At 41.6% G+C, this 72,089-nt stretch overlaps 1 protein-coding gene and 1 long non-coding RNA gene across 4 annotated transcripts; both read left to right on the plus strand.

Annotated features, from left to right (window-relative positions):
• Positions 1-21,652: 21,652 nt before the first annotated feature.
• LOC131252013 (uncharacterized) lies at positions 21,653-51,530 on the plus strand. Its single transcript, XR_009174099.1, has 3 exons — positions 21,653-21,739; positions 51,253-51,313; positions 51,417-51,530. It is a non-coding gene; the product is annotated as an uncharacterized LOC131252013 (long non-coding RNA).
• A 9,455-nt stretch (positions 51,531-60,985) lies between these two features.
• On the plus strand, positions 60,986-69,022 carry LOC131251176 (kinesin-like protein KIN-14B). 3 transcript variants are annotated; one of them, XM_058251741.1, is made up of 12 exons: positions 60,986-61,439; positions 62,137-62,629; positions 62,725-62,808; positions 63,143-63,310; positions 63,435-63,541; positions 64,062-64,240; positions 65,300-65,461; positions 65,565-65,780; positions 66,136-66,173; positions 66,329-66,456; positions 66,729-68,025; positions 68,422-69,022. In XM_058251741.1, the coding sequence occupies exons 2-12, from the start codon at positions 62,380-62,382 to the stop codon at positions 68,535-68,537; spliced, it is 2,745 nt and encodes a 914-aa protein (XP_058107724.1). In that variant the 5' UTR covers positions 60,986-61,439; positions 62,137-62,379; the 3' UTR covers positions 68,538-69,022. The 3 variants fall into 3 exon arrangements, with proteins under 3 accessions (XP_058107724.1, XP_058107725.1, XP_058107726.1); XM_058251742.1 differs by lacking the exon at positions 60,986-61,439 and adding an exon at positions 61,536-61,559; XM_058251743.1 differs by lacking the exons at positions 60,986-61,439; positions 65,300-65,461 and having other exon boundaries at positions 61,593-62,629.
• The last annotated feature ends 3,067 nt before the right edge of the window (positions 69,023-72,089 follow it).

A 72,089-nucleotide genomic window follows, 5' to 3' on the forward strand; every position in this document is an offset into this window, starting at 1 on the left:
CAAAATGATCCAGAGTTTTGGAATATGTTTTTTCAGAACGATTTCAAGATTCCTTTTCTTCACTTCAAATATTTGATTCTCTTCATTCCTTATTTGGTTTTCTTAGATCTTTGACATGTGAATTCTTCAATCTTGGTCTCTTAAGATCCATCCTTTGCCTTGGTGATTATTGAGCATCAAATCCATGCTTTCAGCACCCTTTTCAATCTAAGCTCTTAAATTCACCTTGCAACACAAACATGAGTAAAATAGAACATTAAGCTGATTCATATTCATAAAACCAAGATATAAATGGGGGAAATTATGTAATATTTGAGTCTTAACAACAGACCATCACCAACACAAACCATTCTCACTTACAACTCAACCAGAAGAACAACTGTGTACTCTGATCAGTCAACAAGGTTCAAACAAACCTTAGCCAGAAGACCTCAAGAAACAGACCAACGTAGTGGTCTAGATTTTTCTAATCTGCTTTTAAGAAATTGAAATTTTTTTTACTTTTATTTATTTGCCAGAAAAAAATTGTGTATACAGAGTTCCATTTGTGGTTCTTTGTATTTGTTGAATACAAAACCACACCCCAGGCTCGTTGTATCCTAGAAGCAGTTTGCCTGCAACCTATTAGCATTCTCAATCATTCTGAGAAGGGGTGAATAACGCTTTAAGGACAGTGTGATCACACGTGATTCAGCCTCTTATTTTATTTTCGGTTGCTTTGATTTTTTTTTATTTACAGAAATTGTGAAATCTGTAAGTTGCGACAACAACAATCGAATGCCCCGTAGAAAAAGTTAGAGAAGGAGACATATGGGGAGATCATTGAGAAATCCTTGCATGCAAAATACCAAAAGACCTGAAAGGTGTGGAGGCCAAGGCATCAGCCGTCCACTTCCCTTAGAATTAGAAATAAAATAAAAATAAAGAAGGGTGACAGGACGACCTGAAAGCACATGTATAAGGGCATCTTATAGTTTATGATTATTTATTCTAAGTAAATGTATGACTAACCAAACACGGTCTGGCTGAAGACTTTTGATTTCAAGGAATTAATAAATATATATAAATAGAGGACAAGTACTACACTCGACTCGCTTCCCTTTAAAAGAGCGCATATTTCAGCTATGAACCATCCGAATTTCGATGCTTGCATTAACTTGCTAACACATGTTATGAAATCAAATGACAGCCGAAAACTCGGATATCAAACGTCCCATCGCATCTCTCGATATGAAGGGATGTGAGGGGCATTCTTTACACTCATTTTTAGCATCCTGACATGGACTAATATGAGGATGCCACATAGAGACACTATGTGTTTGGCATATGCAGAATTTGTATTCACACTTAAAGATGTTTGCGTTTGATTTTCCTTTGGCATTATGTATTTTGTCATTAATGCGATGCTAAATACTCTTATCAGGTCCTTTAAGGTGATGAATCATTGCAAACCACATGACCATAATTAGCATGCTGTAACGCCCCGAAAATCGGCACCGGAGTACGGAGACCCGATCCTGAGATTTTGGGTGTAAACCTAATGAGAATGCACATGTGACCTCATTCAGATTCACATTCATTCCACACAAGGATAATCAGAGTAATGCGATTCACTTAGCGGATCCAAAGCGAGGTAGAGATAATGAAAGATTCAGAAATATAGGGCTAACAGTCAAAAATACAATTCCAATAGTGGTGATTACCTAAAATGGGGATTATACGAGCCATAATGAACATACGATGAAGTTTACAGATAAAGCATGCTCAATCGATGACTTTAACATATACATGCACAAAATTAAAATAGAAGCAAAGTCTTCCAATTTCGCTCGATGCACCCAAGGCATCACGACGAAGGTGCAAGCTAATACAAGCCTACCCGTTTGATGTCTCACTAGTCCATATATCATGACGAACTGTAAGACCCGTATCATAGTCCGTACCATTCTGTGGACTTTCACGGTCATCCCGGTCAAATTTTGGTAACCCTCGACCTGTATTCGACGTTTGCGCGCGATCCTAAGCCGGGTCATGTATACCGAAGTTGGCTCGATCCGAAACTTTTATCATAGCGACCGCGGTTTCAATGCCGTGACTCACGCACCGAACCAATACCTAGGCTAGAAGATGTGGGCCCACGTTCATTTGGAGAAAAATGCTGCATGTTACGAATTTCGAGGGAATCTCTACAATGTGTCCCATCAATCAATCAATTATCCAAGTTAAGTACACACCATACCCTAAGTATAATAACCCATCCCTCCTTTTTCCCTTAAGTCAACTCTCTCCCCTCACCATCCCTCTTTTACAAGTTTTCAAACAAACCCATCCCTCTTTACAAAATTTCAAACTAAACCCATGCCTCCCCATCACCCTTCCTTACAACCACCATTCCACCCATCCCTTTTATCCTTTATTTTCTCTTTATCTCAATTCTCAAACACTGTCTCAAGCTCCATACGACCAAGCCTTCCTAAGCATTTCCAAGAGCAACAAGTGTGGCCCATTTTCCCACCCTCTCATCTCTCATCCCCACCATCAAAACTCCATCAACCACCATCAAAAGTGAAGGCAAGGAGCTAAGGAGGCTAAGAGATCAAGGAGAAGGTCGATAGGTGGGTGATCCACCGTTAATTCTCTTTCTAAGGGGCTCACTTATGATGGGACCCACTTGATGTATGTGTTTGTGATTAAAGAGGGGCCCATAGTGGCGGGGTCCCTCCACTCCACCGATCTCTCTCTATTACTCTCTCTCTCTCTCTCTCACTCTTTCATCGTTGATGGCCCACCCGATGATATATATATTGTATCCATGCTGTCCATTTAGTGGACCACACTACAACCCACTGGTGGAGCCCACCTTGCTGTCCAAACTTGGATGAAGGAAAATACAAACATCAACTGATCCAAACCTTGGTGGGCTGCCACGTGGACCCCACCATGATGCTTGTTTTATATCCATGCCGTCCAGCATCTCTGGACGCTGGACAGGCGTGGGTAACATGGAGTGCGTGTACTGACATGGTTGTGTACTAACAAGCTAATAAAAAAAACTTAGTTTTTAAAGCTTTTTGGGCAAGCCATTCAAGTAGGTCCCACCTTGATGTATAAATCAAATCCAAGCCGTCCATCCTTTTCCTCTGATCATTTTAGGCGTTGAGCCAAAATTTGAGACCTATCCGATTCTCGGGCGAGCCATATTATAGGAAATAATGGTATTACTGTTAAAACCCACATTGATTCTTCTATTCGTCAAAAATGTATCGCATATTGGTCTCATTTGGTCGATTAAGGGCCGTAGAATCCAATGGCCGGGTTGGATTTTTTAGATGTGGGCCCTATACGTGAAAAACTACGGAATTTAAAAAAAAACAAAAAAAATGCAGCAGCGAGGCACGCAGGCAGTGCCTGCACGCGGACGGACGGACGGGCTGGGTTGGGACCACGGGTCCCAACCGTGGACCCCACCATGATGTGTTAGAACATCAACACCGTGCATTTGATAGGTCCCCTTCGGGACAGTGGGCCCCCCAAAAATCAGCTGTATACAATACTCAGGTGGCCCACGTCATAGGAAATGGTTGAATTGAATGTTTGTCATTAAAACCCTTTTTGGGGTCAGAAGTTTTGGATCAATATGAAATTTGTTTTTCCTCCTCAACCCAGGTCCGTGTGACCTTATCCACAGGTTGGGTGGAAAATAAACATTTTGGTGGACCCAGGTCTGAATGACCTTATCAATAGGATTGGGTGGAAAATAAACATTATGGTGGTCACCATGCGGGACCCACTGATGTGTGTGCTCCACACCTCCCATCAGTGTGGTCCCCACCATGAGGTATGTGTATTATCTATGCTATCCATCCCTATCGGACCCACCATGATGTATGTGTTGTATTCAAACCATTCAACCATTTGTGAGATCATTTTATGGTATGATTGAGTCAGATCCAAAGTTTAAATGGACCCCACCAATTGCAATAATAGTGGGGTACAGTGGCATCCACCATTTAAACTTCTTAGGAGCCACTGTGATTCCCACTCAAGCTGATATTGGGCTTTCACTTCATCTAACTCTATATTTACTTATAAATTGGTCAGGTCTCAAATACATAAGGGTGGGCCCGATTTGATGTACATGGGGCCCATCGGTGCGGCCTATTTGATATATATGAGGCCCATGTGATTAGGCCCATCTTGATGTATTTATGGCCTGATGTTAAGGCCACTTTGATATATATGAGGCCCATGTGATTAGGCTTATCTTGATGTATTTGTGGCCCAATGTTGAGGCCTACTTTGATATATATGAGGCTCATGTGATTAGGCCTATCTTGATGTATTTGTGGCCCGATGTTGAGGCCCATTGTGATATATATGAGGCTCATTTGATGTATTGGAGGCCCATGGGTTGAGGCCCAATGACAGGTACATAAGGCCCATTGCAATGTGTAATTCAACCATGGTTTATGTAATGATGTTCATGGTAGGCCATCCCTTAGGAGCAATGATGGTTTGATGTCTACATTGTAAGGATTGTATTGGTTAAATGTCCGCATTTTCACTCTCCCTAGGGCCCATTGTTAGGCCATACTGCTAGTGTGTAGGTTGTTTAGGCCCATCTTCATTACGAACAGAGCTCATCACCACATAACTTGTTTAATATAGTTCCATGATTCATGCTCATACGCATCATATGTATGCTTGATATGAGGAGTGACTGGTCATAGCATATGCCTCATGCAGATTGTTTCTGGGCTCCCTGATAGGCGGAGTTGCCCTTCATGAGCGTGCGGTACGCGCAGAATTATTGCATGACTAGTAGTGTGATTCATGTACTTCACATTTATATGACATCATTACTACATGCCCTAGTGACATTAGGGTTATGATCTCCACAGAAATATCATGGATGGCAGGATCGGATACCGAAAATATTGTTACTAAGCATCGGGGTGCCATAGATGTCCTTGGGTGAAAATTCCTAAACCCGATGGTACCAGAGGATGACTCCAATGTCGAGACCGAGTGGATATATGAGCGCACGAGGGTTAAATACTAGGAGGCCGCATCTCCCACTGTGTCGTGGTAGGTTGGAAAGGGGTGTGGCCTTACTCGCCCGAGAGTAGGGGGTAATACTAGACTGAGTTTGAACAGCTCGTGAATGGGTCCACTATCGACGTGCCAGATAGGTATTGGCAGACTATTGGCCACGTGGATAGTGAGGTTTCTTACTCTCACTTGGACTGTGCGGCCGGGAGAGCGGCAGTGCCATTTGGAGTGCACTAAACCCCGGTGATTATCTAGACTGAGAACCGTACTAATTTGATGATCTAGTGAGGAGTTGCATTGATATGTGGATGTGGATTAGCATGCTTGACTTACATTATGCATTGCATGACCTTGATATGGCCGATAACATTTATATTCTACACCACATAGCTTTGGTACGGCTGATTGCATTCATATACCCATCAGCATAACTCCACATTACTCTTACCTTGCATTCTGAGCATGCTCATATTGCGCACACATTTACACCACCCTCTAAGCTTTCTATAAGTTTATGAACAATTGATGGTGCAGGTGAGTTAAGACGCAGCCATAATCTCGCCGTGGTTAGAGCGTGGAGCCGAGCTTCTGGAGTTCGTATTTTCCTTTCATATGCCTTGTACTCAAAGTTTTTGATCATAGTGAATTTTGTGATGGTGTTCTTGTGGCTATTGTTCATGGGTTATGCTTATGGTTATGCTTATTATGAATCAAATCATGATTAAAAATCCTCCTTGTAGCATCCAAGGATTGGAACCTGGTGTATGGGTGCTGGGAGCCGAGAATGGGGTACTACAGAGGCTGTCGGTGCTGGATTCGGTGATTAAAAATTTTATAAGCCTGATTTTCGAGTTCGGGGCGTAACAAAAGTTGGTATCAAAGCATAACTTGAGAACAACCGAGAACAACATCACATGTTTACTATGAGTCTAGGTTCCGAGTGCGTAACCTTCCGATTGAATTTCCTAACGTGCAATTCTCAAGGTTAATCGGTGTCCTTATTCTTCCTATAGGACATGCCGCGTAGGAGAGTGACCCGATCGACTCCCGCTCCACCTCTTGAGGCTCCCGCTTTACCACCTACAGCTCCCGTTCCACCTCCAGAGATCCCTCCTCCCCACTCTGAGGATGTCGTTCCTCCACCTGAGACTAGTGCGGATCTGTTCGTACCTGTGAGTGCCTCTCAGTTACAGCAGATGTTACAGGGTGTGATAGCCGCACTTTAGGGACAGGGTAGGCGCCCAGTTGTTTCGCCAGCTCAGGCTGAGTAGGAGCGCGCGAGCGCCCTTCTTCGAGAGTTCAGATAGCTCGATCCTCTGCGTTTCCAGGGCGAGCCAGATCCGACAACAGTTGAGAGGTGACACTCCGATGTGGAGAAGATTTTGACATTATGGCGTATACGACCGAGCAGCGAGTCCGGTTGACAGTGTTTCTTCTCCAGGGTGAGACTAAGCACTGGTGGACCTCCATTACCCATGTGCAGGCCCTGATTATGTCTAGACATGGATGATTTTATAGACCGATTCAAGGAGTAGTACTTCCCTGACCATATTTGACGTCAGAGGGCACTAGAGTTCGAGACTTTGGTGCAGGGGGGACATGACCGTGGAGCAGTACGCGGCCCGTTTTGTGGCGCTATCGAGGTTCGCGCCATATTTGGTTAACGATGAAGGGCGGAAGGCTTGCCGTTTCGAGAACGGCTTGCATTACGGTTTTCAATTCTGTGTTATTGGGCATGATCTCCCGACCTTTCAGGCGGTAGTATGGAGGGCCCAGATTTATGAGACTGAGTGGGTTGGCGGGCAGAGCGATCGAGATCAGATGAGAGGTCAGAAGAGGCAGGCCCCTTCCAGTAACTCCCAGTAGCATCGACGACCGCAGAGGTACAAGAGCCACCCACCTGCTAGAGCACCAGTAGCCCCAACAGTACCTCCAGTGCCACCGCAGCAGCTATTTGTAGGGACCTGTTTTGGATGTGGTGGGATAGGGCACCGCCTGTCTGAGTGCCTTCGCCCTCATCTGCAGCAGTTGAGAGGGCCACAACAGCCTCCAGTGCAGCAGCGACCTCAGCAACAGCCTCCAGCATAGCAGCGACCCCATCAGCAGCAACCGCAGCCACCTCAGCCGCCGAGGCCCCAACAGCAGGAGAGATAGCAGTACGGGGTGTCGCAGAGGCATTAACAGCACCAGAGACCTCAGAGGGGACAGGCACCTCCCCAGCCAGCTTAGGCTAGGTTCTATGCGACTTAGCAGGACCCGTAGACCTCCGGAAGAGTTATTGAGGGTATACTTCTAGTCTCTTCATACATCGCCCGACTGTTATTTGATTCCGGTGCTTCGCACTCATTTATGTGTGAGGATTTTTGCTGATCGACTGGATTACCGACAGAGTCGGCTAGTGAGGGATTGACCGTATCGACGCCCTTGGGGAAGACTACAGTATTAGTCCGCTTCTGTTCGTCTTGCCCCGTATTAGTGGGAGAGATTTTCTTACCCGGCGACTTGTATGTGCTGCCGATGTCAGATTTTGATGTTATCTTGGGCATGAATTAGCTTGCCGAGTACCTCGTCATCTTGGACTGTTCCGCGAGGACAGTTAAGTTTTGCATACCAGGCTTGACACAGTTTCAGTTCGTTGCCGAGCCTAGAGGAGAGCTGTTGTCTTGTTTAATGTCCTGTGCAGTTGAGGAGCCCGTTGCCTTGTGTATCGATTAGTTGCCGGTGGTCTGTGATTTTCTTGATGTGTTCCAGGAGATTCTGGAATTGTTACCGCGTCGTCATATTGAGTTCTAGATTGATCTTGTGCCTGGTACCGCGCCTATCTCGAAGGCCCCGTATCATATGACACCGATGGAGTTGCGTAAGTTGCTGCGATAGTTGGACGAGTAGCGAGAGTTGGGATTCATCCGTCCGAGCAGTTTTTCATGTGGAGCACCGGTACTCTTCTTCAAAAAGAAGGATGGCTCGTTAAGGCTCTACGTAGATTACCGCGAGCTCAATCGGGTCACGATTAAGAGCAAGTACCCGCTCTCGAGGATAGATGATTTGTTTGATCAGCTGCAGGGTGCACAGTTCTTTTCAAAGATTGACCTGCGTTCCGGTTATCATCAGATTCGAGTCCGAGAGGAGGACATCCCGAAGACGGCTTTCAGGACGCGTTATGGTCATTTTGAGTTTCAGGTCATGTCCTTCGGACTGACCAATGCACCCGCGGTCTTCATGCAGTTGATGAACGAGGTCTTCCGTCCGTATCTCGATCAGTTTGTTGTGGTCTTCATCGACGACATTCTGATATATTCGAGGACCCGTGAGGAGCATATGCAGTATCTGGAGATCGCTTTACAGACCCTCCGTGCCCATTAGTTGTATGCGAAGCTGGAGAAGTGTGAGTTTTGGTAGGATGAGGTAAAAATTTTTGGTCACATGGTGATAAGGGAGGGTGTCGCAGTGGACCCCTTGAAGGTTGAGGCAGTGCGTCAGTGGGGTCAGCCCACGACTGCGTCCGAGATCCGCAGTTTTCTTGGTTTAGCGGGATACTATCGGCGTTTCATTGAGGGCTTCTCCCGTATTGCAGCCCCGTTGACCAGGTTGACTCGGAAGGACACAGATTTTGTTTGGACTGACGCATGTGAGTGGGCATTCGTGGAGCTGAAGGACCGTCTGACGTCCGCTCCTGTCCTCACTCTTCCTTCTGGGAGTGATGGATTTGTTGTATTTACCGATGCCTCACATATTGGTTTAAGTGTTGTCCTGATGCAGCAGGGCAGGCCTGTAGTCTTCGCATCTCGTCAACTCAAGGTCCATGAGCTAAACTACCTCACGCATGATTTGAAGCTGGCAGCAGTTGTAATCGCACTGAAGGTGTGGAGACATTATCTCTATGGGGTCAGGTTCGAGCTCTTCTCTGACCACAAGAGCTTGAAGTATCTATTTTCTCAGTCTGAGCTGAACATGAGGTAGAGACGCTAGATGGGGCTTCTGAAGGACTATGATTTTGACCTCTAGTACCACCCAGGAAAGGCCAATGTGGTGGTGGATGCCCTCAGCCGTCAGCCACGAGGCTTGGTGGCACATATGATGATTCAGGACTGGAGGATGCTCGAGGATATAGCGGAGTACGACTTCGATTTTTGGTTTGTAGTCTACTATCATCCAGCTATCGATCCTGTCAATTCAACCCTCACTTGTCGCAAGGGTGATCGAAGCTCAGCAGACAGATGAGTCGTTACAGGATTATCGAGCAGTGGCAGCATCTGAGAGTCAGACAGATTGGCAGATTGGTGTTGATGGTGGACTTCGCTTAAGAGGCTGATTACGTGTCCCAGATATTCCTGAGTTGCGTAGAGATCTTATGACTGAGGCACATCGATCGTGATTTTCTATCCACCCTGGCTCGACGAAGATGTACCGTGATATGAAGCGACAGTATTTTTGGGCGGAGATGAAGCGCCAGATCGTCAGTTTTGTGGCCAAGTGTGACACATGCTAGCGTGTCAAGGCCGATCATTAGAGACCCCCTGGTCTATTGCAGCCGTTGAGTGTCCCGATGTGGAAGTGGGAGCACGTATCTACCGATTTTATCATGAGTTTGCCGAATACTCAGCGCGGTCATAACGCCATCTGCGTTGTCATGGACCGTCTGACGAAGTCGGTACATTTTCTTATGGTTCGTGCGACTTGGCCTTTGGATCGGCTTGCGAGGTTATTCATTGAGGAGATTGTGAGACTGCACGACGTTCCAGTCTCGATCGTTTCTGACCGAGACTTGAGGTTCACGTCTCAGTTTTGGAGGAGCTTTCAAAGAGCGATGTGCACTGATTTACAGCTCAGCACCGCGTATCACCTGCAGACCGATGGCCAGACCGAGAGGGTCAATCAGATCCTTGAGGACATGCTTTGGGCCTGCGTGATTGACTTTGGGGTTAGCTGGGATGAGCATCTACGATTAGTTGAGTTCGCATACAACAACAGCTATCAGGCGATCATTGGCATGACTCCTTTTGAGGCATTATATGACAGACTGTGCAGATCTCCGAGTTGTTGGATCGAGGTTGGAGAGCGGCGTCTCCTAGGTCCCAAGCTTGTGTAGTAGACGTCAGAGGTTATCGATATCATCAGGCAGAGGATGTGTATAACTCAGAGCCGATAGAAGAGTTTTGTTGATCGACGACGTCGTCCCTTAGAGTTTGATGTAGGGGACCACGTGTACTCAAGGTCTCGCCCATAAAGGGTGTAGTTTCGATTTGGAGCGAAGGGCAAGCTTGCCCCGAGATTCATACGACCTTTCGAGATCGCTGAGCGCATTGGCGCCATGGCCTATCGGCTTGCCCTGCCATTTTAGTTGTCTGGTGTCCACAACATTTTTCATGTCTCTATACTGAGGAAGTGTGGGTCAGACATCGTTCCAGTTATTGATTGGCAGCCGCTAGAGGTTCGTGAGGATGCTTCTTACATTGAGCAACCATTTCGTATCCTTGATCGGAAGGAGCAGGTCCTCCAGACCAAGGTCATTCCCTTGGTGAAGGTTCAGTGGGGTCACCATTCTATTGATGAGGCATCTTGGGAGCACGAGACCAAGATTCGAGAGCATTATCCCCATCTCTTTGATGATTGATTATACGTTGCATCTTGTATGTTGTCTCTGATTTTATATGATGATGCTATGTTTCCTCATCCTTATGAGTTATATTTACTTGCAATGATTGTGTAAATTTCAAGGACGACATTTTTATTTGGAGGGGAGAGTTGTAAGACCCATATCATAGTTCGTACCGTTCCGTGGACTTCCGCGGTCCTCCCGGTCGAATTTTGGTAACCCTTGACCTGTATCTGACGTTTACGCGCAATCCTAAGTCAGGTCCTGTATATAGAAGTCGGCTCGATCCGAAACTTGTATTATAGCGACCACGCTGTCGCCACGGTTTCAACGCTACAACTCGCACACCGAACCGATACCCAGGCTAGAAGATGTGGGCCACGTTCATTTCGAGAAAAACGCCGCGCATTACGAATTTTGAGAGAATCTCTACAATGTGTCCCATCAATCAATCAATCATCCAAGTCAAGTACACACCATACCCTAAGTACAACAACCCATCCCTCCTTTTTCCCTTAAGTCAACTCTCTCTCCCCTCACCATCCCTCTTTTACAAGTTTTCAAACAAACCCATCCCTCTTTACAAAATTTCAAACTAAACCCATGCCTCCCCATCACCCTTCCTTACAACCACCATTCCACCCATCCCTTTTATCATTTATTTTCTCTTTATCTCAATTCTCAAATACTCTCCCAAGCTCCATACATCTAAGCCTTCTCAAGCATTTCCAAGAGCAACAAGTGTGGCCCATTTTCCCACCCTCTTATCTCTCATCCCCACCATCAAAACTCCATCAACCACCATCAAAAGTGAAGGCAAGGAGCTAAGGAGGCTAAGGGATCAAGGAGAAGGCCGATAGGTGGGTGATCCACCGTTAATTCTCTTTTTAAGGGGCCCAATTATGATGGGACCCACTTGATGTATGTGTTTGTGATTAAAGAGGGGCCCATAGTGGTGGGGTCCCTCCACTTCACCGATCTCTCTCTCTATTACTCTCTCTCTCTCTCTCACTCTTTCATCGTTGATGGCCCACCCGATGATATACATTGTATCCATGTAGTCCATTTAGTGGACCACACTACAACCCACTGGTGGAGCCCACCTTGCCGTCCAAACTTAGATGAAGGAAAATACAAACATCAGCTGATCCAAACCTTGGTGGGCCGCCACGTGGATCTCACCATGGCAGTGTGTGGAGCCCATCATGATGCTTGTTTTATATCCATGCCGTCCAGCGTCTCTGGATGCTGGAAGGGCATGGCTAACATGGAGTGTGTGTACTGACATGGCTGTGTACTAACAAGCTAACAAAAAAAACTTAGTTTTTTAAGCTTTTTGGGTAGGCCATTCAAGTAGGTCTCACCTTGATGTATAAATCAAATCCAAGCCATCCATCCTTTTCCTCAGACCATTTTAGGCGTTGAGCCAAAATTTGAGACCTATCCGATTCTCGGGTGAGCCATACCATAGGAAATAGTAGTATTACCATTAAAACCCGCATTGATTCCTTTATTCGTCAAAAATACATCGCATATTGGTCTCATTTGGTCGATCAGGGGCCGTAGAATCCAATGGCCGGGTTGGATTTTTCAGATGCGAGCCCAATACATGAAAAATCATGGAATTTAAAAAAAACTAATAAAAAATGCAGCAGCTGACGCTGCTACTGCCGGAAGGCACGTAAGCAGCCCCTGCGCGCTGACGGACGAACGGACTGAGCTAGGGCCACGGGTCCCAGTCGTGGACCCCACCATGATGTGTTAGAACATCAACACCGTGCATTTGATAGGTCCCCTTTGGGACAGTGGGTCCCCCAAAAATCAGCTGTATACAATACTCAGGTGGCCCACGTCACCGGAAACGGTTGTATTGAACATCTGCCATTGAAACCCTTTTTGGAGTCAGAAGTCTTGGATCAATATGAAATTACGGTGGGCCTCAGGTCCGTGTGACCTTATCCACAGGTTGGGTGGAAAATAAACATTTTGGTGGACCCAGGTCTGAATGACCTTATCAACAGGATTGGGTGGAAAATAAACATTATGGTGGGCCCCACGCGGGACCCACTGATGTGTGTGCTCCACACCTCCCATCAGTGTGGTCCCCACCATGAGGTATGTGTATTATCTATGCTATCCATCCCTATCGGACCCACCATGATGTATGTGTTGTATCCAAACCATTCAACCATTTGTGAGATCATTTTATGGTATGATTGAGTCAGATCCAAAGTTCAAATGGACCCCACCAATTGCAATAATAGTGGGGTACAGTGGCATCCACCATTTAAACTTCTTAGGAGCCACTGTGATTCCCACTCAAGCTGATATTGGGCTTTCACTTCATCTAACTCTATGTTAACTTATAAATTGGTCGGGTCTCAAATACATAAGGGTGGGCCCGATTTGATGTACATGGGGCCCATCGGTGCGGCCTATTTGATATATATGAGGCCCATGTGATTAGGCCCATCTTGATGTATTTGTGGCCCGATGTTGAGGCCCACTTTGATATATATGAGGCCCATGTGATTAGGCCTATCTTGATGTATTTGTGGCCCGATGTTGAGGCCCACTTTGATATATATGAGGCCCATGTGATTAGGCCTATCTTGATGTATTTGTGGCCCGATGTTGAGGCCCACTTTGATATATATGAGGCCCATTTGATGTATTGGAGGCCCATGGGTCGAGGCCCAATGACACGTACATAAGGCCCATTGTAATGTGTGATTCCACCATGGTTTATGTAATGATGTTCATGGCTGGCCGTGCCTTGGGAGCAATGATGGTTTGATGTCTACATTGTAAGGATGATGTTGGTTAAATGTCTGCATTGTCACTCTCCCTAGGGCCCATTGTTAGGCCCATATTGCTAGTGTGTAGGTTGTTTAGGCCCATCTTCGTTATGAACAGAGCCCATCACCAAATAACTTGTTTAGTATGGATCCATGATTCATGCTCATACGCATCATATGCATGCTTGATATGAGGAGTGACTGGTCATAGCATATGCCTTCGTGCAGATTGTTTATGGGCTCCTTGATAAGCGGAGTTGCCCTTCATGAGCGCGCGGTACGTGCAGAACTGATGCATGACTGGTAATGTGATTCATGCACTTCACATTTGTATAACATGATTACTACATGCCCTAGCGACATCAGGGTTATGACTTTCACAGACACATCATGGATGGCAGGATCGGATACCGAAAATATTGTTACTAAGCATTGGGGCACCATAGATGTCCCTAGGTAAAAATTCCTATACCTGATGGTACCAGAGGATGACTCCAACTTCGAGACTAAGTGGATATATGAGTGCACGAGGGCCGAATACCAGGAGGTCGCGTCTCCCACTGTGTCGTGATCAGTTGGAGAGGGGTGTGGCCTTACTCGCCCGAGTATAGAGGGCAATACTAGTTTGAGTTTGATCAGCTTGTGAATGGGTCCGCTATCGACGTGCCGAATAGGTATTGGCAAACTATTAGCCAGGCAGATAGTGAGGTTTCTTACGCTCACTTGGACTGTGTGGCTGGGAGAGCGGCAGTGCCATTTGGAGTGCACTAAACCCCGGTGATTATCCAGACTGAGAACCGTACTGATTTGATGCTCTAGTGAGGAGTTGCATTGATATGTGGATGTGGATTGGCATGCTTGACTTGCATTATGCATTGCATGGCCTTGATATGGCCGATAGCATTTATATTTTGCACCGCATAGCCTTGGTACGGCTGATTTCATTCATATACCCATCATGCCCATCAGTATGACTCCGCATTACTCTGACCTTGTATTCTGAGCACGCTCATATTACGCACATACTTACACCACCCTCTAAGCTTTCTATAAGCTTAAGCACGATTGATGCGTGCAGGTGACGTCAGGACGCAGCCATAGTCTCGCCGTGGTTGGAGCGTGCAACCGATCTTCTGGAATTTTTGTTACTTTCATTATATTGTATTTCCCTTTCATACGCCTTGTACTCAAAGTTTTTGATCATAGTGAATTTTGTGATGGTGTTCTTGTGGTTATTGTTCATGGGTTATGCTCATTACGAATCAAATCATGATTAGAAATTCTCCTTGTAGTATCCCAGGATCGGAACCTAATGTATGGGTGCCGGGAGCCGAGAATGGGGTACTACGGATGCTGTCGGCGCCGGATTCGGCGATCGAAAATTTTGTGAGCCTAGTTTTCGAGTTTGGGGCGTGACAAAATGGTTTATTACCTCCATCAGTGCTCACTGGTCACTATGGAGAGGCTCGTCACCCCAGCATAGCTCGACAGCTCGGACATGGTGTCTCATACCACCATGCCCAGCTCATGAGTCTTAGTTGCTCATTGGTCACTACGGAGAGGCTCGTTACCCCAGCGTAGGCCAACAGCTCAGACACGATATCCCATACCACCATACCCGACTCATGAGTCTTAGTGGGATCGTATCGCACTAACAGTTATGAATGGACTCATCCATTAGGAAATGGAAATCCTAAATTCCATCTAGTCGTGTTATACATTGTGAACATACATGATCAGTCGGATAGTGGGCTAATTTGATTGACCTAGGAGAACCACTATGCAACTGGCATTGGGTGCAAACATCCCGTGTAGTCTAGCTACTGTTAGTCATCTGTGTTCAACCCTGGTCGATCAAACAAGCCTAAGGTGGCCGCCCCAATTCGGGTCACTCCTTTAGTTCAGGCGGTTAGCCAACTAACCCAAAATTATAAGTGGCTTAAGCATCACTACAAACTTATCAATTCATCATGGTATCAACATAAATTCAACGACAAAACCACGTAGGCATTTTATCAAGCGTGAGAGCATCCATACAATGCTCATCTAATCACCTAGGCATTTTATCAAACATATGAGCCTCTATAGAATAACACATTCACTAGAGCATTTAATCTAAAATGTAAGCATCAACAAATCAACATATCCAATTAAGCATTCAACCAAACATGTTAGCAACATTAGAGTAACACCTTTAATCACCTGGGCATTTTATCAAACATGTAAGCATCCATAAACAACTAATGACACATATTGCAATCAAACTTAAAATATGGACATGCTAGCTATTTACAAACTATTCACCACAAGACATCATTAACTGAGACCATCAAGGGTCGATAAATGGAAACCTAGGTATAATGGTCCGCACCTTGTGATGATTTGCCCGATTCACGACACTCTTAGAGTTAGATTTTTAGAGAAAATCGTTGAAAGATTTAAACAAACATATAAGTTTAGAGAAAATCGTTGAAAGATTTAAACAAATATATAAGCTTATGAGATTAGGGATAAACAATTATTAAAACTCTAAATTATATGTGAGATTCAACACTTACCTCCAATCATTGCCGGGAAAGCTCCGACGATGATTCCGGCTATGTAAGGCAGCTAAAGAGGAGATGAGAGGGTGGAGGTGCATTAACACTCATACCCCAAGCTCTTTTTCCTCTCATTTCTCCTCTTTCTCCATTTTTCTCTTGCTCTGGGGCATAAAATTCGTATGGGAGGAGGGGGTGCCCAAATGAAGTCTTTATATAGTGCCAAATTTTGTGTAAATGGCCCTAAAGGCTGGGTTTCTACTATACTAGCCATATGGGAGTGTTTTTCTACCCTTTGGGGGTTATTATGGGGCGTAGGAGTCGACACCCACCGTTGGATAGTTGGCCCTATTGATGATTTACGCATAAACACAATCGGCCTGCCATTTGGACTCGTCGATTAACAGGTATGATCAGAAGTCTATTCGATGGTCACCGATGGTCGATCGGGGCCACAACTATACAAATATGTGCAAGATATTAACTTAGAGTATTGCTCTAAATTTGGTTATGATCTAACGGTCTTAAAGTCACAACTTGAACAAAGACCGAACGCAGATAAGTGACTTAAGTTCTTGGTTAATTTCAAGAATATTTGCACAACTCATGCACCAACCTTACAAGTTCAAGTTAAGCGATTCGAGTCACGATCTCGACTCGATGTCTTACGATGGATGTCAATCCCACTAAGACGAACGTATTTTTATAGCCTCGAGTTTAGTGGCCTACTAACGAGCGGTCTAGAGCTTGTTTGGATAATCAGAGCATTTCTGAAATGAATTGTGTATCGAAGTTTCTTGTGTGCAATGATTAGAGTTTGGATTAGCTAAGTTCATAGTCTGGCCTATTTGTAATTAGCGGAAACAACGATTTGATCGTAATAACCCTAAACCATTGGTTCTTAAGCTAAAGGAGTAACTTGATTGATTTGGTTTGTTAATTAAGATCTGACCCCTAGTTGTCTCAGCTTTTGGCATGTTCTTATTTAGTTACGGTCGTCTCGATTAGTCTGATTAGTCCGTGATATGTCGGCTAGATTTGGACCCTACGTGAACAAATCCTGAGGCTGATCTCGATGTTTAAGTGAACGGGCAGATTCGTTAGTTTCCTACGGTTGATTAATTGGATTTATGCGGTTCTTTATTGGTACCACTCGCATATAAATTAACATTAAGTATTAATGGTCAGTAAGTGACAATATAAGTTAATTATAATAAAAAATTTCGAGGGTTTTTAGATATCCAAAATAGTGAAAATCCAGGCCGTTAGATATGCCCATTAAAAGGGGCAACATGCCTAGCACATTAATAAAAGACCCGCCAAGCGAGCGTATCTTATCTCACAACTGGATATGATATCATTTGTGAGGTCGTCTCTCATAATCTTTCAAAAATGGGAGATTTCCTCAAAGATGTTCGGGGAACCAGTAGTGATTCAGAAGATTCTGAAGACCAAGAGGTCGAATCAACATCCGAGCCAACTTGACTACTGTCCTAAACTCAAATCGTAAAGGGACGACTGAGCCTATATTAGGTCCCATTCTATACGATGATTAGAATTAAAAGAATGAGAGATATAGTCTATCTAAATGACATATCAATGTAAGGGGTCAAATTCCCCCATCACTTTAAACTATCACCATAAGGTTGGTTAAGTTTAAGAGGTAGTTTGATCCGGACCATTCAACACCTCGACGCTGACAAGGTGGGCCATCAGTAGAGACGTTAAGTCACCATGTTCGATAGAGATCAACCCTTGAGCTCCTTGGACCTTTGCTTGTTTATCTCCATCAAAGGAACGTTGGTGGTACCAGGCTTAACCTTTAGTGGATCACAAACATCTCCGCAAAGGAAAAACTACAGAAAAAGATCTGAGAAGTCAGCGAGTCCCGAGCCCTTTCTTTTTAAAGCAAGTCCTAATTTGCTAAGAAAAATATTACACCTTCGGAAAGCCCACACGAAGGACCTAGAAGCCCAGCAAAGGCTCTCATTACCTTGGGAAAGTTATAAAATAAGTACAAGAAAAAAGAACTCAAGGCCCCAAGCCAAAAACATTTATCTACTTTTACATTCACCTTACTTTCATGTTTGTCTTAATTTTACTAGTCTAGTTCACTACTGTCTAGCGGCTCCTGCTACAATACATTTATCTTAGGAGTAGGCTAAATATTTGTAACCTTAAGTTTCCATATCACCATGTTTATCCGAGTTTTGATTCAGTTGTTCATACTCTGGTCATATCTTGCTTACCGCCTGTCTCGATAGTTTGTTATGATAGGCGCATCAGGTACTTATCTTGTTTCTCACTTTTATTTATATATGGTTGTAGAGCATGACAGTTGTAACGGGTCCAAGATATTAATAAAATCGATTGTGTTTAATCTAATTTATATTTCTTTTTTGTGCAAATCTTTCATTTTGATTGAGAAATACCATACAAAAGCACTGCTCTATTAAAAAGTCCTTAAGCCGGTTGATTTTACATCTGTCGTCATAAGACAAAAAAAAAAAAAAAAAACTCATGTGTGAAGGTTAACCCCTACCCTTGCACAAATCACCTAAGTATGGAGCCCATCAATCGGTGACTGAGAGAACCCCGGATCCCGATCCAGTCTCCAATCTATCCATCTAAACATGAGGCACCAACAATTCAGTCAAGAAAAGAAAACTTTTAAGTTATGTAGACTTTGACACACCAGCGCAATCATACATGCACACGTACATCCGATCTAAGCTCTCGGTCACACGGGCTCAATCTATGTGTTGTATAGATATGCCATGCATTTGTTTTGTAAGGTCATTTTAAGACATTTTTTAAAATGAAATAAATCCAAATCTCAAGTAGACCACACCACAGGAAAACATAAAAAAGAATAGTGGTGATTAAATGTTCGCTGTAAAACCTTCCAAATCTACTGCAATGTTTATTTGACAGACCATATAGACATGGATGAAGGGAAAACATAAATAGCAACTTGATCCAATACTTTTTTATAACATTAAGCTTAGAATTCAATCCTATGTGGTCCACTTGAAATTGGATCTATCTCATTTTTGGAACCATGTTCTGGAAATATCCACACCCATTAATAACTATATGGCCCAAAAGTCAAATTAGTGCACTTAAGACTTAGAATTAGTAGTGATATTGGTTGGTGCTTGGCCCCACAATGGTGCACCTATTTTATCCACCGCGTCTAGCTATACCCCCCCCCCCCCAAAAAAAAAAAAAGGCAAACTCAAATCTGAGGTAGACCATAGTGATTGAACGCTCACCGTTAAAAACTCAACGAGGACCACAGGAGTTTTAGATCAAGTTGATATTTATGTTTTACTTTCATGAAGATTCATGTGACCTAGTTGATTATAGGTTGGAAATAAATATTACAATGGACTTGGGAAGTTTTTAGTGGTGGGCATATAATCACCGCCGTTTCGTGTATTGTGGTCCATCAAAGATTTCGATCTCCCTCGTTTGGGTCGGAGGCGGATTGCGTCTGAACCCCGGTCGGAAAATAAGCTGTCCGAAGAGGGCTCCTGTGGGCCACTGTGATGTATCTGTTTATCCACACCATCCATCCATTTCCTCGTATCATTTTAATGAAGAAATCTAAAATGAGTAAGATCCAACGCTTAAGTGGACCACACCATAGATTACTCTTACATTTTATGATCTTGTATTTAATCTGTGTGCATTTAATGCAACCCAACCTCAATATTTAGTGTGGCCCACATGAGCATTGGATTTGCTTCATTTTTAGGATCATACTTAAAATGATATGAGAAAATGGATGGACGGCGTGGATAAACATAAACATCATGGTGGGCCCCACTGGAGCTCTGGTTGAATGGCTTATAGCCCTTTCCGTTTGGGTCGGAAATGGATATGCAACGTAGGGAAACGGATTGGCTACTCCTCAGCCACCAGCCCCGTGGCTGATGGTCGGTGCTCCGTGGGTTCCATCATGGTGTATGTGTTTCATCCATTCCGTTCATCCATTATTAAAGATCATTTTAGTTCTTTATCCCAAAAATTAGAGAGATATAAATCTCAGTTGGACCACACCATATGAAAACAATAGTTAGTGGATATCCACCATTAAAATCCTCCTAAGGCCTAATGTACTGTTTATTTGACATCCAATATGTTGATTAGGTCATACAGGCCCAGATGAAGGGAAAAACAAAAAATCAGCTTGATCCAAAACTTTTATGCCCCCAAATTGTTTTTAATGGTCAATACTCATTCAAAATTGTTTCCTGTAGTGTGGTCCACTTGAGATTTGGATATATCTCATATTTGGGCTCATAACTTAAAATGATCTTTAAAAATATATGGACGGCATGTATGAAACAAATACATCTTGGGGGGCCCACAGAGCACCGATCACCAGCCATTGGCTGCTGCCAGAGGGAGTAGCCAATCCGTTTCCGCGGCGTAGAGGAACGCGGATTGCGTCCTACCCTCGCCGTCTCCAGCTGGGAATGGGCAGCAGCTTTGACTTGTTACCGTGATGTATGTGTCTTATCTACACCGTCCATTCATTGTTTTCGTATAATTTTAGGGGATAGGACAAAAATAATCCACATCCAACTCTCAAACGGACCACACCACAGGAAGCAGCGGTGATAATAATTCTCACCGTTGAAACCTTTCTAGCGCCCAACGTGATGTTTATCTGCCATCTAACCTATTCATAAAGTTACGTAGACTTGGATGAAGAGAAAACACAAATATCAGCTCCATCCAAAACTTCTGTAACCCCCAATAAATTTTCAACGGTAAGAGTTTAATCCCCATTGTGTAGTCCACTTGAGCCTTGGATCTGCCTCTATTTTGGTATTACACCCTAAAATGATAAGGAAAAAAATGGATGGACGGTGTGGATAAGACCCATACATCACGGTAGCCACTCAAAGCTGCTGGAGACGGGCGGGAGTAGGACGCAATCCGCGTCCAGCGCGGAGAAAAAAACATACATCATGGTGGGGCCCACAGCACCGACTGGTACCGAGACCTTGGAAACCGAGTCCGTGCATTTACCGGTCGCCATCATGGTCCACTGAATATATTTACTGGTTATCTTTATGTCTAAATTGTTTTTTTTTTTTTTAATTGCTGGCCCACTTGAAAATAACTAGCCAGATTTTTGGAAAATATGATGTTCATTGTACCTACCACCCGATGAATGGTCCAGATCTCACACATGTGCCATGTGTGGCACGTTGGCACATCTGGCTCTTCGATCTATCTTCAAAAGAAAAGACTCGGTTACTTAATGCTAGTGCACCTAGGGGTGTACATGAACCGAGCCAGCTCGGTCAACTTGCTGGACTCGGTCTAAAAAAGCTCAACTCAACTCGACTCGAAATTGAGTTCGATCCGAGTCGAAAATGAGTTCGAGCTAACCCCAGCTTGGCTTGACTCGGATCGACTCAGTATTTTATATATAAACCCTAAAACGCTTTTCATTTCTTTCCCCTTTTCAAAATATAGCCGCTAGACCCAACACCCTCTCCCGCCAAACCCTTTTCATTTCTCCCCCCTTTTTAAATTCTCTTGTCTTGCAGATTTGTGTAGAAACAATGATACATTTGACTTGCACAAACGTGCCAGTGGAGAAGATTGACCATGCTCTGGATACCATCAAAACCAATGGCATCTAAAATGTTTTGGCACTTAAGGGGGATCCTCTTCACATACAGGACAAGTTTGTTTAAGTCGCTGGCGGATTCGCTTGTGCTCTCGACCTGGTATTCATGCACTTTCCTTGACATAAACTTCTTTTATGCCTTTTTGGATGAGGATTTTTTACATAGAGGAAAAAATTTCAATTAAAAAAAAAAAAAAAAAAAAAAACATGCAAAGGGACCAGTAGGATCTCACTCGTCTATTGATTTTATCTTCATCAGGCTACCCTTACATGTGCCATGAAGTGTCTTCAGATGACCCATCTTGCTTTACTAGTCTATTTTCTTATCTCCACACTTCTCAATTTGTTCACGCCCCAAGTATAGGGCTGTGATGTAGTACTAATCTCGGTAAGACCGAGGTCGAAACCACAGGGACTGAACCTTGTACGCAATATGAAAGTAACTTGAACTAGAGCTAGGCAAAGATGTAATCTAAACTAGGGAAAATTAAGGGAATAATTGTGGATTTAATTAACTAAAATTTGAAAAATTCAAAGGTGGGAAACTAGGGTACCAAGGATCCACTTATAGAGATCAAGGAGATCTATGCTTGATTCACGAATACAACTACAATCAGAGTCCTATCTTCATCTAGTTGGAAAATATTTCATTAAAAACCAATCTGAACTTCATTTGATCCAGTCATTAATGGAGAAGAGGTATGAGAATTAGACTTGATTCCAACACAAAGCCATGCCAATGAGACAAAGCAAATAACAGAATCTAACCAATCCACATCCATCTCAGAGAGGTATGAACATTAGGAAGGGTTCCATCATCCAATCATGCCCAGGAGATGATGGTGAACAACAGGGCCTCCTAACTTCATAATCATAATAATGAAAAGAATATGTTCAAAGCTATCGCAGATTTATTGTAATTTAAGTCACAACAAACCATTAAAAACTAAAGGCATTCCTTATAATCAAACTAGGATCAAAATCAGTTCAAAATAGACATGAATCAAAAGGCATAAATAAAAAATCTCTCATTACACTACAAGCTTCACCTCTTAGCCCTAGCTAAGAGGTTTAGCCAATCACGGACATGATTAAACCAAATCTCTTAAAAGAATATAAAATAAACAAACAAGAAATAAAGAAAAGAAGGAAAAAAAAAACTCTTTGAAGTAGGCCCACGCTCCATGGATTGCCTCCACGGCTGCTCACGTCCAAGAATGGCCTTCCCATGTCCTCTCTCTCTCTCTCTTTTATAGATCCTAGGGGCGGTTTAGAGGGCTGGAGATCAGTGGAATTCGTATTTACGCGGCAAGGACGCAAGAAACCCACCAACTTGCGTTTGGACCGAGTTCTCCGCCCATAGATGTCTAAGAAATCAATTTGGACTCCAGGGTTGGGGTAAAAACCCCCTAAAAGGGTTCTGAACGGTTTGGATCACTCATCCGACAACAAACAGTGGCCCACAACTCCCCGCAACGTCTGAAAAAATCGGACATGCGTATGGTACGAACGGACCTGCACTGACGTGTTCGGTGGTCCCCATAGTGATGTTTTTGGTGAAATCTACCCAATTCATTGGATTCCTAGCGAAATTTCAATTGGAAAGGAGTAATTTTTGTTGAGTTTTGGTGCGGTCCACTGTATAAAATCAATTCACCGTCCATCTTACATTTTCTGGCGATCCACGTGTATACGTACTTAAGGGGCCAAAAGGCCACTATGGCGAGGGTCATGCCCCTCACTATGGAGCATATAGACGGTCTGGATCATCCGTTTGGATTATGGGTGGGGCCCACTATCAAAACCCAATCAGAAGACGTCCGGCACTGGCATTTTTCTGAATTTTTGAGGAAGTAGTTGGTCAGCATGCACCAACTGACTTTGAGTATAATGGTGCACGGCCGGTGCGCTTATGCACCATGCACGCTGATCCCCACGTGGGGTCCATCGTGACGTTTATGAGAAATCCTCTCCGTCCATCTGCCTTCCCATCTAATTTGAAGGGTTGAAGCCAAATTTGAAGCATATCTAGATATCAGACAGGCCCCAAATCAGAGATTTGGTGGCTCATCTGTCCGTTGGGCCACTTCCACAAGGATCCAATGGCTGAAATTTGATGTGTACAGTTAATTTATGGTCCTCAGGCAAGATATAAAGTTTCGAGTCGAACGGATGGTGGGGACCCTATGATCTTGCATTCTAGACGATTTTCAGGCCTCTTTAATGTGAATGACTTGATTTTCTCGGATCTCTGGCGTGTAAATTCTTTGATCTCGATCTCCTAGAATCCGTCCCTTGTCTTGGTGATTTTAGAGCATTAAATCCATGCTTTTAATACCCTTTTAAGTCCAAGCTCTTTAAATTCACCTTGCAACAAAAACACGATTAAAATAGGCCGTTAAACAATATCATGTTCTTAAATTTAGGTAATAACTGGAGTCTAATATATAATATTTAACCCTCAACACAATTCCCAACCAACATTTTGGTAGTCTCGAGCAAAGTATGCGAAAAATAATTTAGGAATTACAGGATAAAGTTTTATAAACTCAAGCGGTTTTTTGAAAAGCAATCTAGATCATAAAATTTCAAGATACATCAATGTTGGGCATTACTTTCTCCTGGACTCAAGCGCACGGTAAACTTTATAATCAAGTTCAAAGTATTAATCCATCGATCAGAAAAATTCTAAACATTGAGTTCCATGGGTATGCAGTGAAACCTAAACTTATCACAATCAAAGGTTCCATTATTTATTTTCATGATAACATTGATAATCACAAGAGCATTCAAGATAACCATAACCTAAACCAAAACTTGCCTTACAGTTCAACTTTTCATTCTTCCAACTTTTGATTTTTCCATCGATAGCCTTCACGCTATGTCAACCTTTTAAAGGTAAAGCCAATAAGGGGAATCGAACCCTCACCTATATGGAACAAACCTATGGTGAAGACCATTCGCCCAACCCTTTTTAAAGACAACTGTTTTTTAGCTAGGTATTATTGTTTTTCTTTGAATATGATGGACAAATTCCCCAGGTTGGCTCCTTCCATGTCTAGTGACTAGCAGGTTAACAATTCAATATCGAACTGAAGTCCTAATGTATAAGCTAGGTGTGACATGTGAAATCATGACTTAACAATGTTTAAAACTTCTAATTATGGATTAACAATTTGACTTAACTGTGAAATCTAACAGATAACTGAATCCAAGAGTTATAAATTACCAATATTACGTATCTTATACGTCTAAATCAAAGATGACCATCAAAATCACTTCGAATTCACAAAAATTTTCAGAAAAAAATTTAAAATTTTTCACAATTTTTGCTCAAGACCAAGAAAATACTGATTAGGTAACCTAATCTTCATCCCCAACCTAAAATCTACATTGTCCTCAATATAAAAGATATAAGTATGCAATGCACATGAGACAACAGAAATAAAGGACAAGTGATAGAAAGATAGTACCTGATGAAAGAATTAAGAGGCTTTTTTGAAAAGGCCAAGCTATATGTCTTGGGGGGAGGGCTGGTGAATAGGATTATGCCAAATTAAAACTTTAACAGTGGAATTTAAATGAATAAAGGAAAGATAACACTTTAAATAAATCATAGTACGGAAATGTAAAGCAACCTCAAAATTCTAGTCTTGAGAGGTTGATACAAATGTTGTTCTAAGGACAACCTTGCACCATAAAAACCAAGAGTTTATGGCAGGACAACCTTACTAGAACGATTTAAGTATTAATATATCAAACTGAAGAGGAATAAAAAGTAAATAGCAAGAATGAAAGTCTAAACTATTACAACATTCACTACAATGCTTAAAATGTAAATATTACAACATTCACATCCACACATACATCCCACAAACTTTGAATGATAAAAGATATAATAAACAAACATTCAAATCACAAGACATAAAGAATTATAGTGGTTCGCTTGTGTGTTCACTAACTGTTAAACAATAGCCACACAGCTTGCTACTCCACTCCTAATATCCTCACACAATGGATATTAGCATTCACTATGAAAATAAGTTTTTCTCAGGTTCACCTAAAACCCTCACAATTGTATCTTTCAAATGGGCTTACACAATTCAAAAACCCCACACTCTGAGTTTTCTGGCTCTCCTCAAATAACCAACACTTAGAGATTTTTCTGGCTTAATCTCAAAGAAACCAAAAACATAGAAGATTTACACAAATGTAAAATACCTAGATTTCTCCTTTTGTAGCAGCCCGAAAGATCCAAATCAGAATAGAAGTTCAATGTCCAATACTCACTTTGAAATGGTTCTAAGTTCTAATTAATTTTAAATTAAATCAAGTTGGGCTAGCTCTATTTGATTTTGATTCCAAGAAGTGGAATATCACAATTCCTCTTTCAAATTAGATTAGAATGCAGAAACAGAATCAAATATAAAAAGCTAACAAAAGAGAATATTAAATATGCATAATATAGATTAAAAAGAACACAAACTTATCTCTCAGAGTAATGCCTTGATTTTACTTTAATTGAATATCAAACTCTGAAAATCATGCTCTATTTATAGTTGCAGAAATGAAATCTACGATTAGTCTTATGGATACTACGACTGGTCGTAGGACTGTAACGACCTTGGAATTTTTTGTGCTTATCTTTCCTTAAGTAGTTGTTTTGGGGTAATTAGCGCTTTACTCGATTGCTTGTGAAATTCACATCAATCACTTTAAATTGTATTTGTATGGCTCTAAACGTGTAGATTAGTGAGCGCTACGTTACTCTGAAATCTGGGATCCATCGCTAAATCCAGTTGTTCTGGGGAATTTTTGGAAGATCTGGATCGGACCTAGACCGCGCGTCGAAAGTCCGATAGCGATGATCTTAGGCTGTTGCGGTCACCGAGTTGGGCTTGATCTTCACCTCGAAAATCAAGTCGATCTGATGTTCTGGGTCGATTTGGTTGAGCTCGGAGTGAAGAGTGTGAGAACGGTTGGAATTTATTAAGCTTTTATTGAAATCTGAGTCGTGTCGGTTGCGCGACGATTTTAAGCATTCTGACCGTTGGATTCTGACCCAATTTCACCCTCTGATCAGGATAGTTGGCCCAGGCATATCCTAGTGCTTGTGGACCTGATCGAGTTTCCGTGACCGTTGAATTGAGTGTGGTCCGCCACGGCTGATCTGAAGAGCCGGTCGGTACGAAAACTCAGCCTGACCTAGATCCATGGTCAATGAGCTTAAGTTTGACCTTTCGTGGTTATAGGCCCACCAGAAGTGCTTCGTTGGATCGAGAAAGGCGTGCTTTGGTTATAACCTAAGTATACCTTGACCCTGGGGTTATTTCCATCATTTTAAGGCCTATATATAGACCTTAAACCCTAGCTCTCATTTCCATACGAATTTTCTCTAACCCTAGCTTGGAAAGAGAGTGGAAAAGAGAGAGTTAGTGAGAGAGATTGGTTGGTGAATCATCTTGATTCTTCCTTGTTCTTCTTCACCTTTGAACCTTTATTTTGAATCGTTCCTCTGACAATTCTGAGTTCTTTTGGGGTAAGTTAACCTAACCCTAACCTGTGTTAGAGCTTAGATTAGACTTGGTGTTGTTGTATCTCATTTCTATCTTTATTTTAGGGTCTTCTAGCGCCGTTGACGAAGACAACTCGTCTAAATCAGTTCGGCGGTTCTTTCTTCGCTTAAGGTGCGGACTTTAAGTGTATAGGTTATGGTTTTCAAGGCTTTCAATCCCAGTTAGTGATTTATTCTTGTTATGGATGAGATTTCACATGTCAAATGTTATGTTTACATCGCTTTCCTGATATGCATGTGCTATATTGAGATTTGTGTATTCTAAGTGTATTTATAAAGTACCGTATACGTATAAAATACGCACTTGTGTTTGCCATGATTATTTGTCATGTATGTATGCTAGATGCAGGTATGACAACTCCTTGGTAAAAGGAATTGTCTAAGTGCATGTATTCCAACATACGCTATATATGTTGTTCCTTGTATGCTAAGTGTTTGTAGAAATGCATGAATGATCTAAGTGTAACTGATTACACTAATTGTGGGCGTTGAGAAGTGATTCTCAATACTCCTATTGATGCGCATGTTTTCCTTTATGCAGTTACATTCCAAGTTATTTAAATTCAAGCATCTCCTATGCTTACATTTATGTTAAGTTGATATTCTTCAGATGTGTATGTACCATGATTTGAGCTGTTGATCTATTACCGCTTTACATTCCATATGAATATCTGTCGTAGTGTAGGATGTTTGGGACTATGCCTTAGTCCAGGAAATCGGTAATTGACCCTATGAATCGTGGTTGAGATTGCTTTCGCCACGTAGGACGTATTAGACGAACCCGAGCCGCATTAGAGTTGGCGGCAGTGGTTTGGCCACGCGGAGTGTTTGCGCACTCTATGTCGTTCAACTCAACGTGTGCTCGTGCTAGTCGAGTTCGTCAAATAACCCGATTGTCCGATGTATGTTAACCATGTATGGACGCTACTGCTTGAATCTAGGGTACCGAACTTACCAGTGAAATCCTAATAACCATGGTACCTGATCCGCTAAGACTCATGAGCCGGACATGGTGGTATGGGACACCGTGGTCGAGTTGTCGGCCTACGCTGGGGTGACGAGCCTCCCCGTAGTGACCAGTGAGCAACTTAACTCGTGAGCCGATTATGGTGGTATGAGACACTATATTCGTGCTGTCGGCCTATATTGATTGGTGACGAGCCCTTTGTAGTGACCTCGAGCATACCTGGATACCGCAAGGAGGTGACGAGCCGATCTGTGATAGTAAGGGCATGAAAGGCGTACATTGATTGGTGACGAGCCCTTTGCTACGACCTCAAATATATGATCGTATGAGATATCTAGGATTGACGACCCTAGTATGGATCACTGTTTGGATGGTGATATGAGGAAGGTATCTTAGCTTCCCAATCCTGTTGTGTGAAATGGACTAATAACAACTTGGTAATCATATCCATGCACCGCATTTGCATGTACTTTGTAGATGTGGCGCACTTTGAGGCGATGTCATGCGTAACGTAAGATGAAGACGCTGAGGGTGTACGCGTGAGGGCACGCATCATACCGCATTCATACTTGCATTAACAAGAGTACTTAGGATTTATTTAAGTGTTCTGCTTTATCATTACTGTTTGATTGAACTGATAACATGTTAACCAGTGCCTTATTGTTCCACTGAGTTGATCACTCACTCCCACGCTTCGGGCGGTGTTACACACCCACCGGACTCTCTTAGGCCCCGATGTTGCAGATGTGGATGCGACGCCCGAGGCAGAGCAGGAGTATGATGATGAGGCCGCTTTCTCCTATATGCAGTTTTTGACGGGTTCTAGCGAGCCTCGGTCTGATGCGCCGGATTCCTGGGATATTTTGGGGACTGAAATGATGTAATTTGATACTTATAATTTTGTTAAATAACACTTTTACACGATCTGGTTGTATATGTAATTCAGGGATTTACACTTGTACACATTTTACTATAAGTCTTCCGCTTGCTTTATTCACTTATCCCTGAATCATATCTGTGTTTTGGCTTAATCTATTCCATGTTTTATGCACTAATACAGTCAACATACATTCATCATTAAATATGTTGCATAAGTGATGTTTTGGAACTCGGGAGCTGAGTTATGCTCGATCCCCGAATTTCAGGGCGTTACAAGGACCAACAACATTTTGAAATTTTGAGCGCGATCGGATAAAACCATTTCACGACTGGTTGTAGGCACTTCACGACTGGTCGTGACTTACCCACGATTGGTCATGAGACACCAAAATTCTTTGCTGGAGTTTGAGTCGTAGTTGTTGGACTGGTCTTAAACGAGTCGACATTGTTCACACGACCGGTTGAGCAGACTCCAGGACTGGTCGTAGATCAACTAAAAAATTTTAAAAATTTGCAACAACTTATGACTGGTCTTGAAATTTCTTGGACTGGTCGAGCCAGTTTTAGGACTAGTCGAACAGAGTCCAGGACTAGTATAAGAACAGACCAAACACTTATAAAATGATTTGATTTGAATTATGTATACAAAATGACCTACCCTAATGTCAATCTAAGGTCATGCATACCTTAAATGTGAAGTATGAACATTGAACCTTCTTTTTCTTCAGATGTTGGATGATCTTTGAAGTTCATGAAGCTTGAGTTCTTGCAACATGATGAAGCTTGAACTTGAGATTTTTGAAACCTTGAACTTGTAGTTCTTGAGTTGTACTTCACCTTGAGTCTTGAACATGATCTCGTAGCTTTAAAATTCTGAAGCTTTAGAGAAGAGAACAATGTACTTGACCTTGCATTACTTGAAGTAGATCATTGTTCTTGACTTGAAATATTGTCCTTGTACATGTGATGCATTTCCTTGAACAGATATATCAGTATGCTACACAAGACACAGATTGTGGTTTTGGCACTACAAATTTTGACAATCAAGGTAATAAATAACCATTGCACTTACAATCTCCCCCTTTGTCAAAGTTGTGACAAAACATACTCCATTAAAAATAAGAGAAAGAGTAGCGTCACATGCTCAATAAAGAACCATGCAATTATAAAAGAAAACCAGTTACAGCCTGGTTAAAGAATCATGTACCAGTTATCATCAACTAGCACACATCATCATAAAGTATGCAAAACTCCTCCTTACTTACTCCTCCTGAATAGCACACATAAATTCATAAAAATTATGCTATTACCCCATATCCATATCTATTCCATATAGATGTGGGGTAGTAGCATACAATATCATATGCGATGAGTCCATGAACCATAAAATATCAGAAATACTGGCAAGATCACAAATCAAACGATATCGGAGTAATGCGAAAACAAGCTGATAGACCCATAAGGAGGATCAGCCTTATCTAGGCTATGCGATGCAAAAATATAATAAAAACAATATCATATACTCATGAAGCAATGCAGATCAACTATACAATGTGGAGACAATAAGCCAAATATCAGATGTTGATGATACAATGCAATATGCGGTGCGAATGAAATGACCAAGGTGGAGTAAAGTCGGGATGATAATACGTAGTATCGCAGGCTATGGGGTTCATCACAAAGGACTTTTATCCAAACCAGTCTCATACCTAAATTTGGATAGCCAGACTCAATGTAATAGACTCCTAATCTCAGGTTGGTTGCGCACCCAACCAAAATTCTTGCCATTACGAAGGTATACAACAATTAGTTGCGCACCACTAACTCGAGTGGATAGTGAATAAATGAATGAATAAGTATGCAACTCCTACTCGATAAGTCCACATATCAGTACAGTTCCTCTTTGGGAAATAACTGGAATCTATTACACTCTAAACCAGATTGCCGCCCCATCGAGCGCAACAAGGTGAGTGGAAGAGACCTCACTATCCGCCTACCAATATCGGGCCCGACTCATCGATAGTGGACCCATTCCTCGAGCTGGTCAGACTCGGCCTAGCATTGCCCCCTCCTCTCGGGCAGGTAAGGCCGTACCCCCTTCCAACCGACCACGACACAATGGGAGAAGCGGCCTAACGGTATACGACCCTCATGAGCTCATGCATCCACTCGGTCTACACGTTGGAGAAACCTCTAAAATCAAGAGGGTTTAGAGACTTTCACCAAGGGATATCTATAGCACCCCATGTAGAACAGATTTTCGGTGTCCCATTTGGCCATCTACGAAATACCTGTGGAGGCTACGGCCCTGATGCCGCTAGGGCGTATGGTGGTCATGTCACACAAATGCGAGATGCATGAGTCACACAGTCCAATCATGCATTGATCCTGCACATACCATGCGCTCATGTGGGGCAACTCCGCCTATCAGGGAGCCCCATGAACAAGTTGCCCTATGACATATGCAATGGTCAATCACATCTCATAACAAACATGCAGATGATGCGTATGGGCATGTATCATGATGCTATGCTGTCACATACTCATAATCGGTATCAATAACCGGCCTCAATAATCAGTATCAACAATCGGCTTCGACAATGTGGACATTTAACTAACATTGCCCCCAAGGGGTGACCCACATAGAGCCTAACATATAATGGACTCATGGTCTCACAAAGGGCCTGATATACAATACCATGGGCCTCACTCAAGAGCTTAATACACATCACGATAAGCCTTTCACATGGGTCTAACATACATCACAATGGGCTCCATCGCCTGGCCCTTAAATGCATCACGATAGGCCTCATCACCTAGGCCTCATATACATCAAATTGGGCCTTAAACATGGGCTGAATACACATCACAATGGGCCTCAAATACGGGCCGCATATACATCACATAGGTCTTGATAATCAGCCTCGGTAATCAAAATCGGTCTCGATAATCGAAATCGGCCTCAACAATCAGAATCGACACTTGGAATCGGCTTTGACAATCGGAATCGACCTATAAAATTGGCCTCGATAATCGAAATCGAAATCGATAATCGGCCTCAATAATCAGAATCGGCAATTGGCCACGACAATCGAGATCAATCGATAATCAACCTCGATAATCAAAATCAGAAATCAGCCACGATAATCGGAATCGATCTATAATCGGAATCGGCAATCGGTCATGATAATCGGCCTCGATCACTAATCGGTCAATTGGCCACGACAATTAGAATTGGCAATCGGCCACGACAATCAGAATCGATCGATAATCAGCCTCGATAATCGGAATCGGCAATCAATAATGATAATCAGCCTCGATCGCTAATCGGTCAATCGGCCACGATAATCAGAATCGACAATTGACCACGACAATTAGAATCGATCGATAATCGGCTTCGATAATCAGAATCGACAATCGGTCATGATAATCGACCTCAATCGCTAATCGGTCAATCGGCCACGACAATCAGAATCGGCAATCGGCCACGACAATCGGAATCGATCGATAATCGGCTTCGATAATCGCAATTGGCAATCGGTCACAATAATCGGCCTCGATCGCTAACCGGTCAATATACACGGCGAGATCCATATATGAACGGTCGATCAAACCATAATATAAAGATCGACCCTCGACAGTGGTTATATCAAAGCCGATGGTATGGAGTCATCCGTCTAATGCGAATGGGGCCCACTTATTTGGGTTAACCCACTAAGAGAATGATGAGAATGGGCCTAACAAGGCCTAAGGGAAGGTCATAATGAGGATGTCTAACCATCATTGCCTATTAATGTGGACATTTAACTAACATTGCTCCCAAGGAGTGGCCCACATAAGGCCAAACGTACAGTGGACTTACGGTCTCACACAAGGGCCTAATGTACATCACGATGGGCCAAATACACGGGCCTAATATACATCACCATAGGCCTTGAATACATCACATGGGCCACAACCATGGGCCGAAGAATACGTCTCAATGGGCCTTATCACATGGGCCGAAAAAAAATATATTGCAATAGGCCGCATTACATCAAGCGGGCCGCATCCACGAGCCACACCAATGGGCCACACCAAACGGGCCACAAATACATAACAATGGGCCTCAACATATGTGCCATAAATACAACAAGTAGGCCGCATCAATAAAACACGTACATCATGGTAGGCCCACTATCCCATACTAGATGGTGCGGCAGATACATCGCCTAGGTGGGCCCCACGTCCAGGGATGGACGATGTGGATACAATAAATACATCAAGGTGTGGCCTATGTCAAAATGGATGGACGGAGTAGATACAACACATTGATTATGTGGGGGCCACATGAATGGACGATGTGAATATACAACATATATATCACGGTGGGTCCCACTATGATGTGGGTGAGAACTTGGATTACATCTAAAATTATTTCAATAGTGGCAGTGCATCATGTATATCACTGTACACTATCATTCTATGGAGCACAAGGCCCACTAATGATGATCAGCACTGTCCAAACATTGTCCAGGTAAATCAGTACCGTCCAAACATTATCCATGTAAATCTATACCGTCCAAATATGTCCCGCACCGTCCAAACATTGTCCGCCACCGTCCAGCACAATCTGGATGGTGTGGATGAAATAAATACATCATGGTGGTGTCCATGTACGTGGCCCACCAGAGATTTGAATCTACTTCATTGTTAGCCCAAGATGAGCTCATCAAATGAATGGACGGTGTGGATGATATCATATATCAAGGTGGGTATCGCCCGTCCAGGAAGAACCTACGGCTGGAATACAAAACATATATCAAGGTGGGTCTCACGCACACCGGACGGACAGTGTGGATATAAAACATATACATCAAGGTGGGTCCCACCCCCACACGTGCCAAACGTGTGGGGGTGGGCCTACGCCCTGAGCTGATGGACGAGGGAGTATGTAAGACATACATTAAGGAGGTCTCCACCATCCCGATAATGGACGGTGTGAATGATACATATATCATGGCTGGCCCCACACGTGGCAGGTGGGAGCCAGGCCTACATTACACGTACCCACCGTCCAGCCTATCTGGACGGCAGGGATGATATATCAACGAGGGCCACACGTGGTGTCCTCCACCTAAGATTTGAATCTGTTTCCATCCCATCGTCCACAGATGGACGGTGAGGATAAAATACTATATCAGTGTGGGGTCCACAGCTACTGGCCAAATCAGATGAACGGTTTGGATATACAGATGAACGGCGTGGGATAAAACACATGTCATCAAGGTGGGCCTGCACAGCACCGTCAGATGGACAGTGCAGATAACACACATCACGTGGGTCTGCACAGCACCGTCAAATGGACGGTGTGCACACACAACACGTGAATAAGGGGGGCCCACACACCAGCGTCTAGGTGGACGGCTGGAATAACATACGTGGGTGGGTCCCACGTGGTGTGGCCCACCTACGATACGATACACATATGTATGTGTGTATATATCATATATATATAATATACTGCACAACCAGGAACGTCCAGCGTCCACAGGCCGTCCAGTGCACGGATGGACGGTTTGAAATACATCCATCTGTTGCGTCCACACATGTGGCCCACCAGATTTCTGGATCATTCACACGTCAGGTGGGTCCCTACCGTCCAGAACAATGGACGGTGTGGATGACCCATACACCTTCAAGGCAGGCCCCACGTGGATGGATTGGACGCTGGGTACAAAACATTCATAAAGGTGGTCCCACATGTGGGAGAGATTCCACGTCTAGGTGGAATGGGATTGCTTCAAATACATCAGAGGTGGGCCCCACGATTTGCACATCATGGTGGAGTCCACACGTGTATCGGGTCCACGCTGCTGCTAGGCAGCATGGATACAACACATATATCGTGTGTGACCCATCTGGACGGTGTGGATAAAGCCATATACATCATGTAACCCCCACGTGGGTCCCAAGCTCGGAGATCATAAAAAAAAACTAATACATCAAGGGTGGGTCCACACGTGTGGCCCACCCCAGCTACAACGAAGTTGATATTTGTATTTCCACATCATCCAGACGTCCTGGACGTCCAGCGGACGGACGTCTGGATGGAAGGCATCATCAAGGTGGACCCCACGCCAAGGATGTACGGCATGGGCTTAAAGCACATACATCATGTTGGTTCCACGAAACTTGCTGACGTTAGCCAGCAATGGGATCCACTGAGCTCTCAGTGGTGTTAATACATCAGCTATGTAACTGGTGTGAGGTACCCAACCAACCCATATTCGATATCAGGTGGGTCCCTCATGCGTGGCCCACCAGAACTTGGTGTTGCTGTACACCGGCCAATCAGCTTTCAAGGTGGGGTCCATCTCGTGGATTGCGTGAATCAAGTGGGCCATATAATCATCATCATCATCAAGAATAAAAAGAAGGAGAGAGAGAGAGATCGGATGGTGGAGGGACCCCACCACTACGGGCCTCTCCATACAATGCATACATCAAGTGGGTCCCACATATGTGGGCCCTCAAATCACAATTCAAATAATAAAATCACCCACTTATTGTCTTCCTTCTTTGGTTCCTTAGACTCCTAAGCTCCTTAGCTTCGATCTTGATGAGGATGATGAAGATTGGACGGCTAAGATGTGAGATTTGTAAGACCTGTGTCCTAACTCGTACCGTTTCGTAGGCTTCCGCGGTCTTTCCGGTCGAATTCTGGCGACCCGTGACCTTTTATCGGCAGTTGCGCGAGACCCTGAGTCGTATCTCGTATTCCAGAGTCGGCTCGACCCGATACTTGTACCAGTGCAACCGCGCCGTCGTCGCGGTTCCGACGTCTCGCCGAGGCGATACCCAGGCTAGGAGATGTAGGCCCGCGTTCGGTTCGAGGAAACGCCGCACGTTGCAATTCTGAAAGAATCTTTACGAAATGTCACATCAATCCATCAATCAATCAAAGTACTCCCATCACCTCACACCTCATCTCCAAGTACAACCACCCCTCCCCTAAAGTCAACACTCTCTTACAACCAAGTACACCTACCCATCACTCACCATCCCTCTCTCCCATCACTCCTCTCCCATCATCTCACTCTCTCTCTCATTCTCTCTCTCATTCTCCCAAGCAACCCCAAGAGAAGAATCGTCCATGGCTTCCATGGAGAAGCCATGTGTGGCCCACCTTCCTATCACCCAATCCCAACCTCTAAAATCGATCTCAACCATTGAATCTTGTTCCCTTGAAGCTCTACAACGCGTTGGTGGAAAAATGAAGAAGAAGATCCTAAGGTAGGTGATTTTATGATTTTCTACCATTGATTTTGTGATTTGAGAGCCCATATGTGGTGGGACCCATCTTGATGTACGATTTATATCAAAGAGGGACCCATAGTGGCGGGGTCACCGTTCTCTCTCTCTCTCTCTCTCTCTCTCTCTCTCTCTCTCTCGCTTGATGTGGGCCCCACCTGCTGTATGCGTTCCTTCCACCATCCAAGCAGAGGGGATGCTGCTGGACCATCTATCCAGCAACAGCAAGAACACCATGGTGATATAGTGTTTTATCCATGCTGGCGTGGACCTCACTAGGATGTATGTTCCATCTAACCGTCCATCACCTGGACAGAGGAAAACACAAGTGTTAGCATGATTGGATGGTGGGCCACGCACATGTGGACCCACTTGACGGATTCACCTCATCCACCGTCCATTGTTTGGGACGGTGGGACCCACCGTATATGTGCTGTGTGCACAGCGTCCTTGATTTGATTGACTAGTGTACCTCACGCAGCTGGTAGCTGCTATTTACGTCAGTAAGCTGCGTGAGACCACCATGATTTATGTAATTTGATCCACACCGTCCAATGCTTTGGACGATGCTGGACACCGTGAGAAGGTGCAGGGGTACCCCACCGTGATGTATTATTTTCATCCACACCATCCCGATCATCTGGACGGTGCTGGACCCGTTGGATGGTGCAGGGGTATTCCATTGCGATGTACAGGTTATATCAAGACCGTCCAACTTGATGGACGTCAACTGATCAATTGGGGGCCCTGAGGTATGTATTTTAGCCTCACCTGCCACGTATGTGGGACCCACACGCATGTGGCAACCACCGTGATGTATCTGTATTCCGCGCTGCCCACCTACAGGTCCCACCCTGCACGTGTGAAAATCCCACACCATCCATTTGTAGGACGTCACCAAGATCCATTGGTCCCACACGTGATGCTTATATATCCACAGCAATCCGTCCATCTGGACAGAACAGTGGGCCCTGATGTGTGTTTCCCATCAACGCCGTCCATCAGGTGGGACGTGCGGACCCCACCTTGATGTGTGTCTCGTGTCCAGGCCGTCAAGGGCCTGGACTATGTATATGTATTATATATTATATAATATTTTATATGTAATATATGGTAGGATATTATATATTATATATATTATATATAATACAATATAATATTTATATTATATATTATATCTGGTGGGCCCCACGTGGGACCCACCTTTAATACATGTATCTTACATAAGCACCATCCATCTGGACGGTGCCATGTAGGCACGCTGTTGCGTGTGTGGGCCACATGTGTGGGACTCACATGAGGTGTATGTTATATCCCTATCGTCCATCCATTAGACGTGGACCCCACCATGGCAGCGTGTGGGGCCCACCTTGTAATGATGCATTCCATCTGCACTGTCCAATCCATGGGACGGTGGGATGTGGGTTGACTGGGTACTGCACACCTGGCTACTCAGCAAGTTGTGGGGCCTGCCTTGATGGCACGTGTGGGTCCCACTATGATGTTTATGTTGTATCTCCACGGTGGGCACCACCATGATGCATTTCATCCACACCGTTCAGATTGTGTTGGACGGTGCTGGACGATGTTTGGGCAGTATTGATTTACATGGGCGATGTTTGGATGGTGACGTGGGCTCCACTGTAATGTATGTTGTATATGTTGTACCCACACTACCCACCTGGTGAGGCCCACCTGCTGTGTAAGCACATGGTCCACTTGCTGGCCGTACAGGGCCCACCTACTCAGTGGCCTAATGTGATGTATGTGGGGCTCGATATGCAGCCCACTTGATGTGTATTAGGCCCATAAGATGCGGCCCATTGTGGTGTATGGTGATGTATTTGAGGCCCATGTGCAGGGCCCACATGTGATGTATATTAGGCCCATGTGTAGGGCCCACCTATTGTGTATTTAAAGCCCATGGGTTGAGGCCCATTGTGATGTATTCGAAGCCCATGGGCAAGGCCTAATGTAATGTGATTATGGCACATATAATGAGGCCCATTGAGATGTATTTCCGGCTCATGTGATGCGGCCTACTTGATGTATGAGACCCTTGTGTGAGGTCATGGGCCCATTATACATTTGGCTTTATGTGGACCACTGCTTGGGAGTAATGTTGGTTAAATGGCCACATTAATGGACAATGATGGTTTAACGTCCACATTGTGACCTTCCCTTAGGCCTTGTTAAGCCATTCTTGCCATCCTCTAGTGGGTTAATCCTAATGTTTGGGCCCCATTGATATTACTTGATTCATCGGTCGTTCATCCAGGGACCCCGCCTTGCGTGGGGACCGATTCCGATTATCGAGGTGATTATCGATCGAGGCCAATTATCGTGGTCGATTGTCGATTGTGATTGTCGTGGCCAATTGACCGATTAGCGATCAAGGCCGATTATCATGACCGATTTGTCGATTTTGATTATCGATCAATTCTGATTATCATGACCGATTGCCGATTCCGATCGACGTGACCGATTTGTCGATTCTGATTATTGATTGATCCCGATTGCCGTAGCTGAATGCTGATTTTGATTGACGTGACCGATTTGCCGATTCTGATTGTCGTGACTGATTGCCGATTTCTATTGACGCGACCGATTTGTCGATTGATTCTGATTGTCATGACCGATTGCCGATTCTGATTAACGTAACTGATTTACCGATTCTGATCATCGATCTATCCCGATTGTTGTGACCGATTTGTCGAGTCTAATTATCGATCGATTCTGATTGTCATGACCGATTGCTGATTCTGATTGACGTGACCGATTTGCCGATTCTGATTATCGATCGATTCTGATTGTCGTGACTGATTGCCGATTCCTATTGACGCGACTGATTTGTCAATTCAAATTATCGATCGATTCTGATTGTTGTGACCGATTGCTAATTCTGATTGACGTGACCGATTTGCTGATTCTGATTATCGATCGATTCTGATTGTTGTGACTGATTGTCGATTCCTATTGACGCAACCGATTTGTCGATTCTGATTGTCGTGACCGATTGCTGATTCTGATTGACGTGACCGATTTGCCGATTCTGATTATCGGTCGATTCTGATTGTCGTGACAGATTGCCGATTCCTATTGACGCGACCGATTTATCGATTCGGATTATCAATGATTCTGATTGTCATGACCGATTGCTGATTTTGATTGACGTGACCGATTTGCCAATTCTGATTATCAATCGATTACGATTGTCGTGACTGATTGCTGATTTCGATTGACATGACCGATTTGCCGATTCTGATTATCGATCGATCCTGATTTTCGTGACCGTTTGTCAAGATCGATTTCGATTTGTCGAGGCTGATCGTATAGATCGACTCCAATTGTCGAGGCCAAGTATCGAGTCCGATTCCGATTTGTCGAGGCCAATTGTATAGGCCGATTCCGATTGTCGAGGCCGAGTATCGATTCCGATTTGTCGAGGCTGATTGTATAAGTCGATTCCGATTGTTGAGGCCGATTTCGATGGCCGAGGCTGATTGTCGAGACCTATATGAGGCCCATCGTGATTTGTATTAGACCCTTGTGTGAGGCCATGGGTCCACTATATGTTAGGCTCTATGTGGGTCATTCCTTGGGGGCAATGTTGGTTAAATGTTTACATTGTAGAGGTCGATTGTCGATGCCGGTTATTGATACCGATTATGAGTATTTGATAGCATAGCATCATGATACATGCTCATATGCATCATCTGCATGTTTGTTATGAGATGTGGTTGACCATTGTATATGTCATTGGGAAGGTTGTTATGAGACTCCCTTATAGGCAGAGATTGTCTCACCTGAGCGCATGGTATGCGCAAGATTGATGCATGATTTGACTGTGTGACTCATGCATTTCACATTTATGTGACATGACCACCGTACGCCTTAGCGACATCAGGGCTGTAGCCTTCACAGGTATTTCGTGGATGGCCAAATGGGACACCGAAAATCTGTTCTACATGGGGTGTTATAGATATCCCTGGGTGAAAGTTCCTAAACCCTCTTGGTTCCAGAGGTTGCTCCAACGTCTAGACCGAGTGGATGCATGAGCGTATGAGGGCCGTATACCGTTAGGCCGTGTCTCCCACTGTGTCGTGGTCGGTTGGAAGGGGGTACGGTCTTACCTGCCCGAGAGGAAGGGGCAATGCTAGGCTGAGTCTAACCAGCTCGAGGAATGGGTTATCGACGAACTGGGCCCGATATTGGCAGGCGGATAGTGAGGTCTCTTTCACTCGCCTTGTTGCGCGCGATGGGGCGGTAATCTGGTTTGGAGTGTAATAGACCCCGGTGTTTCCCAGAGAGTAAGCATACTGATATGTGGACTTATTGAGAAGGAATTGCATATTCATTCATTCATTCCTTCACTATCCACTCGGGCTGGTGGTGCGTAACTATTTGTTACGTGTACCTTTGCATGACCAGGATTTCGGTTGGGCACGCGACTAACCTGAGATTAGGAGTTTACCACATTGGGTCTGATTATCCAAATTTAGGTATGAGACTGGTTTGGATAGAAGTCTTTTGTGGTGAACCCCATAGTCTGCGATACTACGTACTATCATCCCGACTTCACACTCCAGCATGGTCATTACATTCGCACCGTATATTACATTGCATCCGCAGTACTTAGCATTTTGGGTTACTATGTTTCTGCACTTATATGGCCTAGACGGACTTAGCAAGATTTACATATTGTATTGGACCCTCGGTATTTGATATTTGACTCTCTTTGACTCCTCATTTATATGGCTGATCTGAATTGCATACTCTGATATTTTATGACTCATGGACTTACCAGTATAATTCCGCTTACTCTGATATTGTATCTTGTCAGTATTTCTATTTATTCTATTGTTTAATTTATGGCATTGTATTGCATACTTGGCATTTACCTTGTACACACACTTTCACCACCCTCTAAGCTTTCTATAAGCTTATGCACGATAGATGCGTGCAGGTGGCATTAGGTTGCAGCAGCGTTGAGCTTGGAGCGTGCAGCTATCTTCTGGAGCTTTGATTTCGATATATGTATTTCCCTTCCAGCATTGTATTCAAATGATTATATTAGTGGATATGTGATGATGATGTTGCCTCTATGATTTAGGTATACTTGTGGTTATACTTCTTATGAGACAAATGTACGTTGGAAAATCTTCTTTGTAGAATCCCAGGATCGAAACCTAGCATACGGACGCTGGGAGCCGAGAATGGGGTACTATGGAGGCTGTCAGTACCAGGTTCGGCGATCGTGATTCATGTGAATCCGATATCCGAGTTAGGGACGTGACAAGATTGGGGTAGGAGAGTGGGCCACACCATATCTCTCTTTTGCTCATTATAAGCCATGGACATTGGCTCTCTCATGGCAGGGTTGCTTAGGAGGATGAGAGAGAGAGAATGAGAGAGAGGTGATGAGAGAGGAGTGATGGGAGAGAGGGATGGTGGAGTGACATGAGAGGTAAGGTGCTTGTTGACTTTAAGGTACTTGTATAAGAAATAAGTAAGGGTAGGGTATGGGTTGCTTGTACTTGACTTTGATTGATGGATTGATGTGACATATGATGTGATTGATGAGTTATTGTCTTGGGATTTGTAACGCGCAGCGTTTTCCTTGAACTGAACGCGGGCCCACATCCCCTGGCTCGGGTATCATCTCGGAGCGTAATACGCAGCATCAGAACCGCGGTGACGGCGCGGTTGTACGGGTACAAGTCTTATGTCAAGCCGACTCTGAAATACAGGATATGACTCAAGGTTATGCACAATTGCCGATTATAGATCGCGAGTCGCCGAAATTTGACCAGGGGGACCGCGGAAGCCTACGGAATAGTACAGGGTAGGATACGGGCCTCACATAACATGATTGATTAGATGAGTTAGAATTACTTACAATGTAGCAATTTTCAGAAGTTCTACGACCAGTTAATATTATAGAACCCTTTTTATTTAAAATTTCATACCCTAAGTTAGAAAATTTTACGCTGTGGTTTTTATCGCATATTTGAGAAATGCTTAAGAAGTTATGTTTTAAACCTTCTACATATAAAACATTCTCAAATAAAAGGAGTTTAGAAAGTTGAACCGTACCTTGACCAATAATCCTGCAGTTACTACCATCAGCAAATGTGACTGACCCATCAGCCATGTCTTTAAGATCAGTGAATAGACCTTTATCACCAGTCATATGCCTTGAGCATTCACTGTCTAAGTACCATTTTGAATGACTTGTAGCTTTGAAAGCCATGTGGACAACCAAGCAAGTAACCTTAGGAACCCATTTCATAACTGTTTTAGGTTTATGAGTATAGTTGGTCATCTTATGTTCGTAGTTGTTGTAAGAATGACCCATTGAATTAGATTTTAAGAGCTCCTTAAGCAAATCAATTATTTTTTCAGCTAAAGGGTTTCGATTCTGATTTTTATAGTTGATATGGTAACTTTTAGGTTTAAAAGATTGAAATATTTTGATATTTTTAGAAAACTTTTGATTAAAACTTTTTTCCTTTGAGTTTGAGGACTCTCTTTTTACAAACTTAGGAATAGTATTCTTCTGTTTAGGAGGAATATTTCTATTATAGCCCAAACCGGATCGGTCGCCACATTTTCTTGATCCAAATAAAAGTTTTTCTAATTTTGGATCACCTTGGGCATACCTCTATGTGTCCTTTAAACTCAAAAGTGAAGAGACTTCAAGTTTAAGTTTTTCATTTTCAGATTTCAGATTTTCAATCTGGGAGGTTTTGAATTCTAAATTGCATTTGCATTTTTTAAAACAATCTGAAATATGGAATTTTTCTAAAATAAGAGAATCAAAATTTTCTTTAAGCTTTGAAAACTTTTCTTTTTAAAGTTTTAATTTAACAGCAATTTTACAACTTTCCTTGTAAAGAGCATTATAAGCATCTTAAAGACCTTCTTCATTTTCATGATCATTGTTCAGATTTTCTTCACTAGTCAGATCATCATTATCTGAAAAAGTGAACTTGGCTAAAGTCATAAGGGCTTTGACTTCATTGCCCGACTCAGTTTCAAAATCTTCTGATTCAGAAGAAGCTTCAAAACTGGAAGATTCATCCCAAGTAGCCAACATACTATTCTTTTTGGGTTTGTCCTTTTTAGGACACTTGTTTGCCAAATGCTCATATTCTTGGCAGTTGTAACATTGACTGTCTTTTAATGATTTTCAAGTTTTTGATTTAGATTTTTTCTTATCATTAGCTTCTTGAAAATCAATCCTCTTTTTACTTTTGAAAATTTTGTAAAACTTTTTCGCCAGAAGGGCCATATCATCTTCTGAGTTTTCTAAATCAGAATTACTATTATTTTCTTGAAAAACATTTTTAGGAGATTTAAGGGTAATAGATTTACCTTTAGGAGCTTTAAAATTTAACTCAAAGGTTTGTAAAGAGCCAACTAGTTCTTCTACCCTCATATTGTCCATATCACGAAGTTCCTAGATCGCAGTTACCTTAGAATTGAACCGTTCAGGAAGGGAACGTAGTACCTTTGCACACACTTTACTTTCTGGGATTTTGTTACCAAGACCCCACATAGAGCTCACAATGTCATTTAATCTAATATAGAAGTCCATAAACATTTCATTTTCTTTCATATGTATTTCCTCAAATTTGGTTGTGAGGATTTGGACTTTAGATTTCTTGACAATTGATGTTCTCTCGTGTGTCATTTATAAAATATCTCATGCTTGCTTTACAGTATCAGAGGATATAATTCTTTTAAATTCATCTGGTGATAGTGCGCAAGTGATTGTATTTAGTGCTTTTGTAATGGCACTACTCTCACTTTTTTGAAGAGTGGTCCAAGAAAAATAAGGTGAGATTTTCATAGATTTGGATCCATCAATATCAGTTACTTCAATGGTAGGAGGGCGTCCATTCAGTCACTATGGCTTGCCACACACTCTCACCATGGATTTTAAGAAAATTCTCATCCTGACTTTCCAATAGGCATAATTGGAGCCATCAAATGGAGGAGGCCTAGTGACTGAAAGGCTATTAAAATTTGACATCTTATAAATAACTTAGATCGATTAGATCAGGAAATAAATCCAAAAATATAACAATTAAGGTGAGCTATTAGGCTTTGATACCACTTGAAAAGGTCAAGCTATATGTTCTAGAGGGGAGGGGGGTTGAATAGGACTATACCAAATTAAAACTTTAACAGCGGAATTTAAATGAATAAAGGAAAGATAACACTTTAAACAAATCACAGTACGGAAATGTAAAGCAACCTCAAAATTCTAGCCTTGAGAGGTTGATACAAATGTTGTTCCAAGGACAACCTTGCACCATAAAAACCAAGGGTTTATGGCAGGACAACCTTACTAGAACGGTTTAAGTATCAATATCTCAAACTGAAGAGGAATAAAAAGTAAATAGCAAGAATGAAGTCTAAACTATTACAACATTCACCACAACGCTTGAAATGTAAATATTACAACATTCACATCCACACATACATTCCACAAACTTTGAATGATAAAAGATATAATAAACAAACATTCAAATCACAAGCACGAAGAATTATAGTGGTTAGCCTGTGTGTTCACCAACTGTTAAACAACAGTCACACAGCTTGCTACTCCACTCCTAATATCCTCACACAGTGGATATTAGCATTCACTATGAAAATAGGTTTTTCTCAAGTTCACCTAAAACCCTCACAATTGTGTCTTTCAAATGGGCTTACACAATTCAAAAACCCCACACTCTGAGTTTTCTGGCTCTCCTCAGATAACCAACACTTAGAGATTTTTCTGTCTTAATCTCAAAGAAACCAAAAACATAGAAGATTTACATAAATGTAAAATACCTGGATTTCTCCTTTTGTAGCAGCCCGGAAGAACCAAATCGGAGTAGAAGTTCGAATAGAGAAGTTCAATGTCCAATACTCACTTTAAAATGGTTCTAAGTTCTAATTGATTTTAAATTAAATCAAGTTGGGCTAGCTCTATTTGATTTTGATTCCAAAAAGTGGAATATCACAATTCCTCTTTCAAATCAGATTGGAATACAGAAACAAAATCAAAGATAAAAAGCTAACAAAAGAGAATATTAAATATGCACAATGTAACTTAAAAAGAATACAAACTTATCTCTTAGAGTAATGCCATGATTTTACTTTAATTGAATATCAAACTCTAAAAATTGTGCTCTATTTATAGTTGGAGAAATCGCATCTACGACTGGTCCTGTGGACACTACGAATGGTCGTAGGACCAACAGCATTTTGAAATTTTGAGCGCGATCGGATAAAATCGTTTCACGACTGGTCGTAGGCACTTCACGACTGGTCATGGGACACCAGAATTCTTTGCTGGAGTTTGAATCGTAGCTGCTGGACTGGTCTTGAACGAGTCGACACTGTTCACACGACCGGTCAAGCAGATTCCAAGACTGGTCATAGCTCAACCAAAATTTTTTGAAAATTTGCAATAAATTAGGACTGGTCTTGGAATTTCTTGGACTAGTTGAGCTAGTTCTAGGACTAGTCGAACAGAGTCTAGGACTAGTCTAAGAATAGACCAAACACTTATAAAATGATTCAATTTGAATTATATATACAAAATAACTTACCCTAATGTTAATATAAGGTCATTTATACCTTAAATGTGAAGTATAAACATTGAACCTTCTTTTTCTTCAGTTGTTGGATGATCTTTGAAGTTCATGAAGCTTGAATTCTTATAACATGATGAAGTTTGAACTTGAGATTTTTGAAACCTTGAACTTGTAGTTCTTGAATTGTACTTCATCTTGAGTCTTGAACATGATCTCGTAGCTTTAAAATTCTGAAGCTTTAGAGAAGAGAACAATGTGCTTGACCTTGCATTACTTGAAGTAGATCATTGTTCTTAACTTGAAATATTATCCTTGTACATGTGATGCATTGCCTTGAACAGATATATCAATATGCTACACAAGACACAGATTGTGGTTTTGGCACTACAAAATTTGACAATCAAGGTAATAAATAACCATTTCACTTACATTTTTCCAAAGAGATTTCGGCATAACGGTGGTTCGGCACAAGACTTAATCCAACAAAAATAAACTATCCTAAAACACGAGAAAACAAACTAACATAACGGCATAAAGCTGACTATCCTAGAACGGCATAAAGCAAACTACCCTAGTCCTATGAAAGTAGGGGAAAAACTACTCAGTATGCCGCAAGGTTCTTCTTTCGGCCAGTATCTTGATAAATTTCTCAGTGGGTTTCTCAACAAGATCATCTAAAAGCCCTTTTTGCAATAGGCTTTGATACCCTGGAGCATGAATGTCCAGAGAAATTTATGGACTTCATCAAAAATTTGTCATTGAATCGCTTGAGGTATCCAAAGTATATATGATTCACCTGTGACAGAAAAAGTGTCAAAGTTAGTATCCCATGGTGAATCAGAGACTACAAGTAAATAGAATTCAAAAAAAGAAAAAATCAGAAAGTGATGTAGTCTCAACACAGTCCGAAGTTTTAGACTCTGGTTCAATTTTCAGCTCCTCCTCCCTTAATGGTAAACATCCATGATCTGGGGAATGAGGGGTTTCAGAATAAGGGTTCTCTCGGTCCGTGACAACTATCGAGGTATTGCCTTACAAGGCATCCACTTTTTATTTTATTATATGTTCGTTTAAATCTACAAAGTGTGCCAAACAATCATCCAAAGATTGAGAAATTCAGTTGAGAGTGACTCATTGTCCATATTGAAGTGTGTGATGATCTGCCCAAGGATTTTATCATCTCTGGAAGTGGATGGAAGCATGCTCTCTTGCTCTTGCCCTGCATAAACAAGTTGAGGATCAATAAGTGACACATTGATGTGAACACTCTGTTCATTAAAGCTACTCAGTAGAAGCATTGAATCGTTAAAAGTGCATAACTCAGGTGGTGGCCTCAACTCGGTGGTTTCAACTTTCAGAGTCATTTCAAGCGGCTCGTCCATCTCCCAAATCATATCATCATTCAATTCAGGGGAGTAGTCTAAACATGGGCCACAAAGGTTGGAAGGTTTAGGTGAAAGTGGTTCATCCTCCACGTTTAAATTGGCCATGTCAGATAGGTGGAGTAGATCACTATGGTCGACAATTTCCTAAACCTCTTGATCATTGATATGGGCCAAACTTGAGATTGAATCCCAATACGCATCATCTTCTAATTCAGTGTAGTACATACTTGGGATGAGATTGCTTCTCTCACATTCTACTCCTAAATTGGGTTGAGGTTCGAATAAACTAACCTCTCCCTCATCATTGAAACCAAGGGTGTCGTGTGAGTGAAGTGTGTCATCATCATTATATTTGAAAGATACCTACGTCTCTTGATCATTCTTTTGAACCGTCATCGAGATCGACTCTTCAGGAACTTGAACCATGTGCTCATTAATATAATCCAACTCTTCATTCCAAATTCCAGAGTTCTTTAAAAATGAGTTAGGATCACTTTCCTCGCATTGTATTTCTGGAATGAATTGTGGCTGATATGAACGAGCCTCCAATTTCTTATCGATGCGCAATGCGAGCACTTCTATCGTTTTTCTAAGGCTTGAACAATCTTCTAATAATTTTCTCATATCTGTAGAAGAGTTTGTGTCACTTTAAAGTGACTCCTCTTGGATCGATTCTGGTTGGATTTCAAAGGTAGGGGATCTAAAAGAATAATCATTATAACATGTTGTTGGTTCATCTTTCTAATTTTGATGTTTTCACTGATAGTCATATGAATCATAGGTGGAAGAATCTGATGGTTGTTGATACATACTATCACCTATAATATAGTCTCTTATTGTTTTCTTCTTATCTGATGGTTGATAATAATTCTCATTCCCATAATTATGATAACCCCAACACTCACGTACTGTCCGTAGGGTGTAATTGTTCTCTCGCATATGATCGCGTAAGGACTTCTTAACCAGTGGAGCAGTATATTCCGGTCAATTCTTGATGATGGTTTTAGAAAAAATTTTGAGACATAGATTGTTTCCTATCATAATCATCTAACAGCCATGCTTTCTTAGCATATTGACGTTCCTACTCTTGTATATACATGGTAAAACCCTAATCCTCTACCTAATCCTAAAAGAGAATAAAAGAAAATTCTTATAGTAATATGGAAAGTAAGTAGAGAGAAGAAGTTAGAAAGAAGTTACCAAATTAGACTTCCTGTGTTAAAATCCTGCAAAAGAAAATAAAAGAAATTAGTTTCTAAAAATAAAAATCTTAAAGTTAGAAAGTTCTAAAAAATAAATAGAAAGATGAGTTAGTTTCTAAAAAGAAGACCTAGAATTAGAAAGCTTCTAAAATAGCAAACCTAAACCTAAAATTAGAAAATTAGAGAATTAGAAAGATATTACCAATTTAAAAAGTCTATGTCAAGGTCCTACAAAATAGGAAAATTAAGATAGTTTCTAGAAATCAAATAGAAAAACTTAAATATAGAAAAATCCTAATTTTAACCTAATTTTAAAACTAGCTAATCCCAGAAAAATGTAACTGTCAATCCCCGGCAACGGTGCCAAAAACTTGTTTACACCCTAAGCATAGGGTTGTGATGTAGTAATAATCTCGGTAAGACCGAGGTCAAATCCACAAGGACTAAACCTTGTACGTAATTTGAAAGTAACTTGAACAGATCTAGGCGAAGATGTAATCTAAACCAAGGAAAATTAAGGGAATAATTGTGGATTTAATTAACTAAATTTTAGAAAATTCAAAGGTGGGAAACTAGGGTGCCAAGGATCCACTTGTAGAGATTAGGGAGATCTATGCTTGATTCACGAACACAACTAGAATCAGAGTTTTATCTTCATCTAGTTGAAAGATATTTCATTAAAAATCAATCTGAACTTCCTTTGATCCAGTCATCAATGGATAAGAGGTATGAGAATTAGACTTGATTCCATCACAAGGCCATGCCCATGAGACAAAGCAAACAACAGAATCTAACTAATCCACATCCATCTGAGAGAGCTATGAACATTAGGAAGAGTTCCATCATCCAACCATGCCTAGGAGACGATGGTAAACAACAGGGTCTCCTAACTTCATAATCATAATAATGAAAAAAATATGCTCAAAGCTATCGCAGATCTATTGTAATTTAAGTCACAACAAACTATTAAAAACTAAAGGCATTCCTTATAATCAAACTAGGATCAAAATCAGTTCAAAATAGACATGAATCAAAAGGCATAAACAAAAAGTCTCTCATCACACTACAAGCTTCACCTCTTAGCCCTAGCTAAGAGGTTTAGTCAATCATGGACATGATTAAACCAAATCTCTTAAAAGAATATAAAATAAACAAACAAGAAATAAAGAAAAGAAGGAAAAAAAAACTCTTTGAAGCCAACCCACGCTCCACGGATTGCCTCCACGGCTACTCACGTCCAAGAATGGCCTTCCCACATCCTTCTCTCTCTCTCTCTCTCTCTCTCTCTCTCTCTTTTATAGGTCCCAGGGGCGGTTTAGAGGGCTGGAGGTCGGTGGAATTCGTGTTTACGCAGCAAGGACGCAAGAAACGCACTAACTTGCATTTGGACCGAGTTCTCTGCCAATAGATGTCCAAGAAATCAATTTGGACTCCATGGTTGAGGTGAAAACCCCCTATGTTCTGAACGGTTTGGATCACCCATCTGACCACAAACAGTGGCCCACAACTCCCTGTAAAGTCCAGAAAAACCGGACGTGCGTATGGTGCGAACGAACCTGCGCTGACATGTTCGGTGGGCCCCACAATGATGTTTTTTGGTGAAATCCACCCCATTCATTGGATTCCTAGCGATATTTCAGTCGGAAAGGAGTGGTTTTGGTCGAGTTTTGGTGCGGTTCACTGTATAAAATCAATTTGTTGTCCATCCTGCGTTTTCTGGCAATCCAAGTGTATACGTGCGTAAGGGACCAAAAGGCCACAATGGCGAGGGTCATGCCCCCACTATGGAGCATATGGACGGTCCGGATCATCCATTTGGATGATGGGTGGGGCCCACTATCAAAACCCAATTGGAAGACGTCCGACGTTGGCGCTTTTCTGAATTTTTGAGGAAATAGTTGGTCAGCGTGCGCTGACCGACTTTGACTATAATGGTGCACGGCCGGTGCACTTGTGCACCGTGCACGCGGATCCCCACGTGGGGTCCACCGTGATGTTTATGAGAAATCCTCTCCATCCATCTGCCTTCCCATATAATTTGAAGGTTGAAACCAAATTTGAAGCATATCCAGATATCAGGCGGGCCCCAAATCAAAGATTTAGTGGCTGATCTATCCGTTGGGCTATTTTCATAAGGATCCAATGGCTAAAATTTGACGTGTACGGTTAATTTATGGTTATCAAGCCAGATATAAAGTTTCGAGCCGAACACATGGTGAGAACCCTGTGGTCTTGCATTCTGGACAATTTTCAGGCCTCTTTAACGTGAATGGCTTGATTTTCTCAGATCTCTGGCGTGTAAATTCTTCGATTTTGGTCCCCTGGGGTCCGTCCCTTGCCTTTGTGATTTTAGAGCATTAAATCAATGCTTTTAATGCCCTTTTAAGTCTAAGCTCTTTAAATTCACCTTGCAACAAAAACACGACTAAAATAAGCCGTTAAACAGTATCATGTTCGTAAATTTAAGTAATAACTGGGGTCTAATATGCAATATTTGACCCTTAACACAATTAAGACCAAGACACTAGACATTGTTCTATTGTAATTGAGACATTGAGAATGATTTTCCAAAATGGAAATCTTTTGGTAGGATGATGCATGCAGGTTTTATTCTTTCTAATGTTCTATTTAAATATTTTGCAGACTAGTATCTATTGGTGGTTCTGCTTTGTATTCCTCAGTTTAACCATAACTTACCTGATTTTTTTTGCTTTTGCAGGTGAGGCATATTCAAGCCAAATATGGCGATTACTTTGGCATAACTGTTGCTGGTTATCCGGGTGAATTGAATTGTTACATTCTTAGATTATCCTTGTCTCATGTTTTTTAGTCGCTTCTACTAATCAATTGTTTCATGCTTTGAAATCACTTTCCACATCTCAGAGGCACATCCTGACATGATACAAGGAGATGGTTTGGCCACTTTAGAAGGATATCAGAATGATCTTACTTACCTGAAGAGTAAGGTAGGACAAGTACATATTCTTTTCATTTCATTCACACATACACTACCCTCAAATTTGAAAGCTCGAACTCAGCTTAAACTCGGCTCGAAAAACTAACTCGAACTCAGCTCGAAAGCTCGAAACTGGCTCGAACTCGGTTTGAAAGCTCGAAACTGGCTCGAACTCAACTTGAACTGGTCCAATTGCTGACCGAGTCGAGCCGAGTTAGACATGCTGGCACGGTCACTGAGCCGAGCCGAGTTCGAGCTGGGTGTACCTGGTGACCGTGCCGAGCCGAGCTAAGCCCAGCTCGGCTCGGCTCGGCTCGATGTACACCCCTAAGTGCACCAATGACCTGCCCCTTTTGCTGTAAACAATGGGCAGAAATGGAAGCAGATTGGCTGGTGTACCTCACACCAGCTGTATAGCTGCTGTATTGACGTCAGCAAGTTTTGTGGGTCCTATCATGAAGTATGTGTTTTATCGAAACCGTCCATCCATTTGGCGAGTTCATCTTAAGGCTTGAGATGAAAAATAAGACAGATCTAACTATCAAGTAGACCACACTGAAAAAAGCAGTAGGAGATTGAACGCCTACCATTCAAACCCTTTTTGGAGTCACAAAAGTTTTGGATTAATATGAAATTTATTTTTCCTCTTCATTCAGGTCTTTGTGACCTTATGAACAGATTACATGGAAAATAACAGTTATGGTGGGCCCTACGAATTCTTTAATAGTGAAAATCATCATCTCCGCTGCTATTTGTAGTGTGGTTGAGATGATCTTTGGATATTATTTATTTTTTGGAAAATGCTCTAAAATGATCTCTAAAAATAGATGAACAGTGTAGATATAATAAATACATCACTGTGGGGCCATGTAACTTTGATCTCCTTTGAACCGTTCATACAACTCGGAGCTCGTGGAGCTTCAGTGCTCGTCTTCCCGCAACACGTACCCATAGCAGCTATATAGCTGGTGTGTGGTGCACCAGCCAATCCGCTTCCGGCAGAAATTGCATACGCTGACAAAAAAAGGCGGTTCACCGACACGTGTGGTTCGTGAGAGCCTCTCGTGTATTTTTCTCTCATCCAACCTGTCCATCAGGGTCTCCCTGCCAGAAAATACGGCCGTAATAAACTTTAGGCTGATCCGACCGTTATGTAGGCCATCAAATGAATTTCAAGCTCTTTGGACGGCTGTCCATTGTTTTCTATAAAAGAGACCCACTTTAATTTTTCATATACCATCCAAACTGTGTATCATGTAATTCACATTGTGATGACTAGATTCACTGAAAATAAGGTCCACAAAATCATCATCTAGGATACAAATAGAGAAAAAAGAACAACCATCCAAAATCCTCAAAACTCACGTGGTGACCTAGTAACGGTTGGATCGGACTGGTTTCAGGGGAATACATATTCAACGGCGGGGAAATGCTTGTGGGTAGAGGTGTACACGGTTCGGTTCCGTCTGGTTCCGGGGTGCAATCGGAACCGAACCGCTCCTAACGGTTATAGGATTTTCGAAATCGGAACCAGACTGTTAGCACCCTAGAACCAAACCGGAACCGGACCATGAAAATCGGTTCAGTTCCACGGTTCTGGGTTTTTTATAATCCAGCCTAATTGTATGTTCTATTTTATAATTTAACCCATGTCCATTCATGTTGTGATCCATTTGATAAATGGTTTAGATATTATATATGGCGTGAAAAAATATATTTATGAAAACAATCAAAGGGTGCATTGTAAACCATAAATCATGAGTCAAATATATAATTAAAATATATTGTAAAGTCACGATTTGGTTCGAAGTACGGTTCCATGGTTCGGATTACGGTTCGGTTCTACATACCCTCAAACCGGAATCGAACCGAACTAAATGGTTCTTTAATTTTTAAAACCGGAACCGGAACCGGTGCACTCTAGAACTGGACCAAACCGGACCGTTTGGTCGGTTCTGGTCCGGTTCTACAGTTCTACCGGTTCGATGTGCACCCCTACTTATGGGTAGGGGTGCACACGGTTCAGTTTGATCTGGTTCTGGGGTGAAACCGGAACCGAACCGTTCCTTACGGTTCTAGGATTTTCGGAACCAAAACTAGACCATTAGCACCTTAGAAATCGGACCGTGAAAACCAGTTCGATTCCGAATCGATTCCACGGTTCTGGGCTTTTTATAATCCAGCCCAATTGCATGTTTTATTTTATAATTTAGCCCATGTCCATTCATGTTGTGATCCATTTGATGAATGGTTTAGATATTGTATATGGCATGAAAAAATACATTTATAAAAACAATCAAAAAGTGCATTGTAAATCATAAATTGTGAGTCAAATATACAACTAAAATATATCGTAAACTTACGGTTCAAGTTCGGTTCCAACTTTGGTTCCACGGTTCAGCTCCAAGTTCGGTTCCATGGTTCGGTTCGGTTCTACATTTCTCCAAACTGAAACCGAGAATCGAACTGAACTAAACAGTTCTTTAATTTTAAAAACAAGAATCAGTGCACCCTGGATCTGGACCAAACTGGTCTGTTTGGTCGGTTTTAGAGTTTGATTCCACGGTTCTACCAGTGGACCCCTACTTGTGTGCAGGTTGAATACTCGAGATACTCCCAGATGTGCCCCACGCGCTCTTGTAAAGTAAGGCTGTGCTGCAAGGATTCGTGGAATGACCGGCCGCGGAGTGGATTCTTGATTAGACATTTCCCAAAAGCCTGTCGGCCCAGTACGTCCCAGTTTATCGGATATCAAGGACCCGTGATGGTGGCTCACCTTTATTTGTTTCTCCTGACCAGTAAAGACAATCCCCTGTAAAACGTACTCGCCGGTAAATGAGATAACCTGGCACTCGTGTACCAGATCAGGACCATTCGTATGGAGGTTCCCACAGTGTACAGTCTCTGGCCCAAATTCAAGCTGTTCTTTTCATTAGATGGGTTTTAAGAGCAAGGTTGAACTTTGGACGTTTTTCAGTTCTTTCTACCGTCCATCTTCAGATAGACATACGGTCCACCTTGTATTAGATTGATTTTGCACCGTGGCACATACATAGCTGGGCCATCATGATGATGTGCGGCCTGGATTTCGCCTGCATGTGCCCTCCAATAGGCTTGCGAGTACGGTTACAACTTAGAAGGACATTCTGTCAAATGGTACCAACTTTATAAACCATGGATCGGTGCGCATGGAGATGGATCCGGACCATCCAATCAATCGCCAACATATTGGATAAGCCATTGGATAAGCCATGGCACAAAACAAAATAATAATAATAATTATATATATATATATATAGAGAGAGAGAGAGAGAGAGAGATATGGCTCTCTAAGGTCGACCTCATGGGAACTTCCCATGAGGTAGGTCGACCTGTTTGCGCCCCACCCAAATGTTTGTCGAACATCTACCTCATATGTCAGGTGAAACATTCCATGGTGGGCCACGGGATTAAAAATCAAGTCAATCCATGATTTGGTTGGGCTACACTACATACAACAGTTAAGAGGGGTTACCCTCCCATTAAAACATTCATAATCATTTATTGGGCCCACTGAGATGTGGTTCAAAAATTCAGATCATTCATTGTGTGTCCCTCTTGGATGAGGGGTTAGACCTACTTTCAGCCGCATCCAAAACTTAATTGGGCCCCACCAATGCTTTTATATGTTTTAGGCATGTCTTCACATGGTTTTAAATGATATGGCCACCTAAATTTCTTATATGGTTAATTTTTGGGATATCCTATAATCAAAAGGAGACCCATCAATTGCACCGCATTGATGTTTGACAAACATCACAGTGGGCCCACACAACTCAACCTCATGGAAAGTTCACATGAGGTGGGCCTCACGACCTCATGAGTCTGTCCCATGAGGTTGAGCTGTGTGAGCCCCATCATGATGCGTTTTGAACATCTACCCCATCAATCAGATGCACCATTCCATCGTGGGCCTAGGTCTCAAAAATCAAGTCAATCCGTGACTTGCATGGGCCACACCACATACAGAAGTGGGGAGGGGCCGTGCACCATTAAAACATTCATAATCATTTTTTGGGCCCACCGAAATGTGGTTTGCAAATCCAGCCCATCCATTATGTGTGTCCCACTTGGATGAGGGTTCAGACCAAGTTTCAGCAGCATTCAAAACCCAGGTGGGCCCCACCAAGTGCTTTTATATGTTTTAACGATGTCTTTACATGATTTTATATGGTATGGCCCACTTGAGTTCCGTATACAGCTGATTTTTGGGATATCCCATAATTTAGCGGGGACCCATCAAATGCATAGTGTTGATGGTCGACACGCATCACAGTGGGGCCTACACTGCTCAACCTCACAGTAGCTTATCTTGAGGTGGAGCGCATAGTACCTTTTCCCACATATATATATATATATATATATATATATATATATATATATAAACCCCAACCGGTTAGAAGCTCAAAATTATTTGATATGGCCCAGTTTTTTGGATGGTGAGATAAATCCAAATATAGAATTGGTAATGAGGTAACCTATCAATCTCTTGATGGTCCCATTTAGTAAATAATGAGGTGGCCCATTTGTTGCAGGCTCTTCTGTGGTCCTCCTCGTTCTGTCCCACCATGTGATGATCCATGCTGTTCATCTAGAATGTTCACCAGAGATGACCCTATTGGAAAAGATCCTGTTCATTAAAATGAATGGACGGGTGGATTTCTCACAAACACCATGGTGGGTCCCACTTAGCTTTCCAGCACATCAACTTCCTACAAAAGCCTTTCACAGTAAATCCACTCCTAACATGCTAACATCACGGTAGGCCCCACTTACAGATTGTCAGCTGAAGATGATACATCATGCGACTACCATAAACAGAAAAAATTACATTATTGGAAAAAAAGACAAAAGAAACTCTGTCACAAGTTCATTATTTCTAAGGAGAATATTCAAAGACTGGATCGTCCATCATTCCATGTGGCCCGTCGAGGGTGGGCTCCACTTCCAGAGCAAAGTTCACATGTGCTCCAGGGGATGTTTTTTCTTTCTTTCTTTCTTTATTCAATGTTGTTTTTTTGTCATTTTGTTGATAATGGGGCGCTATGGCAAGAGAAGCTTTGATACTCAGACAAGTGTGACGGATTATACACATGCACTTATAACTTACTCGCAAATTGCACATGTTGATGCAGAGACTTACATGTCCTCATTAGACCACTTGACACTGGTAAGAGAAGACAGGGATAGAGACTGTTTGCAGCAAGAGACCATCCGATAAATCAGACATGCAAACGACGTTTAATCAAATGTAAGGCTTTTAGATGTAATTTTTGCCTACTTTTCATTAAAATGATTGTATATTTATAGCTGATAAGTGTGGTGGTGTATGTGGCAACCTCAAGTAAGTTCATATTTTAGAAGAAGTCTTATCCCAAACATGTTAGGGTAACCTTCCAAGATTCTCAAGGAAGATTATTTAGTTACCCGGCTATCAAATTAGTGGACATTTAATAGAAGGTTCAAAATTAAAATATCCAACGGTTTTGTTTCAACAAATAAGTCTCCGCGAATCAGAGGTCAGGATTGTGAAAAAGAATCATATTTTTGGTATGTAAATTGAAGATCGTGTTTCCAAAAAAAAATTTAGCTCGTTTAATGTATTCCACATGTACCATGTGGAATTGCCCGAGTATCAAGCGTCACATGTAGCCGGAGTATCAAATAACTCTCGATTCCTCCAGAACGGACCGTAACAGGAGTTCGTTTTGCCTCTATAGCGAGCCCGTGTCGCCCCCCACTTGGGCAAACATGCTGACATTTCGACTTGCTTGTGCCCAGGCCACATGAAGCTAATGTGGTCGGAAGCTATGTGGGCCCACAGAGACCGTGACAAATCTACTCCGTCCATCAGACCACAATAGTATAAGAGTCCAAAAATCATCTTATTTTAAATACAAGTGGGCCACACCACAGGAAACAATGGGGATTAAATGCCTGCCGTTGGAAACTTCATGGGGTCCCAAAAGTTTTGTGTCAGGATGACTACAATTTATCTTGAGTGGTAGTAACCCTATGGATGGCATATAAACATTATTGTTGGCTCCACGGAAGTTTTCAACGGTTGATGTTTCCGTTCCCACTGTTTAGTGTGGTGTGGCCCACCTAGTTTTGATTCTTCCTGATTTTTTTAGGGCTTTCCTAATGTGGTCTTGCGAAACTGATGGACGGATTGGATTTGTCACAGGCGTCTCTGTGGGTCCACATAGCTTACGACCACAAGAACTTCCTGTGGCAGCGTTACAGACAAGTCGCGTTGGAGTTGAACTGTCCATATTCTTGTTACAATCACAATAAATAAATAAATAAATAAAAATAAACTATTGTTCCAATATCACGCTCCAGTAGTGATCTTAAACTTCGATTTTTAAAGTTGAATCATGGTCGAAATCTTCCGGTCAGCTTAAGTTCCTATGTGTGGACCTCAAAACACATATTCCAGAACATGGACGGTTCCGATCATCTGAACACTCAGCATGTGGACTCCACTGGGCTGCGACAAATACTGGCTTCTTAGTCGCGACAGAGGCAAACGACCACCTTAAAAAATTGCTCACCACGCTTGAATTTTCATTAGTTGGTATGCAATTTTCTCCTTCCAACTGCCGGTCTAAGTTGGACAGCCGGGAGTTGATACGGTAGAGCTGGTAGGACCGGAATATGGTAGATTTCACTCTGCAAAGTACAAATGGAATAACAATCAACAAATCGGATCCGTCCATATAGCTTCCCATGGAAATTATTTCCAAATAAAAAAATCCAATTATCTATTTGTTTGATATATATCCATAAAAAATGACAGTTTATGATGAAAATATTTCATGGATAAAAATTTATCAAGGTAAATATGAGAAATTTGATGGATAATGGTGTTTTATTAGTATGATTATTTGAGATGTGAGCCATCCATGAAGGAGCCCACTAGTTGGACGATCCCGATTGTTACATATACCTGCCACGTGTGCTAAGGAGAGATGGACCTACCGTATTCCATTCTTCCGGATCTACCGTATCCTCTCCCCATAAACCAAAAAAAAAAAAAAAAGGAGCTGTTTGATTCGTGCTAGAGCTATACTCGTGCAATAGGATCTGGACACGTGTCGTAAATTTAACTCAACTCAAACCGTCCAAACAATGGCCCCAGCGGTAGATGGGGCACAGCCCAAAAATCAGTTTGAGTAGATGATCCTAGCCTTCGATTGATGGACATTCCTTCGCTGAAGTAGGGCAATGTCCTTTTCTCGTTTTTCAGATGTTCATTGAGTGTATCGTTTGGGCAATGATGAACGGCCTAGGTAGTGGAGAAAATGATTTTTGGACGGTTTGGATCGATTTAAATCCATCCCAGGTGTAGTAGAGAGGCAGTATGCAGGCGCATGAATGATCAAACTAGGCCGGAGAATATGGGCACATGCGATAGTGGAAGGAAACAATAATCAAAGGTTGGTGTGATACAACTAACAAAACAGGAAATTGATGGGACCGAAAATGTATCAGAAGGGAAAGGACACAATCGCAGACCTGCCCACAAATCAACGGCTCATACGCGACTCCCATTAAAAGCTTCTTGGGTACGTCATCTGCAGACAAATAATTCCGATTCTCTCTTGCATTGATTGCAGATGTTCTCTCAGGGGAAATCGGATGGAAACGGATTGGCCACTCTCCCCTGCCATCAGCCAATGGCTGGTGGTGGGTGCTCTGTGGGCCCCACCATGATGTATGTGTTACATCCATGCCCTCCATCTATTTTTCTAGATCATTTTAGGATATTAGACCAAAAATGAGCTATATCACAATCTCAAGTGGACCACATTACAGGAAACAGTGTTGACTGAACGTGGACCATTAAAAAATTTTTGGGGGCCATGAAAGTTTCGGATCAAGCTGATCTTTATTTTTTTCCCTTCATATAGAATATGTATTACCTAATCAACAGATTGGATGTCAAATAAACAGTACATTGGGCCTTAGGAGGATTTTAATGGTGGATATCCAATCACTATTTTTTTCCTGTGGTGTGGTCCACATGAGATTTATATCCCTCTCATTTTTGGAATGAAGTTCTAAAATGATCTGTAAAAATGGATGAATGGCATGGATGAAACACATACATTATGGTGGGGTCCACAGAGCACTACCATCGGCCACAGGGCAGTGGCAGGGGAGTAGCCAATCCGTTTCGGGAGTGGATTAGGTGGGGCCCTGACTGCGTGGCCCACCCTGATGTATTTATTGTATATCTACACCGTTCATTAGTTTTTACAGCTCATTTTATGCATGATCCAAAAACGAAAAGATCCAAATCTCCGATCGACTAGATCAAAGAAAACAGTGGTGATTGACCGTTAAAAACTTCCTGTGGGCCATAAAAGTTTTGGATCAAGCTTATATTTGATTTTTCTTTCTTTCATCAGGTTCGTGACACCTCACAAACTGGTTAGATGGCAGATAAACGTTACTGTAGGCTCTAGAAAGTTTTTAATGGCGTACATTCAATCTCCACTGTTTCCTACGGTGTGGTCCACATGGGATTTGGGTCTACTTCATTTTCTGATTCATACAATCAAATGACCTGTAAAAACGAATGGATGGCCTGGATATACTGTAAATATATCAATGTGGGGCTCACATCAGGGATGTACCGTGTTGGGTGGGGCCGGGCCGTAGCTAATCCACTCCCGTCCCCTCCAGCAAGCATGTGAGACAGGTGTTTGTATGCAACGATATGTACAGAGACTAATATATTTTGAATATCACTGTCACATTCATTCACGTGTTACTACTAAGAAAGATCTTCTAAGCGCTCTCTCTCATTTCCATGTTTTTACCGTCTAATTGAGATATTCTTATATTGTAAAATCCATTCATGGAAGAGGAGAAGCCATTCTCAAGAGCCCATTTACAAAATCTCTTCCTAAAATTAGAAGCCATTCTCAAGAGCCCATTTACAAAATCTCTTCCTAAAATTCTCTCTCTCTCTCTCTCTCTCTCTCTCTCTCTCTCTCTCTCTCTCTCTCATTTGCATGCTTTTACTGTCTAGCTGAGGTAAAAGAAGACAAATCTGAAGAACCCATTTAACAAAAACTCTCATTTCACCGAAGAAAGAAGAAAACAAAAGAAAAAACTCTTTCATATCTGAAACCTCTCTCTCTCTCTCTCTCTCTCTCTCTCTCTCTCTCTCTCTCATTTGCATGCTTTTACTATCTAATTGAGGGAAATAGAAGACATTCTCAAGGACCCATTTTAAAAAAGCTCTTTTAATTGAAATCTCTCTCTCTCTCTCTCTCTCTCTCTCTCTCTCTCTCTCTCTCTCATTTTGGGAGCATTTTATCTTTCAAGTCCATTCATAGAAGAAAGAAGCCATTCTCAATGGCCAAGCACTTTTTGTAGAATCCGAGTAACTCTCTCTCTCTCTCTCTCTCTCTCTCTCTCTCTCTCTCTCTCTCTCTATCTATCTATCTTGCTTGGATCTGTACATTCATAAAGAAGCAATATAATATAACCTGTTTAATATAGCATTTGAGAATGTTTTTTGGTTTGTCTTGGAGCTTCTATTTGATGTTCCCTAACAAGTTTTATAATAAACAAAATAAAAAGCTTCAGTGGTTTCCCGGCTTTTTTCATGTGTATTGTTGGCTATTTGTCATTAGAACAGTAGCCATGCCTTCAACCCAAAACCATCTCTGATGTTTCAAGTTCAACCTCTCTCATTGACCCCTCCTCTCTCTCTCTCTCTCTCTCTCTCTCTCTCTCTCTCTCTCTCTCTCTCTCTCTCTCTCTATCAACATATTGTTGGCTTGTCTTGGAGTAGAATCTGACTTTCTTTTAGGACATTTGGGACCTTTTTGGATTTCTTGGTGGAGGGTGCCTTGCAGTAGAATGGATATTTTCAATGTAGCGTTGGTGAGGTAGGCTACATTTTTCATATGATTTTGATGGTACGTTTTATATTATTTTTATTTTGTACCTTTTGCTTGTAATTTCAGCTGGGATAGTTCAATTCAGTAGAAATAAATTCAAATATCATGGTATTACAGTTTCCTTCTGTAAAATTGGTCCCTCCATTTCTTGATTTTTTTAAAAATCTTCCTTTGTTGTGATCTGAACTGTAGTTCAATCCATGAAAACCATTATTTTCTGTTGTGAGCTTGCCTTCTTTTTCTTATTGAAATGGGTGCCTCATTTTCTTCTTTTTAATGTGAATTGAAATTGTTCAATTTAGGAAGAACAAACCCCGAAATCATGGCTTAAGATTTTCTGATGTGAAGTTGCATTCTTTCATCCTATCAATGGAAACCCAAGTCTCACTTTGACTGTCTTGCATTCTGTTAATGCATCTTTCCTTCTCTTTGTAATTTAAGCTGAAATAGTTCAATTCAGGAAGCTGAAACCCAGAAATCAAAGATCATATTTTCTTTTATTTCTTTGAAATTCAGCTAGAATATCTCATTTCACTAGCCAAAAAATAAAATAAAATTGGTTCTCTCTGTCTACAGATATGTTCTTTTACCCTTAGAAACCTGAATTTCATATTTGTTGGAATGAGAAGCACTAGTTTCATCACCCAACTAAAATTTACGGTTCTTTGATGATGGTTTTGTGTAGGGTATGGAAATAAAATAGAGCTCGAGATCGATCAAAGAGGGATGAAAACAGGATCGTCTCTCCCTCTCGAATATGTTAGCCCTCTTAGTTACTGGGTCTGGATAGTCCTATTCTCCCTCCGCATTTTCAAGTTGGAGTGTTCTATGCAATCAAGAGAAATCCTAATTGGCTAGATGATTCCCACGAATTGTTTGATTTTTGGTTAACTTGGTGAGTGATTAGAGTCTCTGCAGCTTTGGCAATATGGATAAGCCCTTTGAAGAAAGGCGATCAAGAAAACCTGTTCAACGCCTTGCAGAATCAATCCGATCTCTTCTAGGATTCAAGGCACATCTAACTTCCAGCTGGGCGGAATCTGTTTGTCATATAGTCAACCAATTACCATCTGATGAACCCTCTGGTGGTCCTAGGACATATGGTCCAAGCTTCAATTCAGTGGATTCCTCTGAGGAGAAGAATATTGAAACGGACGAAGCTCTTTCAAAGATTCGAGGTAGATTTGATATGTTTCATCATATTCAGAGACCACCCTTTAGATATTTTTAGATCAAGATCTTTGAATATGCTTTTTTTCTTCTAATGTAACAGATGATCTTGCAGCTTTGAACGCCCATCTAGACCAGTTGAACTTATGGAGAGGGAAGGCATTAAATGATTTTCTAGATTTGAAAGGTTCATTCTACTTTCTTGTTTGAATTGCATGCTTATAGCAGACCCTTGAATTGTTGTGATTAAGACAATGTCTGATAGACAGTTTCAGACACATCATCAATGCTATGAGATAAAGAAAATCCTTGATTGATCTTTACTTGATTTTTTTTCTTTTACGTTTTGGGGGGTTGGTTAATATCTGAACTCTTTCACACCTGTTTGTGTCTGAAACTGGCACATGTGACCGTGTCTAAGTGAAAAGAAGGTAGATTGCAGCTATGGCTTTAAACATCTTCAATTAGTCTAAATAATGGTGGATGGAATTCCATAAAGGCACTTGAGTTATGCGTTGCAGGCAACATTCGGGTATTTTGCCGCATAAGGCCTCTCCTTTTGGGTGAGAAATGTGGAAGTTCCGTACCTGTAGTAGCTTTCGATTCAAGTACGGTGCTTCTGAAATTCGCAGAGAATAAGAGAAAGCAATACAGTTTCGACAAGGTTTTCCATCCAGGGTCTTCACAAGGTGCTCAAAATCAGTATGTTAGATATTTTCCATTTCTCTGTTGTTGTTGTTGTTATAGATGCAAATTCTCCATTGCTTCTCAATGCAAAATTGTAAAGTTGGATTTGTTCTTGAAAGCTTTCAGATGAAGTTTTTTCTGAAGTTGAGCCAGTGATAAAATCTGCCCTGGATGGTTACAATGCCTGCATCTTCGCATATGGACAGACAGGCACCGGAAAAACTTTCACCATGGTCAGAATTGTCTAACTGGCTTGAAATTTTTGTTTCGGCACCTTGGTCAAGTTCGAATATATATTTGCAATTGAGCAGACCCCATAGAAATATAAACTGTACTGATGATTGATGCTAATTTCACATGCAACTCCATGGAAGCACATAGCATGAGTGAAAAAATCCAGACCACTCATCCAATGGGGTCATCATGGATGGGCCATAGCATGAAATTCACAGCAATCAATTGATCCTAATCATTCAGTAGGAGATTTGATGGAAAAAAAGGGATGGCTAAGAAAGTTAATCAATGGTTCAAATTCAATAGACAAATTCTCCTCCAGAGTAGTTAGGATTGTACAACTGCTGTGATTTTTTGATGTGATCATCCATGGCGGCGCCTCGCTGCCCACCAGCTGAGCCATCTGGAATTCAATTACATGTTCCATATGTTGGGCTTGTGACATACCAGTCTGGCATTATGTGTGCAATATAGCATTCCTCCTTTACTTATCTCATATTACCTATTCGAACATTTTAGGAAGGACGGGTGGACTGTCCGGGTGTTGTGCCACGTGCAATCGAGGCATTGTTCAAGCAAGCACTGGATAGCAATCATGCATTCCTGTTCACTTTCAGCATGCTTGAGATTTACATGGGCAGTCTCAGAGATCTGCTTGTCCCTCAGAGCAGAAAGCAAACAGAGCCTACAATGCAATAGTGAGTATAAGATCCTCAACTATGCAACTTCAAACAAGGCTAGCTGCATGCATGACATGATGGCTGTGAAACACCTGAGTCGGTGATGACAGAGATTTTCATAATATTGAAATATACATTTCTATGCAGGTTTATTAGTTTATAAAAGCACAAGATTTCACAGAAATGCATCTAAATTAGTAGACCTTGTAACAATACTAGGGGTATGGCATGTGCAATGCATGTGGAGCCAAGAGGGGATAGAGAAAAGGGAGAGAGATTCGGAGGGAAGAAGAAAGGAAAGAGATGCAGGTGTTTTAAATGGGGAGAGAGAACAGAATGGTGGGTGACCTATCCCCATTGTTTCCCTTTCTGTGGCCCATTTGAGTCCCGATCGGCCTAATTTTGGACTGACATCCTAACATAAGCTGTTGGAACAGGTGTACAAGGTAGTTGTCACAGTCATCAAGGTGGCCCCAACAAGCCTATATCTCACGGTTTCCCTAATTAGACACTTGCTAATTAGGGAAGAGGAGAGGACGGTGTGGGCAACACATATTAAAAGAATTGAAAAGAAGCGGATGAAATCTATGCTATCTCTTATGCAGCAAAATCTCAACCGTTCCCTGCCAAGCAGATGCATGTTTACAACATTTTTTTGCCCTTCTTAACCAATGATGTTAAGATTAATTGCACTGGAGAAAATGTCGAAAGCTATTGGCATTATATATAGAAGAGACACAACCATTTGTTTATACTTTTGGTGCAATAATACAAAGTTGTAATATTGTATTACCAGGAGTAGAAATAAAAGGGTGTTTCTATAGAAATAGTAAGTGTAAATATCAATTATTTATATAAGGTATATCAGATGTAAATAGTACCTAATAAAAATAGAAAAATTACGGTTCCTTTTCCTAATGGCTGTGTTGATGTGAATCTGTTACAAGAATTCAATATAGATCCCAATGATACTAATTCAACATCCTAATTCAGTTCTAATCAATTACACTATAGTTTAGTTTCTTGGATCTTCGACATGAATAACTGCTGATCTAATGCAATAATTTCAATGCATAGCCTTCCAATCAAAATGGATCCCAAAGGCGGGATTGAGATTGACAACCTCGTAGCCATCAGAGTAAGTGACTACAACCAAGCAAAGAAATTGTATAGACTAGGCAGTCGGTTCAGGTCGACTGCTTCCACCAATGCCAATGTTACCTCAAGCAGATCTCATTGGTAACTGCTCGACCTTACAATTGCCATTTTACGATTGTGATCTGTGAATTCAAAGACTATTCTTTGGGTCATCCATTTGACTGTTCTTCTATGCTCAGAACAGCTTGATCCGGATATCTGTGACTTGTTTCAATGCTCCCGAGAGACGAAGAGAAACAAACAAGATATGGATGGTTGATCTAGGTGGAAGTGAGCGCCTGTTGAAAACTAAATCTAGAGGCAGAAGGCTTGAAGAAGGAAAAGCCATCAATCTATCACTTTCTGCTCTTGGAGATGTCATCAGCGCACTCCAAAGGAAAAAATCCCATGTCCCTTACAGGTAAAAGGAGTTAAAAGAACAACAGCATATTTATTCATGGTATCAGATTAGGCCGAGTTTGGATCCACAACTGAATTCATTTGCGATTAAAATTACAATAGAAGCAGATCTTTTAATTGTAATTAACTTTTTTAGTGTTTGAAATTGACAGTACTGTAATTGTGGTTTGGAGCCTAGTCCTTGAGTATGAATACGAAGGACGGTTGTTACAAGTGCACTGATAATTATTGCAATTTAGTTCGGTGGTGCGTCCAAACACAGCCTTAATCAATTGGGATATTTGAAATTCAGTGAACTAAATCCTTATTTAACAACATATGGATGTAATTGAGCTAAAACACTACATTTCTAGCAGGAATAGCAAGCTGACTCAAGTTCTAAGGGATTCTCTCGGTAACTTCTGATTTTGTTTCTCAACCTGCTTGATAATTTTTCTTTCTTTCTTTCTTTCTTTCTTTTTTTTTGCTTGTATTTTGTATTTTGTGGACTGATTCTGTGGAAGGACTTGATTATAGATGTATCTGAAAATTGTGCCTTTGTGATCACAGGAGAGGATTCAAAAACCTTAATGCTCGTTCATGTCAGTCCCAAAGAACAAGACTTGTGTGAGACTGTTTGTTCCTTAGGTTTTGCAACACGGGTGAGAAGCATTCACCTTGGGCACGAGGAATCGACTGTAAGTTCTATTGAACTTCCATCCGAGATTATCTATCTATATCTATGTATCTTTCTACATACATTGTGTGTGTGTGTGTGTGTGTGTGTGTGTGTGTGTGTGTGTGTTTGCGAGTGCACATGGTCGCACACATGAGGACATGTTTGCATTTCACCTCTTGTCAATTTTTGTGGCTCTATGTGATAAATAAGACAAACTACTCATGCTATAGTTGTTATTTAAACTCCCACATGCTAATTCTAACCATTGAAGCGAATCTGTCGGACAAGCAGGAGGTAAGAACACAGAAGGAAGTTGAAATGGCAGAGCTGCTACAGAAGGTGAAACTTCTTGAATCTGCACGGGAAGATGTTAGAAGTGACATCGACAAGCTAAATGAGAAACTGAAATGTCTAACACCCATGAACCCATTTTCTATTGAGCATCTAGAAGCTCGACTTCTATCTCATGAAGAGCCTCAGTCTAACATCGAGAAGAATAAGGACAGTGCCAGGACTGCTGCAGGACCTTCATCATCACAGCTGCCAAGGTTCATGAGGCCAACTGCTTCCAGTCAACAGAAATCCACTTCTGATCATCAATTGTCCAAGAGTGCAAGGAAGAAAGCACCACTAGTACCAGCAAGGAGGAGAAAGGCTTCATCTGTTCGTGCCGAGTCTGTGATTTTTCCTAGAAAGATGTCCCAATCAGAATACGGGTCAGATGTAGCGGGTTCTATTTGGAAATATAGCACAGATTGTGAAACTGAATGCAGTCAGGGTGTATCGGAATGCGATATCAAAACGGTTATTTTCCCAAAACAGGAAAAATCCACAAGTAGTTCAGTTCATTCGATTTCTTTCAAAGGTCAAGAAAGCATCCATGAATACGGAAACAAGTTGGAAGACAGAAATGATATAGATAAACATCTTAACATTGACAATTGGCTTCATCTTCAGAAGCACGAACCAACGGCTACAAACATTCATCAGAGTAAACAAGTGCTTGCCATTCCTAAGCCAGAGAAAAAGAAAAAACCTGATGAACAGAACCATGGAGCTGCAGCCAATGAGCCAGAGGCATTGCATCATGTTAGTACGAAAAATGTGGACTTAGCTTGTGAGGAAGCAAGCAATCATGATTTTAAGGAGAGAGAGATCTGTAAGCAGGAGGTGACAGATGAAACATGTACTTCTTTGGACAGGGTCAAGATCGATGTCCATGGATTCGATCCCATTTGTTCATCCAATCACACAGTCGAAAAATCTGAACTTCTAAAGGAGATACAGACGGGACCAACTGAAGTCTCCTATCTAACAGATGTAGCTAATGGAATGTATGCAGCAATCAATCAAGCTGAACAAATGGGAGGTATCGTGTCGAATGTGAATGTGATGAGAGAAAATAATTCCATAGGTGATTTATGTGGATCTCCTCCTCAACACATGGAGGAAGTCATGAGGCCTTGCTTACACTCGATGAAATCTCGAAGAAGTTTGTTTGCAGCTAAAGATTTTCCAATGCTTGATGTTGTGACAAAGGATTGCGTCGTTCCTGCCAATGAGTTCCCTGATATTAAAGAAAATAGAGGTGAATTCCGATCAATGGCGATCTCTAAAAGTCTAGAAGTTGAAGCTTTGAGGAATGTTATTTCTTCACACTCTATCAGAAGAAAATATTCAATTTCAACTGAGAGAAATGCTAGTATACTGCTCACTTCATGGAATTCCATGAACTGTGCATTGGAATGTCTTCATCCACAGGTTGCCTCACAGAACCATTGGTGTTCTTGCTATCATGTGGATTGGCACCCAAAATTAAGGCGATTGAGCCAAGCTGGCCATATGATCAGGTGTTGCAAATGGACAGTGAACACAAATTGAGTGAAAAAAAGAAAAAGAAAAAGAGCAGCAGCTTAAATGCAACAGTATAGCATTTCTCTTAATCAGGTAAACTAACATTCTGCTATTTGTGTTCTTTGGCCAGGAATATGTCATCGTGTTGGACGGACGGTTCGGATCTTATATGCAAGTGCCCTTCTAGGATTGGGAATTCAAAGCATAGGACTTGGGCATGAATTCTTCCATGGGTTGACGTTTTAAAGGAGCTGCCAAGCAATGCCATTTAAAAACTAAGGCGTCGTTATTTCTCTGATTCCTCCATTATCTATTTCATTTCTAGCGGGTAAGATGTGATCAAAGTAGCGACCAAATGGCATGATCCTTGCATCTTAGCCGTTAGTGGTCATGGCTTGCCCCTCGTCACAATCTGTATTCAGAAGCTTGCTTTACATTCGAAATAGGTAAATTAATAAAAATTATGCTTATATACATGTATAAATGCACGGAGGAAACAAAAACATCGAGGTACCTACAGTTATCCTAAAACTCTCTTATAATCTATCCTTGATAGGATGGTCCACAAATCAAATTGTTAAAATGGGTCATCAGGAATTGGGTGGTAATTGAGACTTGCATGGTGTTCTTTTGTCTTGCTAGTCAAAACACAGGCGATTTCCATGTGCAAATGTACATACTGTTTTAATTTTATTTTCATTCTTATCCTCAATCCGTCTCTAATTTCGGAACATGATGATCTCACTAATTGCATGCATGTCTTTTTTTTTTTTTTTTGTGGGCTTATTATTGTTGGAAAACGAAATACGTAATCACATTTTTGGCTGGATCAATGGTTGGATCAATAGGTGTTGAAATCCATCTCAAATGTTGGAATGCAATGATCTCACTAATTGCATGCATGATTTTATTTTTATTTTTCTGTTCACTTATCATTGTTGGAAAATGATGTAATCACACTTTTGGTCAGATCAATGTTAGATGACGGAGGGAAGGGCATGAAACAGTGAGAAAAAAATCAACATCTTTCTCAAGTAGGCGAAACGTTGGATTCACTAGTTTTTAAATCCACAAGACAAAAAAAAAAAAAATCAAAATTGTATTGAGAGATGATCCTAAGATTTTCCAATTACATCACTTATATAGAAAAAAAAAAAAGAAAGCAAAACCTTAATTCATTTAAAATTTATAATAAAAATGTCCATATAAACCTTACTAGAGAAGAAGGAAATCCCAACACTTCAAACATAAGGAGATAAGATGAAAGTGGAAATTTCTAACAATAGTAATTTTTCTTTAAATTGTAATGTTGAACTGGAGGGGTGTGTTTTCTAGCGAAACAGATGAATTCGGTTAGCACAACTGGCCGGTTGACCCCAAAAGCATTGTTACATAAAGATTGATAGGTCATGCATTTTATGATGATACTCGGATCAAAAGTTACGGCCAAAATGAATTTCTTCGAACTAGACATGCCTAGCTATATTATGCCCTATGTAAGACTGGGACCATATCTGATTAGCTACTTCCACTTCGATTCGGGTTTATTTTGGTCCAATCATGCTAAGAATAGATTTGTGGCCTGCTCTACATCATTAGATCAATAGGTGTTGTATAGTTTATTAATATTACTATGATCCAAAATAATTTAAAACCAAAGGTTCAAGATAGTAGTTGGAACTTTTCTTGTCGAGATTTGGGCTGATACGATCGAATGCATTTGAAACATTGCTCAATGCTTCTTTTTTTTTCTTTTTGAATTTTTTTATTTCAAAAAAATCTTTGAAAATATGAACTAATGATCTTTACAATTATGAAAAAATGAGATGACTAAAACCCAATTTAACATGCATACTCCAAAATTTCTCTTCCTCGATGATAAATGAACAAAGTTGAAAATAATAAATAAAAAGATTTTAAACGAACATATATTGAACTTTTTAATGCGCCGGCAATAGAAGCCACTACAATGCATTGGAGTACACCCATATCAGTATGCAACATGGCCCGTAGCACCGCATGGCCCAGTGAATTTATATAACAGTACATTCCTGATACCATTGGATCATTTGGATGTGATCCCATGTTTTGAACTTTGACTAAAACCAAAAGGCTGAGCACTGGGATACAGAAATCTATAATTCCTTAGGTGGATTTTCTTGTATTGCAAAGATCATATTTATGAATTGATTGTCTTTTGCATTCATGTTAGTGGAAACTCTTCTGTCTTTGCTGAGCACAGTCTCTAAGCAGGCTAAGATATGAACTATTTGACAAGTAGGCCAGACAATGGAGCATTCCACTGCTCAAAACTGGCATGAATTGCATGGTCTAAAAGACAAGATCATGAGGTCAAAATAAGCAAAGGCCTACATCCAAGGTGTAAAAGTGGGTTTCATGTCTTTCAAAGTGTTAGTGTCAGGTAAGGGATCGTGGAGCCCACTTGTAACAACCACTGGTAAGTAGGTCCCATATGATTTTCTTTCACAATATCTCCCTGTGGATATTTCTTTTTCACTTCTTTCAAAGTTTAATTTTATATTCAAATTTAAACAGAAGACAGTAATAAGGGAGAGAATTGAGATATGATAGGGATAAACCCTATCGTAACCATCCTCTTAGTTCTTTTGGTTCTTCCCTTTATAAAAAGGGAGGTCTTCTCTTTATAAAGGTACATATCCAATCCCGCATAGAAAATCAAAAGGAATAAATCAGAAAATATATCTATTGTCCATTAAACTATCTATAGACATCTAAACCGTTAATTATGTCCAATGCCAATCTTAACAATAGAATAGGAGGGTGATTATCTCCTTTCTACCCTAGTAGTAATTAGGTGGATTGATGCATGTGGTGACACAGGGAAGGGCGTGTTGAGGTCGAGCCATCTTCCTCAGGGGGATAACTACTCCGAATCCATGGAGATTCTTTGGACTCCTCACAAAGATACCTCGAATTCCTGAGGAAAAGAAGAAAATAGAAAATAATTTCTAAAAATTCCAACTAAATTGATTGATTATAAAAACGCATTTACAACCCTTTAAATAGTGATACCAAAGAAGTTTCAGCATCAAACTCCAACTCAAACTCCCTAAAATTCGTAACTTACTATAAATAGTAAATTTACTAGTAATTGTCCTATTTAACTTAACCACGACATTCTCCTAATTTTTCTAAGTACTTTTCATGTTGGACACAACTCCTAAAGCTGAAAGGATGAAGAGTTATAATCAAACTAAAACTTACTATAAATAGTAAAAAATGGAAACAAAATGGATTTTTGACTGTCGATCTGATGGAATCTTGAAGATTGGGCATCGGGAACCTAGCATAGCCAAGTTGGTTGGTTAAAGTAGCTTCTCCTACCCCAAAATCACATAGTACATTGAGTAACTCATTACGGTTTGCGAGATACACCTGTTGTAAGGTTTTGATAGTCCGGATCACCTCCACCTCCGATTGTCCACGACCCGCTCTACATCAGCTGTTCATCCATCTTTAACTTTGTACGAAGGTTCTTCAAATCACATAGATACAATCGGATCTTGTAGGTGCAGGGCCTTTCAGAGTGATATTAGAGCAGTTTCAATGGATCTAGAATAAATAATGAGGTAAGTTCCCTTTTCCTCATATAAAATTAAATTTTCACATATAATCATTCATTATCTACCATTTTTGTAACACAAACCTGTACCCTTTTATCTTGTTGGTTTTCATAGAGACATGTTGGCAACCATGGCCACCAATTAATGTGAAAATGGAAATCAAGGTTGGTGAAATGTTTCCATTATGCCAAAA

Source organism: Magnolia sinica, chromosome 7 (genome assembly GCF_029962835.1).
Source record: "Magnolia sinica isolate HGM2019 chromosome 7, MsV1, whole genome shotgun sequence".
NCBI classification, from domain to species: domain Eukaryota; kingdom Viridiplantae; phylum Streptophyta; class Magnoliopsida; order Magnoliales; family Magnoliaceae; genus Magnolia; species Magnolia sinica.

Bases quoted from the DNA above. Each gene is read 5' to 3' on its own strand.
- LOC131251176 (XM_058251741.1), top strand. From the start codon at position 62,380: ATGGATAAGCCCTTTGAAGAAAGGCGATCAAGAAAACCTGTTCAACGC. The intron at 62,630-62,724 runs GTAGATTTGATA...CTAATGTAACAG, and splicing joins AGCTCTTTCAAAGATTCGAG to ATGATCTTGCAGCTTTGAAC. The intron at 64,241-65,299 runs GTGAGTATAAGA...TTCAATGCATAG, and splicing joins ACAGAGCCTACAATGCAATA to CCTTCCAATCAAAATGGATC.